This window comes from Rattus rattus, chromosome 6 (assembly GCF_011064425.1).
Source record: "Rattus rattus isolate New Zealand chromosome 6, Rrattus_CSIRO_v1, whole genome shotgun sequence".
Lineage (NCBI taxonomy): Eukaryota > Metazoa > Chordata > Mammalia > Rodentia > Muridae > Rattus > Rattus rattus.
The window spans coordinates 6795348-6867156 of NC_046159.1; the positions used below are offsets into that span (position 1 = coordinate 6795348).

General features: G+C 42.1%; 2 protein-coding genes and 1 pseudogene across 3 annotated transcripts; 1 reads left to right on the forward strand and 2 right to left on the reverse strand.

The window, feature by feature from the left end:
• Nucleotides 1-6457: 6457 nt before the first annotated feature.
• On the forward strand, nucleotides 6458-15937 carry Etfbkmt (electron transfer flavoprotein subunit beta lysine methyltransferase). Its single transcript, XM_032905452.1, has 5 exons — nucleotides 6458-6613; nucleotides 7705-7814; nucleotides 9000-9406; nucleotides 12743-12873; nucleotides 15168-15937. Exons 3-5 carry the CDS (start codon nucleotides 9114-9116, stop codon nucleotides 15509-15511), a joined length of 768 nt encoding a protein of 255 aa, XP_032761343.1. The 5' UTR covers nucleotides 6458-6613; nucleotides 7705-7814; nucleotides 9000-9113; the 3' UTR covers nucleotides 15512-15937.
• Nucleotides 15938-21434: 5497 nt separating this feature from the next.
• Amn1 (antagonist of mitotic exit network 1 homolog) lies at nucleotides 21435-47947 on the reverse strand. Of its 2 annotated transcripts, none has more exons than XM_032905453.1 (7): nucleotides 47734-47947; nucleotides 43633-43765; nucleotides 40903-41047; nucleotides 29490-29707; nucleotides 28656-28712; nucleotides 26842-26953; nucleotides 21435-21928 (listed from the first exon to the last, which is right to left on the reverse strand). In XM_032905453.1, exons 1-7 carry the CDS (start codon nucleotides 47769-47771, stop codon nucleotides 21855-21857), a joined length of 777 nt encoding a protein of 258 aa, XP_032761344.1. In that variant the 5' UTR covers nucleotides 47772-47947; the 3' UTR covers nucleotides 21435-21854. The 2 variants fall into 2 exon arrangements, with proteins under 2 accessions (XP_032761344.1, XP_032761345.1); XM_032905454.1 differs by lacking the exon at nucleotides 47734-47947 and adding an exon at nucleotides 47142-47688.
• A 2009-nt stretch (nucleotides 47948-49956) lies between these two features.
• On the reverse strand, nucleotides 49957-50288 carry LOC116904515 (annotated as a pseudogene).
• Nucleotides 50289-71809: the final 21521 nt, after the last annotated feature.

Consider the following 71809-nt stretch of genomic DNA (forward strand, 5'->3'; position numbering starts at 1 on the left):
TAGGGTATGGCTGGGACACACTGTCCAGGGGCTGAGCTGCCCTTCCCCTTTCCTTTAGTCTCCTGGCTCTCCCTCTCCCTTCTCCGGGCATGGCTCAGCTCAGTCTGGTCATGTTCGCTTTGAACTCCCCCAGGTGTCCCTACCTCTGGCTGTGCTCTCCTTTTATATGCAACAAACTTTCTCCTCACAATACCTGGGAGCAGTCATGTCCTTCCCTTTTATGTATGTATATGTATGTATATGTATATATGTATGTATATGTGCATTACTTAGTTATCCACTTATTTATCAGCCACAAATGGTGCTGGATGTGGCATAAACGGGCTCCGAATCAAGCTGCTGATCCTTCCTTTTTCTTTCTCTCTTTTTTCCATTCAGTAGCCACTGACCTGCCCGAGAGAAGATATTCTAGAGAGACAGTGTGTCTCTCAATTATCAGACTATTGAAACAATAGACCCAAAAGACATGGGGATTTCTAAGCTGGGGGTTTTCTTAAACTGGGAGAAGGAGAGTTCCCAGCCAGAGAGGGAACTAATCCCCTGGAAAGAGATTTCACACAGTTCTAGCAACTTGCCAGAGCACTTTAGAAGGATGGGGCTAGAACCCAGATAATGAAGTTCAAATGGTGGCCCTATTTGACCTCGACTGTTGGGATACTGCTGACCCACTAAACTTTGAACCCTCTTACTTCAGGACTCTGGGTGGAAGGGGGTTTGCTAGATCTCTTTGTCTCTTTTCTTAATGTAGCCGCGAAGAAATAAAGTTTCATAGATGTGAAGAACAAAGCTGTAAAAACAAGGTTTTGAGAAATACATCTGGTGGTCAGGATGCCTATGACAAACTTGTGACCTTTCTGAGAGATACATCTGACCTCAGGAGCCCAGTGATATGACAAAGTTTTTGGTGATCAAGATATTGAGGTAATTCTGACTAAGCTAAATTAAGACAAAACAATAACAACTGTTCTCCCTACCCTCCCTGTGGTAAATCCTGAGAACAACCACAAGATGTCATCCTGACCCTGCCCGACAGTTCCTCCCCCCTCTAAGGGACATGTCAACTTAGCCCTTTCCCAGTGATTCTCCAAGGCCAGGTGTAGGGCTGGATGAGGAAAGTGACTGAGCCAAGAACAGCCCCTTGAGCAGGCCAGCCAATACCTGACCAGATCCTTTGTCCTGTGTACCACCAATGAGAATAGGCCAGCTAACCCTGTTGCTGAAGTCTGCCCTCTGTAAGGAATAAAAGTTGTGTGCTTTTTGGGTTCCGGGTTGCCTCTCCCTGCGTGGATGAGCAACCCCACGTACGTGGATTAAAACCTTATACCCTCATGCTATTGCAGCGGTCACTTTGTCAATCTGCGCTCTGTGGGTGGCGTTCCTGAGGTAGGGCCACACTGCTTTCTACTTTTAATTTGCCTTTGTATATTGACTTATTGAGGATGGGTACTTGTGACTCCACATCCCTCAAGTTAGATACCAATAGGAGGCATAGCTCGATGGAGAAATAATTGAGTCAGGGGACAAGAAGCACAATGAAGCATGCATAATGTGTTCTGGTGGATCACTGTCTCAGGTTGAGTCCTGAAAAAGTTAACTCTGTCTCCTGAGGGAACCGTCTGACTCTCCTGATGATTACTTCTGCTGTAGGGAAATGCCTTGCAATCATGGGTAATTGTCCCCACCTGGACATAGCAGGCCCCTCAGGCTCATGCTGCTCTGGGACAGTTTGAGTTCCAGCTTATAAAGATGTTTATCAATTAGTCTAGGTGACTCCGGAGGAAACACAAAGGAAGCAACAGAGAACCATAAGGACAAGCTTGAGTCACTCAGGCCAGCGGCCTTCATAACCAGTCTATTGAACTATTCTTCTCCAAACTGAATGGAAGTTCCTATTTCTGATGTGCCTTGGTGGTGTAGCAGGCAGAAGTATGTAGTGACTTTTACTAAGCCCAGGAGTCTGTCCTTTTAAGATGAATCAAGCCATGCTCTCTTCTAGAGTAGAGATCTTAGGTAGGAAAAGCAGAGACCAAAGAGGCACAGCTACATTGGCCCTGAGGCCTGATTGACAAGCACTGAGAGTGACAGGTGAAGATAAACTTTCTCCCCATCCCTGAAGACCTCCCAGCATCCTTACCTCCAGGCATATTCTATATCACCTGATACATATTAGCAAGCCCCTCTGCCCATGTTATAAAAAAACTTTTCTTCATTCCCTGGGATATACCATTGCACAAATCTTCCTGCTGGCTCATGGCACACAAGATAAGACCAAATGGCTTCCCTTTTCTGAATAAAAATACTCCCACTTTTGACTCAGGGTCTCTCTCTCTCTCTCTCTCTCTCTCTCTCTCTCTCTCTCTCTGAAAATTCAGTCAATGCCTTCATGTCTCTCCTGCTGTGTAACTTTTAAAATTAAATTTTAAAGCTTTGTTTTTAAGATTTTTCTCTCCTTTTATAATACGTGTATATATATATGTATGTGCCTGGGCTCTCAGAGCTGTTAGATCCCCTGGAACTAAGAGCTATAGGCAGTTGAGCCACTCAACTTGTTTGCTAGCCAAACTCAGGGCCTCTGTAAGAATGTTGTACGATGGCTGGCAGTGGAGGCACCTTTAATCCCGGCACTTGCAAGGCAAGGCAGAGGCAGGTGAATCTCTGAGTTTTAAGTCTGGCCTGGTCTACAGAGCAAGTTCTGTGACAGGCAGGGCTACACAACTGGTGCCTACAGAATAGACTTTCCACTCTGCTATAGCCCTGTCTGCCCGATATGAACACCAACATATGTGAAAAATGCTTTGCTTCAGGATTGTCCTGTTCTGTGACTGTGAATGTTCACAGTGGAATGTGTCACAAAGAACAACCCATCCCATGGTCCTCTACATCTGGCTCAGAAAAAATAAGTTCTTATTCTCTTTAGAATGTCAGTGATATTTTGCATATCAATAGGCAAGGAAATAAATACATTAAAAAACATTTCCATCATCCCATATTTTTTTTAAAAAGCATTTTCGTAAGAATCTAAGAACTAGGACTAGGAATGTAGCTTATCAGTAGAATGCCTAGCATGCATAAAAACTCAATCCCCAGCACTCTATAAAACTGGGTGTAGTGATACACATCTGTAATCCAATGTTCTGGAAGTAGAGGCGAGAATATCAGAGGCAGAAGATGATCCTTGGCCACATAGAAAGTTCAAGGCCAGCCTGGGCTACACGAAACCATCTTTTCTTTTAAAGGTTTATTTGTTTATTATATATGAGTACGCTGCAGCTATCTTCAGACACACATTAGAAGAGGGCATCAGATCCCATTACAGATGGTTGTGAGCCACCACGTGGTTGCTGGGAATTGAACTCAGAACCTCTGGAAGAACAGCCAGTGCTCTTAACCTCTGAGCTGTCTCTCCAGCCCCTATGAAACCATCTTTAATTTTTTTTTTAAAAGGAAACACTGGTAAGGTGATTGTGGTTTGAATGAGAAGTTTATATCCTAGTTTCACTTAAAGTTAGTTCTGTCTGCTTTCTCTCTGCTGTTGAAGATGTGATCATTCAGCTTCCTGCTCTGGCCATCTCCTATCATTCTTCCCCTGCCATTTTGGACTCTCCTTCAGGAACTGTAAGCCAGAAAATAAAATATTAAAAAAACAAAACAAAACAAAACACAACTTTCTTCTGTAAGTTGGTTTTGGTTACCGTGTTTTGTCATAGCAATAGAAAAGTAATTAGTTTGGTAATGGCTAACCTATACATGTCTGTGACGACACCTGCACTGCCAGTGTGTAACTATCGGGCGTAGGTCTGTCGGATTGAAAGAAAACACATTCATGGGTCACCCATTTTCAGAGAGTGCCACCAAGGCTTTACTGAGATCTCCTTATATACTCGAGGCAAAAGCCATGGAAAACAACAAGGCAGGTGAAAGTCCCCAACCAGGAAAACAGGAGAACAGGAAAACTGTGTTGTGGAAAGTCCCAGGCCCAAATCAGGGCGTAAACAATTTCTTAATAGCAACAAGCTGAAAGGCTCAGTGAGGGAGAAGGGTGCCAGGGTAAGTCTTGGGCCCAAATCAGGGCCGAGAGCAGCTGCCAAGGGTGTAAACAACTTCTTGCTATAGCAGGCTAAAAGGCTCATCGAGGGGGAAGGGAAACACCCCAAGGTAGGGCCCAACATGTCTGCTCTTACCTTCACTTAATAGAATTTATAACACATCTAAGTTGTGTCAAAGGGTAGGAGAGGTTTGCCTTATGAGGGTTGGTGGGGGAGAAATGCAATGGACATGATGAGTGACCGATATATTCAGGGGAGGTTAAGGACATACCAGGACTTAAGTGTGTTGGGGATGGTTGCATTCTCAAGAATGAGAAGTGACATTGTGTGGGGGAGTGTAGTTTTTTGTTTTTTTAAAGATTTATTTGTTTTATATAAGTACACTGTAGTTGTTTTAAGACATGCCAGAAGGGGTTGGGGATTTAGCTCAGTGGTAGAGCGCTTGCCTAGTAAGCACAAGGCCCTGGGTTCAGTCCCCAACTCCAAAAAAAAAAAAAAAGACATGTCAGAAGAGGGCGTTGGATTCCATTATAGAGGGTTTTGAACCACCATGTGGTTGCTGGGATTTGAACTCAGGACCTCTGCAAGAGCAGTCGGTGCTCTTAACCACACAGCCATCTCTCCATCCCTGTTTGTTTTTTTTGTTTTTTTTTTTTCGGGCTGGGGACGAACCCAGGACCTTGCGCTTCCTAGGCAAGCGCTCTACCACTGAGCCAAATCCCCAACCCCTCCCTGTTTGTTTTTAATGGTGGTGGGAACGTAACCCAGGTTATCGCTCATGTTCGGGGTGTTTTAGATAGGGCCTTGGTACATTGTCCTCACTGGCATGATAATCACTGTGTAGCTCAGGCTAACCTCACACTCTAGTATTCCTTCTACCTCTCTCACATGTGTACACACTCTCCAGGTGCCCAGGTTAGGAGGTAGCTTTCTGAGTTCAGACATCTCAGGAAGAAGTTCCACCTTGCTGGCGGGATCAGTCCTGTGTTTCTGTTCCCAGGTCCCGGGTCCCAACTCCTGTCCTGCTTCTTCAGTGTTTCATGTTTGTCTGTTAACCAGTAAAGAACGTGAAGAAGGGGAGATGCTGTTATCCCGTCCTCTAAACTGAGGCACACAAGTCACACATGTGCTGCCTGTCTTGACTTAATTGACTATGTGCTGCTTGCCGGAGCCTCAAGGACCCTGAAACCAGGTGACCTGGATAAGGCCCAGTCACCAGTGTCAACCTCCTTGTTTAACCCCTTGTGTCAGGAAGAAGCAAACCATTCATCTGAGGCAAAGGACAATGCACTTGGGGCTGTTACTTGGTGTAATGGTGGTGTTCTCCTTGGAAGCTCCTAGAGATTCTAGTTATGAACAGCTGGAAAACCATTAAAAGGAAGGGACAGGGCCCTGGAGTTGGAATCACAGGAAGTTGTGAACCACCTGTGTGGGTCCGAGAATAGAACTCAGATCTTAGGCAAACACTGCACACGTTCAACAACTCAGCATTTCTCTGGGCTCTAAATACAGATTTCTAAAGTTTTTATTACATGTATTTAAGTCAGAGGACACTCGTTCTTTCCTTCTACCATGTAAGTCCTGAGAAACTCAGGTTGTCAGGCTTGGCAGTGGGCCTCTACTCACTGAGCCACTTAGATAGGGTCCAGCTTCTGTTTCCCTCCCCTCTTTTCCCCCTCCCCTCCCCTCCCCTCCTTCCTTCCCTTTTCCCTTTTCCTTTTGAGACTTGATCTCATCTATCCTAGGCTGACTTTTAATTTGCTGAGTATGACCTTGGACCTCTTCCATCCACTCTTTAATGCTAGGATCAGATGCGGATCTCAGGGTCTCGTGCTATATTAAACACGCATAACAGCTGAGCTACATCTCCAGGTCCTAATTCAGATTTTGACCAGGCATCTGAAGAACATTTTTCAATTTGTAAATTTAGATACAGCAATACGGTTTGCCATTTTCTTGGTTTGGGATATTTTTATTTTCTTGTACATCATAGCAGATTTTCGGTAATGAAGGTGAGATGGGCTAATTTTGCTTTGAGTTGAGGGGCCAGTGGAAAATTTAAAAGTCATTAGAAAGGTGGATATAAGAGATTCAGAACCTACCGGCTGAAAATAGCCTTACAATGTGATTTTATAATTATGATACACAGAAACTTGGCATACAGTGCTAGCAGCCTAAGCCGGGCAAGAGGTTTTAGAAATCAGAATTCGCAGACAAGACTCACGCAAGCTGAGCAATTGCGCTTCAGGTCTACAGGGACTGACCTAAGGAGTCTTAAGGTTACAGAGAGCTTCTGCTTCCCAGTTGCCTTGGGAACCGAGGGAGGTGCAAAATAAAACACAGCTCGGGGGGAAAAAGGGCGGAGCCGGTGCGGAGCCCTCCGGTCCGGGCGGCCGCGCGCTCCGGGTTTCATTGGTTCCAAGTTTCACCGCCCTCACGTTTCCACTTCCCTGTCCCGCCGCGAGTTCAGGCTTCCTCTTCCGACAAAGGAGACCTACTGTACTTTTTTCTTTTTTCTTCTCCTGCGTGAGAAGGGCAAGTTCCACGTTTTGATCGAACAAAGTCAGGTAAGGCCACAAGGACCGCACTATCCTTTTAAGTAAACGCCTGTCCTCTGTTTTGGAGGAAAATGACGTGTGTCACAGCATTGCTTGGAATTTAACCTTTTCGTTTGTTTGCTTGGGAAAGGGTCTCGCGTAGAGTCTCTGGCCAGCAATGTAGCCCAGACTGTCTCGAATTAGAGGCAGCCCTGCCTTATTAGCCTCCCAAGTGATGAGATTGTAGAAATGCGCTACTGTGCCCTGCACCTTTGCTTGTTTACGTACTTATCTGTGTGTGCACATGTGCCAGTGGAGGCCGGAATGTGTTCCCAGAAGCTAAGACACTGGAAACTGTGGTCCTTAGAAGAAAAACAGCTCTCTTAATGCCCTAGACGTCTTTTTAGGCGGTTGATTCACTCGCTCACCCACTCACTAACTCACTCTCTCACTCAGTCTGTCTGTCTGACTGTCTTTTTGTAAGATGGTAGTACAGGGAGGCAGTTCTACTGAGGGACTAAGAGACAGAAGGGTTGGGGATTTAGCTCAGTGGTAGAGAGCTTGCCTAGCAAGAGCAAGGTCCTGGGTTCGGTCCCCAGCTCCGAAAAAAAGAAAAGAAAAGAAAGAGTCAGACAGATTCCCTGGCAGGCAGGCAGATAGGAAGAGGGGCCATGGATGGGTAAGAAAGGTGGAAAACTTTCAAGATGGCTGGCTTTTCTTCACCCTCCTGACCTGAGACAAAAGCCTGGCAATTTAAAACAAAAGCCTTGTGAGCTTTTTCTCCTTTCCATGGTGATGGCCTCGCTCAACAAGTTCAAGGCCAGATTAGGACAGGTTTTATTTTTATTTATTTATTTATTTTTTTTGGCCATTGTCTATTTCTTCAAAGTGACCAAACACTACATTATGGGAAGAAAACCCTTCAGAGACTTCAAAACCAAAACACCACCACTCCTAATCTTCAAGAAGAGTCTGGATTTCCAGCTCCCCTCTGCTTTGTTGAGGAGAGTTGTTTTTTTTTGTTTTTTTTTTTTTTTTTTCCTGTGTTTACTGCGTGTGTGTTTCCTTGCCCTGATAAAAGCCTTTCTTCAAAATCTGATTTTGTTTGCTTCTGTTTTCAGGTCTTAAGATTTCTCCACTGCTACCTGTTGAGCTTGGAAGTCATCCTGCTTTTTAACTCTTTAACTGGCAGAGAAAACTGAACCCAACCAAGAGCCCTTAGTTCAGTCAGGTATTACCGAGTACATGAACAGGGCTGGCTTGAATTCAGCCCTTCTTATCACCGCTTCCTTCTTCCATGGAGATCTGCTTTCCTCTGCCTCCCAAGTGTTGAGATTAAAGGCAAGGTGTTCACTACTGTGTCACAGCCTGATGCCTTTCCTATAACATAATTTGAGTACCTACCTACATTGGCTTTATAACGTCTTCAAAAACCAAACTGTCTGTGCTGGAAAGACATGGTATCCAGATGCACAGTAATACCATATTGCTCTGCTGTAAACCTGGGTCTGACCCAGCAACAATAAACCTAGAGGGAGGAGGGTCACTGTATTTGATGTCTACTTGGTCTACATAGTGAATTCTAGTGCAGCCTGGGCTATAGTACAGTACAGTACAAGTCTATATCTTATTTGATGGTTATGCTTTACCTGCATGTGTATAAATGCAGAGTGTGTGTGTGTGTGTGTGTGTGTGTGTGTGTGTGAGAGAGAGAGAGAGAGAGAGAGAGAGAGAGAGAGAGAGAGTGAGTGTGAGTGTGAGAGAGATGCCTGGTGCCTGAAAAAAGCCAGAAGAGGGCACCAGATCCTCTGGAACTGAAGTTATGATTGTGAGCTGCTACGTGGGTGCTAGGAACTGAACCTGAGTCCTCTGCAAGAGCATCAGGTGCGGGCTGGACAGATGGCTCAGTGATTAAGAGCACCTGATTGCTCTTCTAGGGGTCCTGAGTTCAAATCCCAGCAACCACATGGTGGCTCACAACCATCTGTGATGAGCTCTGATGCCCTCTTCTGGTGTGTCTGAAGGCAGTGACAGTGTACATTAAATAATACTTAAAAAAAAAAAAAAGAAAAAGCATCAGGTGCTCTTTAACTGCTGAACTATTTCTTTAACGTGCAAGTCTATCCTAAAAACAAAACAAACAAAAGGATACACCTTATTCCATTTTTGTGAACATTGTTATAAAAATAAAACGCTTGTTTATTTGTCATTATGAATTACTGAATAGATTTCATAGTTAAAAAGCAACTAAATTTCTTTGCCAAAACTGGTAAGCCAAAGCTGTCCTCCAGCATGAATTTGGACTTCTGGGTTGTTAGTGCATATTGTTTTGTGGCTAGCTTATTGTTTTGTTATGTGGAAGGATGTGGACATGTTGGCTAGACTAAGAATTTTCAGTATTGTTTCTTTGTTGTAGATTCAGAAATTCCAGTGTCCATTAAGTGGAAAGACGGACCCTCATTCTATTTGCTTGGCAAACAGTCCTTATTAATAGCAACATGGACAGAACCTGAGGTTTGGAGATGCGCTAATGGCTTTCAGCCTGTGCTGGAAAGCTCCCAGGAGCCAGTGGAGTTTTCTGCAGGCTCTGAACAGTGGGTTTCCTGTCTTTCCCTGGAGGACAGTGGGGAGCTGTTTGGATCCCAAGATGAAAGCCTACCTGGAGGAGAACACTGAAGTCACCAGCAGTGGCAGCCTTACCCCTGAAATCCAGTTACGGCTTTTAACCCCCAGGTGCAAGTTTTGGTGGGAAAGGGCTGACCTGTGGCCCTACAGTGATCCCTACTGGGCTATCTACTGGCCAGGAGGCCAGGCTCTGTCTAGGTATGTTTCATTGAAATATTGAAAGTCCTTCTTCCTTTATGTATCCACCCCCCACCTCCATTTCATTGGCTTCATTCTCTCTGACCCCAGTAGCAGAACCAGAAAGTCATTGAGGTCCATGCAAAGCCCCAACTTGTATATGGTTTGGATTGCCATCCTTCTGGTAAAGTAGAAGAGGATTTGTCCTGTAGGAAGACAAGTCATCTCCAAAAAGATGTCCTATAGTTACCCATGATAGTGACACCCTGTAACCCTAGCATTTAGAGGCTGAGGCATGATGGGTAGGAGTTTGAAGCTATCCTGTGAAATGAAGCAGTGCTTTCTTAAAACATTTAGTCTCTCACATACTTGCCTTTGCACTGCCACAGAGAGGACGACAGGCGTTGAGACCTCTTGAGTCTGGGGTTTCAGCTGAGACTAAGTGAGAATACAGGGATTGTCAACAAAACATTCAGAGACGGCTGTACTACGTCCAGAACTGGTCACTGTTAGTTTAGCTTGGCCTCATGACAGTCATAGATGTGGATACCTTAACAAAATAGACCTCTTCACACCTGCCCTGGGTAACCTTTGTTGTCAACTCCAATGAATCTGGAGTTACCCATAAGACACACCTCTTGGCATGTCTCTGAGGGTGTGCTTTTCTTATGCTTTCTATTGCTGTAATTAAAAAAAAAAAAATAACCAAAAGCAACTTGGAGAAGAAAGTGTTTATTTCATTTTATACTTCTAGGTCACAGGAATCTATCATCAGGAAAGTCAGGGCAGGAACTCTAGGCAGTAACTAAAGCATAGTCCGTGGAGAAGCCCTGCTTGCTCAGTCTGCTTTTTTTTTTAACACCATACAAGATTACCTGTCTGGGCATCGTTCCCAATAGGCTGCCCTCCCATATCAATCATTAAACAAAGTCCCTTAGGCTTGCTCACAGGCCACTCTGGTAGAGTCATTTTCTCAACTGAGGGTACCCTTTCCCACTTGCCTTTAGCTAGTGTCAAGTTGACAAAAAAAACCCAGCCAGGATAGGATATTTCCAAAGAGGTTTAACTGAGGAGGGAAAGCTCGCCTTGAATGTGGGTGACACTTCCCATAGGATTTGATTGCACTCTGAATATAAAAAGAAGGAAGAAAGCTAGTTGAATCCTAGAATTCTTTCCTTTTCTTCATAGTTTATCCTGATAAGAGCATCAGTCACATACTCCCACAACTACAGGTCCCTACTGCCATACCTTCCTACAATGATTGTGTCTTCAAACCGTGATCCTTCAAAATAAACTCTTCTTCCCTTAAGTTTCTTGTCAGGTGTCTTAGCCAGGGTGTCTATTCCTGCACAAACATCATGACCAAGAAGCAAGTTGGGGAGGAAAGGGTTTATTCAGCTTACACTGGAAGTCAGGACTGGAACTCACACAGGGCAGGAGGCAAGAGCTGATGCAGAGGCCATGGAGAGATGTTACTTACTGGCTTGCTTCCTCTGGCTTGCTCAGCTTACTCTCTTATAGAACCCAAGACTACCAGCCCAGGGATGGCACCACGCACAATGGGCTGGGTCCTCCCCCCTTGATCAGTGTCCCGTCCTGCAGGATAGTCAACGAGGGTCCAGAGGGTACCTGGAAGAGAATGGGGGGGACGAGAGACACAAAGAAGGACGCCAAGACAAGAGTCTGATCAAGTTTAATGCTTGCAGGCTCTGATTATGTACAGTAGCAAGGCAAGGGGGAGGAGGAAGTCTTCAGGGGGCCGGGAGACCTTGATGTACTAGCCAATGGGGTAGTTGGCTCACTCCTGCGGGATGTTGGCCTAGGTCTTGTAGGAAGTTAGGAAGCCTTGTTACTGAGCAACTCTGACTGACCACCAGATTGGTATCAGCTAGAACATTTAAGTTTTAGGTGAGCTTTCATATGTTCTTTTTCTGTCCTAATTAGCTCAATGCTGGGGTCTCAGGCAGGTTGGCTCCCCACAGATCACAAGTTGAGAAAATGCCTTACATCTGGGTCTCATGGAGGCATTTCCTCAACTGAGGCTCCTTTCTGTGTGATAACTTCAGCTTGTGTCAAGTTGACACACAAAACCAGCCAGTACATCAGGAATTTGGTTACAGCAATGAGTCATATTCCCCCTTCCCTCAGGGCCTCACTATGTAGCCCATGCTGTCCTGGAACTCTCACAGTGATCCACCTGCCTCTGCTTCCTGAATGCCACCACTGCCCAGCTTCCAACTTCCTTTTTTTTTTTTTTTTTTTTAAGACTTGTCTATTTTGTGTATGAGTGTTTTGCCTGAGTGTTATGTCTGAGCACTTCATGTGTGCCTGTTGCCCATTAAGGTCAGAAGAAGGCATCAGGTCCCTCTGCAACAGTACCAAGTGTTCTTAACCACTGAGTCAATTCTCCAGCCTTCATACTAACTTTTGTAACACATACCTCAACCCAAAGCCTTGTTTTTATAGCCCCTTGGTCATTGCTTTGATGTTGCTTTGTTACATGTGCGTATCAACAATTAGTATAGAGTTTCTTGATGGATCCTAAAGACCCATCCCTTCAAAGACCCTGCTTTAATACTACAGATGCTACCCATGTCTAGAATTGGCTCTTCAGCACATAGAAGGTATGAGTGATCATTTGGGATTTTCTCTTCTTTGGCATCTCATTTGCATTTGATTCAATTTAGCATTTCTTTAAAGATTTTTTTTTTAAATTATATATAAGTACACTATAGCTCTCTTCAGAGGCACCAGAAGAGGACATCAGCTCTCATTACAGATGGTTGTGAGCCACCATGTGGTTGCTGGGATTTGAACTCAGGACCTTTGGAAGTGCAGTCCGTGCTCTTAACCACTGAGCCATCTCTCCAGCTCTACCTCAATTTAGCATTTTAAAAGCTCCCTTCTGTCCATCTCGTTTTTTTCATATAGCTGCATCTATACTTTTAGGAAACAGTAGCTGAAACAAAAGTAAATGCTTTTAGCATGTCTATCTACTCTTTGCTTTAGCATTGATCTCGATTTCATCTGGTTATGTCTTAAGGATGTAGAGCTGTCAGACAAAAGGTCTGTTTCCCAGCAATAGTATTGTTACTGCTACAGGCCAGGTAGGTTCTTTACCATCAGAAAAAAAAATATATTTAATTGCTTTGTGTGTGGTAGCACAGGTATACCATGTGAGGGTCGGAGGGTAACTTGCATGAATTGGTTCTCTCTACACCATGTTGAACTCAGTCACTTCAACGCAAGTACCTTTGTGTGCTAAACCATCCTGCCTGTTTTTGTTTTAATGCTTCTTATTCTCCTTTTCCATCAGGTGTTCCCCCTCAGGTGTTTACCCCTTTCTTTCTAATTTAGGTATCTTTTGGATAACCCTGATGTTGTTAGAGGAAAGTCTGTCTTAGATCTTGGGAGTGGATGTGGAGCTACAGCCATCGCTGCTAAGATGAGTGGAGCATCGAAGATCTTGGCCAATGACATAGACCCCAGTAAGGACTGCATATTTTAAAACATTTAAAGCTCATTCCCACTGCCCCCTTTTCATCATGATAGTTTATTGCCTTGTTTTGTAATCTGATACAGTGAGGTATGTTCAGTGGGGCCTGAACTGGTGGTACATTTCCCCAAGAGGATTTGATTTGTTTGCCAGACATTCCATAGGGAAACCTGTGGAGGCACACATGTTAGCTCAGGGTTGAGAATGCCCTGAAGTATGTAAGCAATGTTTATTTGACACAAAATCCAAGTAAAGATAGATAGGCTTGTGTCTTTAGTGGATTTTTTTTACTGCATTAAGACCCAAGCTGTGTTGGGTGTGTTGGCCCATGCCTTAAATTCTAGCACTCAGGAGGTAGACACAGTTCCAGGCCAGCTAGAGCTACAAAATGAGACCCTGTTCCAAACAATCAATCAACCAGACAAAGAAACAAAACAAAACAAAAACAAGCAAGAAAAAGGCTCAAGTTGTATTAGTTAAACTCTTTTCTTTTCTTTTCTTTTTTTTCTTTTTTTTTTCTTTTCTTTTCTTTTTTTTGGAGCTGGGGACCGAACCCAGGGCCTTGGGCTTGCTAGGCAAGCACTCTACCGCTGAGCTAAATCCCCAACCCCCTTAAACTCTTATTTCATATGATTTTTTTCTTCACCTACCCTTATTTAGAGTAGAGCCATCCGGGGTCTTGTTTTATTAAGGGGTTTCAGATATAACTTGATCAAGCCCAACATTTGTTTTTCTGTCTATGTAAATACACATACAAAAAAGATCACATCACTGCTCTTCTATGTTTAACATATAGCCTTTTAAAAATGTTCCTTTATTGGCTATAGCCCACATGAGAAAGTAATAAACTACCATGAATATAAGACCAAGTAGGAGCTCTTTACGCTAGAGAACTGAGAGCAGGCTTTTGTCATAAAGAATTCTGGGACCCTATAGCTGGACCCTATATTAAGCACTACAGAATTTATACAAACAAAACAGCACAATTAAATCACATTGGTGCAAGCTAGGAGAGTTTTCACTTTTGACAAGGGATCATTTCCCAGGAAGGAAGGAGGAACACTGGTCTGTTAACATTTTACAAACATCATGTCAAGCCGGATATAATTCGGGGCTGGGTGTGGGTATGGGGTCAGGGTAACCTGATCTCTCCTCTCTCCTCCACCATTTCCCTTTCTCTCTCTCTCTCTCTCTCTCTCTCTCTCTCTCTCTCTCTCTCTCTCTCTCTCTTCTCTCTCTCTCTCTCTTCTCTCTCTCTCTCTCTCTCTCTCTCTCTCTCTCTCTCTCTCTCTCTCTCTCTCCTCCCTCCCCGACAGTTTCATTTAGTCCAGGATGGCCTCAGTTAGCTCTGTAGCTAAGGATGACCTTGAATTTATGATCTTCCTATTTCCACCTTTGGGGTTATAGGAGTGCACCACCATGCCCAGCCTCTTTGTTTTGTTTTTTTATTTGTCTGAGAAAGGGTCTTGTGCTGAAGACCTGGCTGGCTTGGTACCTCCCTTTGTATCTCAGGTTGGCTATACGTAGGGATCTTCCTGCTGTATATTACCAAGTCTTGGAGTGACAGGTGTTCACCATCATATATTTTTATACACCATTAGTATATAACTTATACTGGCATAAATTTTAAACTTCTTTGCCTAAAAAATAACAGGAGCTGGAGAGATGGCTTAGAGGTTAAGAGCACTGGCTGCTTGTCCATAAGACCCAGATTCAATTCTCAGCACCCACATGGCAGCTCACAACGCTCTGTAGCTACAGCTCCAGGGGATCCAGCACACTCACAGACATGAGTCCAGACAAAACACAAGTGAAATAAAAATGAAAACAACAAAAACAAGAAAAAAGTCCCTTTTAACAAAAGGTAAGTATTAGATTATGTTTACATTTATTAGTTCATTTGTGAGTGTGCTACAAGGCACATCTCATGGGGGAGCAGGGACAGCTTGTGGGTTTGGTTCCCTCTTTCCACCACGTGTGTTTCATATATTGACCTTTTGTTTTTTGGTTTGTTGATCCAGGGTCTTTCTGTAGTCCTGTCTGTCATGGACTCCCTATATAGACCGACCAGACTGGTCTTAAAATCACAGCGATCTGCTAGTATCATCTGAGTGCTGGGATTTAAGTTTGTATATCACCATTCCATTAGGTTAGCGGCAACCATCGTAACCTGCAGACCTTCTCACTGGCCCCTAGTTAGATTTTAAAAAAGTGTTTAAATAATAAGGAATTAAAATAGCCCACTGATACATGCTTATAGACCAATTCATCATATGTTTTGTAAAGTTGCAGGAATGGCGATTACACTAAATTGCAAATTAAATGGACTGAATCCTTTTCCTATTTTAACCAAAAACATTTTGAATACCCGACAAGGTAAGTTTGATCTCATTGTTCTTGGAGATATGTTTTATGATGAAGACCTTGCAGACAGTCTTCACTTATGGCTGCAGAACTGCTTTTGGGCCTATGGAACTCGAGTACTGATTGGTGACCCTGGGAGGCCCCAGTTCAGTGGACACAGCATTCAGCATCAACTGTACCAACTAGCAGAATACACACTTCCAGAGCCAACCCAGCAAGATAACAATGGACTGACCACAAGTGCAGTATGGGATTTTCATCCCTGATTTGTCAAAGGGCTTTCAAGTATGAATATAGTTCTGTTTGTATTAAGTTCTAAAAATTTCCGCTGTAGGAGTTACTCAACAGTTTAAAGAATGCAATTCAGTGGGGCGCGGTGGCTTGGGCCTTGACTACTACCACTTAGAAGGCTGAGGTAGGCTCATCTCTGACTTTGAGGCCAGCTTGGTCTATAGTGAGTTCAAGGACAGTCAGAGTAATATAGTAAGACCCTATTTCAAAAATTGATAGAATAGCTAGATAATGAATTTCTTCATTCCTTTGCTATGACACCTTGGATAGCTCTGTATGGTTTACTAAAGTTAGTTAGGGTTATGTTCCCATTTCACATGGCAGAGTGTCAGGATTTTATAAGAAAACACTGTGTCACGTACAATTGATTGTGTAGTTGGTATGTTTATATATGCATGGATGTAATAAACACTGTGTCACGTACAATTGATTGTGCAGATGGTATATTTATATATGCATGGATGTAATAAACACTCACGTACAATTGATTGTGTAGATGGTATATTTATATATGATGGATGTAATATGCATAGTTTGCTTCAGGATTAATAAAATATCTCTGGAAAGATAAATAAGGAACTGGAGTGTTATCTTTGATACAGTAACAAATTAACTGAGGAAATCAGTTTAAAAGAGAAGTGATTTGTTCTGGCTCAGTTTCAGGCTCCAATCCATGGTCTGCTGGCTCCATTGCTTTGTGCTGAGGCAAGGTGGGATATTACGGCAACCACAGTATGCAGTAGAAGTGGCTTCTCACATCATGGTGACCAGGAAGCAGAGAGCAAGGGACCAGGGATAAGATACACCCTCACAAAGACGCACCCAGACTGACTTTTTCTTCCAATAAAGCCCTCCCTCCTAGAGTTCCCATCACTGAGGAAACACCCCAACTTCATTTTGTAACCAAGAGCCATTTTGATACTCTAGTCAGGTTTCTGTTTACTGTAAAAACTGAAGCTTCTGATCCTCAGAACTAGGCTGTACCTACCAGTGTGCCCACAGAAAGTTTTGTAACGTGGTCCGAGAAGATTTCCTTAACTACCTGGTCTTGCTTCTGTAACCATGCTTGCTTGTAAAATCTCCTATCCTGCAGTTTTGCCCTTTAAAAAAGGTATGAGAAATTGGCTCAGGGCTGCTCTCTAGAACCCTGTCTTCACAATAGTCCTGAAAGACCCCCTTCCAGAAAGGGAATTATACAAGCCCAGCCCTAGGCCCTCAAACATAGAAATGACAGATAAGTTTTAATACACAGGCTTGGAACTAAAATAAGCCTTATGAGAAAGTTCAAGAAGTTCAAATGTGTCCCAAGACTTGTGGGACAAGCTGACCCAACATTTAGACAAAATAGCCCAGAAAAGAAAACAAAATGCAGAAACCAGACTAAAATATGGGCATTGCTCCATGGGCCACCTGGCAGGGAAAAAGAAACAGTCCCTGACCCCCCGGGAGACCCGACCACCATGTACTTTTTGCTAACTCATTGTTATGATTATAGCCAAAATAGGTAATGTACAACGTATGCCTCATTTACTCCACCAATCACATCCCTGTAACCATGCATCTGCTTCTGTAAACCTGCTTCTGCTCCCCAAAACACTATAAAAAACCCGTCCCTGGTTCTGTTAGGTGCGCCAGTCTTCCGAATTGACTGGGACGCCCACAAATACCTGTGCTTCCTGATCAATAAAAATCCTCTTGCAGATTGCAGCCTGTGGACTCGGGCTGGTCATTGGGGCTTGAGGATCTCCCTCCTGAGGGAAGATTCTCTCTGAGAGTCATACAGTCCATTCAGTTATGAACCCATTAATGAACTAATAATACATTGGTGAAGTCAGAGACCTTATTGATAAGTTATTCTCTGCTAATGAAATGAGCCAATTCAAGTATATAAAGTCAGGTTTATTGGGTAGACATTCTTGGGTGGGTTCACTGGTCCCAAGGAACAGACGAGGGAAGTTGCCATGGGGAAGGAGACAGAGGGGATGGGGAAGAGAATGAAAGAAAAAGTGTGCAAGCAGGGAGAGAGAAAATGCAGAGGGAGGGAGAGAGGAAGAGGGAGACCAAAATGTCTAGGTTATATAAGGAAGATCTATGGGTGGGGAAGCCCAGCATGTCAGCTGGAAAGTTCATGGCAGAGGGCTGGGTATACCAGGGACTGAGGGATGCTGGGAGAACCTGTAGGTCAGGTCCACTTTATTATGTAAAATACGCATCTCAGCCATTTGTCCCAGGTCTGAATCCCAATGCTTATGATCCACTTATGACCATTACTTCACTGGGGATGGACTAGGCTTTCAACACAAGTCTTGGGAGTGAGGAGGTATTACAGATTAAAGCTTTAACTGGTTTTGTAGAGGAATTTTAGTCCAGCAACATGGCTGTTCTGGCAAGGGATCACATCCAAAGGTTTATGTGATCCAGCTGGAATACAGATACTCCTTGGATCACAAATGATCTGGCTGGAATGCAATCATACCTTTAGTACAAACCTTTAGTCCCAAACAATGGAACGTAAGGTTAGTTTATAGATGGAGGCAGCCATGTTTGAAAGTGTTACCTAGTTGAGGGGCAGAGAAAGTAACTTAGAGAAAGATTTGACAGAATGAGTCAGAGTAGGATATGCCCAGCTCTCAAGACCGCAGCACAGAGACGGGGAGATGGTTGTAGGAAGATAAAACAAGCTGGGGGATAAGAAGGAGGCAGAAGATTAGAACAAAATGCCAGTTCGTTTAAGGCTAAGCAGAGCAATTCTGAAAATTTCAGAGAAGCTGAAATAAGCCAAAATGATTAAGTCAGACTGGAAAGGAGTTTGAGCTAGAACAGCTGAGTTGAACCAGAAGAAAACTAGGACGGTGAGTTTACTCAGCAGTAAGTCTCTGAGATAATTTTATTGGCCGAATAAAACACACTTTTATGGGCTTAAAAAAAAAAAAACAAAAACAAAAACCAAAATAACAACAACAAAAAACAACAAAGTTCTCTCTATTCCTTCTGAGAGAATGAGATGGTTTGTTCACTGGGTTAAGAAACGATTTTTATTTTTGAAATTTTGAATTTGTACTTACACATGCTATACTTCCTATTATCTAATTTAAAAGTTGAACACTGCTACTTTGCATGTTATAAATACCAAATTTAGTCTTTCCAAGGTACTCTCATAGCCTTATACATTGCTTTGGAATTGTCTTGGACACTTGAATTACACACTTTCTAACAATAAACACCAGGACACTGGGATGATAAGATTAGATTTAAAAGGCAGAGAGGGAACAAAATCAAAAACTACGGTAATTATATAGGAATTTGGGGGCTAGGGATGCAGAATATTGTCTTGGAAGGTTTTTGTTGTTTTGTGTCCAACTGTGTGTCTGAGCATGGCTTTCCAGCCTCTACCTAAGGTGTTGGATCCTGACTTATGCCGAACCAGGGATTGAAACTGAAAGGTAAAAGTTTTAAAGTTGTCCCCCCCCCCACCAGACACAAAGTTTATAGCAGAAGAAACAGGTTAGGCCCCAGAATTGTATGTTCCAGGAAGCCTCTCCTAGGGCTATAGAATGGGTAATTACATTGGCTGACTCAACAGCTTTCTCCCAGAAACTAGCTGACCATAAATCTTAGAGAACAATCTTGAGAAGCAGGAAGCAGCTTCTCTCAGGAACTAGCAGACCATGAAGTTAAACAATCTTGAGAAGCAGGAAACAGAGAGTTTCTCCTTGTGAGTTTTCACTGGTATTCTTCACACTTTCCAATGACGCCATCCCTGCCCCCTTGGGTTGTGGTTTAATACCCTTTAAATACCCTTTCTCCCAGCCTCTCGGGGTCGAACTCCACTGCCCCTGTGTGGGATATGAGTCTCGACCCCAGTGCACTGGTTCCTATCGATAAACCTCATGTGATTACAGCCAGGATGGTCTTGTGTGGGGGCCGAGTCATCCTGAGACTTGAGTGAGGGTCTTTGTACAAACTAGGCAAACTATCAACTGAGCGAAATGCACTGCGATCTTAGAAGTTTTGTACTTGTGATTCTGGACCTTTGGAAGTCAGAGGATTTGTGATCACCCACTGAATCAACTCCTGCTACATGAACTTTTCATTAGTATCTACTGGGACTTAGACATGTAAGCATGCAGCTAGGGAAGCAGGTGGAGTAACTTCAGCTCCTCACCACTCCCTAAGCTCCTCTAAAACCAATCTCACAGCCCCATTTCCAGCTTTGTAGCAGACCACCTGCTGCAGCTTCCCTTTCTCCCTGCCTCCATCTACAAGGGATCACCCAGATCTCAATCCCCCTAACTTCCCTCCTGCTTCTCATTGCTTTATCCCAGCCCCTGCTTTAAATCAAGCAGGCACTCCCTGGAAACTCGCAGGCCACTCAGGTCAGGGATGCTGGTAGATTAGTGGCAAAATTCACAGCCCTCTCAGGTGCTTCAATACCAATTCCCTAGTCTTATACCCAGCTTGGTAACAGATCATTTGCAGCAGCCCCACCCCCTTCACCAGTGGGTCACACAAATCTCCAAACTCCCATTCATTGCTTTATTCCAGTATCCCAGCCCCAACATCAATAGGCATTCTCTGGGAACAGCCCAGGCATTTGGTTTTGGACAAGGAACTGAGGTGTATATTTTACGAATCAAAGCAGACCTAGCCTCCATGTTCTCCCAGCATCCCCCAGTCCCTACCTGCCATACCCTGCCTCCAACCCTGAATTTTCCAGACCAAGGGCTGAGCTGCCCTTCCCCCAGAGGCTCTTCCCTATAGAATCCAGACATTTTAGTCTGTTTTAGGTCTAGGGATGAAGGGGCCCATTTATTCCATTTGTCTCCAGTCAGAAACTAGGCCATAAGTCATCTGTTCCAGCAGCAGACCCCAAAAGTCCAGGAACAAGACACCAAGGAATGGTCAGAAGATTGCCGCAGGAATGGGAGATACCTGATCTCAGGACAGGCCATCTGTGCTGGGCAGCCCATCTGTGGTTAATCATTCATGACCCAGGGGGGCAGAATTTATACATTTTGAACCCATTTTGCCAAGGAAGAAGTACATATTTGGAAAGAGCAGCCACAGACCCCAATGAAACTGCCTTGGGATACAGCTCAGCGGTAGCCTGTCTGCCCAGTATGTATGAGCCCTGAGTTCAAGCCATAGAACTGAGGGGAGTAAAGTCAATGAAATGAGTGTCTGAGCAGAAGCCTCAGTAATGTGAACACGTTGAATGGCTGCCCCCAACCCCCTTCTCTGTGTGAATCCAACCCTAGCCTCATGCAAGCTAGGCAAGTACTCTGTCACTGAGCCACCTTTGCAGTTGAACGTCTCATTTTAACTGACGAATCATTACCGTTGACTTCAGGGAAACAAGTCTATCAGAGGTAACAGGCCTTAATATCCACTTTGCTTTTGGCTAAACATTTTTTAAATGCATCTTTATTTAGAATTCTACCCATATCTCCTAGAATAGCTCAAATACTTACACCAGAGATAGGAGTATAAAGGTATAGTAAGTTGAAGTGGAAATTTCTGATTTCTTTGGAAACTAAGCTATGTCTTATGTTTTGCTGAAGCAGACATAGAAAGAATGTTAAAGCAGACATGTGGAAGGAATTTTTGCTGCAACAAACATGAGATGTTCAGAAAGAATATAAATATATTCCCACAGACAGTGGGCGGAGGCTCTGGCACCTTGCTCTGCCTTACTGGTCTTTGCTGAGGAGGCTCTGGCCTTGGTTTGCCTTGCTTGGCACTGTTAGTCTTCACTGATGATGGTTCTCTTTGCATTGCTGATTTGTGAGTGGTGACTGCCCAGTGGACTGGATTGCACCTGCTGATTCCTGTTGGTGTTTTGCTAGAGGACTGGATGCTGAACTGTTGCTGACAACAAAGACTAGAATAGACACAAAGAACTATTTCAAAACAGCTTTTTATTAACCTTTCTTTTCCACTTCCTCTCATGGGCTAGAAGGGAGGCTGAAATATTTAAGAACCCTTATTAAAGTAGGTTTTGAAAAATCTAAGCCTACAATACATACTTTGAAACTTGTTATTAAAGAAAGAAACTCAGCCCCCTCTCCATCAAGTACAGTTCATGTCAGAATCACCATTTAAAAAAATGGCTCAAACAAATATGGGATAATAGAAGTGTTAAAATGTTGAGTCTGTTAACTTTAAAGCACAAACATTTACATTAAGATTGAGGAGATTCTCTGAAAGTCACAGCTTAACTAGGACAATAAAACAATAAATTGGTGTTAAATTAAGTAAAAAAACAAGTATGTATAGCGTACATCCTGGGCAAGGTCCTGGGATCAGCCTTAGTAAAGATCAATAAACAGACCAAGTCACTTGCTTTAGTTTTCGTGATCCTATTAGTTGCTCCAAGACTTCTCGTGAATGATCTATAAAAGAGAACAATGACACTATATTAATTTACAATAATCAAATATATTTAGTGTTTTTCATATATAAACTAGGTGTAAGCTCAGAGTATGCCTGTAATACCAATACTTAGGAGGTATAGATATTAGGTATGAGAGTCAGGGATTTAAGACAGATCCAACTCATAGCAAGTAAGAGGCTAGCCTGGGCTATTTGAGATACTGTCTTAGCACAAAGGAAAAAAAAAAACCCTGCAAAACTAGGTGTGGTGATAACTACTACAGGGTTATTGGAAGGCTCAAAAACAACATGAAATATCTCTGGTGGCAGAGATGTAAGCCAAAGCCCTCATGTCTGGCTTTGAGTGAAGTGTAGCAAAGCCTTTGCTTTGTTTGGGTTAAATCAGCAGAGGCTACGAAATTGTTTGAGACTGAGCCTTGAAAAAAATGTCTTTCTGGAAAGTCTGCACTTTCCTCCACCTCTTGGGTAGTGCTTTAAAAACTTTCATTAGCCTTATGTGTTACAGTATTTATTTCATTTTTTTTTTAACTTTAAACAAAATTTTACTATACAAAGGTTGTCATGTAATTGGATATTTCTCTACTTTGTGTGGTATTTATTTCAAACTGTTTGGGCCAGTGAGATGACTCAATGAGTAAATGTGCGTGTCACCAAGCCTCTCAGAGTTTGATCCCTAAACTCAAATGGTGGAAAGAGAGAACCAACTCCAGCAAGCTGTCTTCTAACCTTCACATGCCTATCATAGCACGTGAACATAAAATAAATATTAAGCTTTGGCTTAAGATTCATTTTCTCATTGACTATCTAATTTTTTCCTGAGTTGGTTTTTATTAATGGGGGATTAATTAATATTAATATTAATAAATATGATTATTTCCAGAAGGTAGTCAGGATGATTTGTAAGGTAAAAGTAGCAGAGGTAAATTTTGTAAGGTGTATGGAAGCTATCCCTACACAAACAGAAGATCATAGTATTTCAGCTATTTCAGCTAAAGTTCCAGGACAAGAAGCGTCTGGTCCACAAACTGCTTCACTTCAAAATTTGATGCCAGCTAACCTGTTCATATTAGAATCCATAGCACTTCATCTGTTTTAAAATATGAAAGTATTCAAATAGGAAGCTGGAGAGATACCTGAATAGATATGAGTATTTGATGCTCTTTTTAGAACTTGAGTTTACCTGCTGGGTAGTTTACTAATGCCTGTAACTCCAATTCCAGGGGATCCAATACCCTCTCTTGATTCTGAGGGCATTGGCATACAAATGGCTGGAGAGATGGCTCAGTGATTAAGAGCACTGGCTGCTCTTCCAGAGGTCCTGAGTTCAAATCCCAGCAACCACACAGTGGTTCACAACCATCAATAATGAGATCAGATGCCCTCTTCTGGTGTGTCTGAAGACAGCTACTGTGTGTGTGTGTGTGTGTGTGTGTGTGTGTGTGTGTGTGTGTGTGTGTATGTGTATAAATAAACAAAATAAGTCTTTAAAAAATTAGAAATCAAAGAAAGGATTTCTTTTGGGAATGCTGTGATTGGAGTATTAGTAAGAATATTGAAAACAAAATTTTTTTTCCACCTCAAGTCCATTAAAAAGGACTGTAGCCCAGCAATAGTGGCTCACACCTTTAATCCCAGCATTTGAGAGGCATAGGCAGAGGTAGATGGATTTCTGTGAATTTAAAGCTGGCATGGTCTATAAGAGAGTCCAGGACAGCCAGGGCTATACAGAGAAACCCCCTTGAAGCTCAAGAGGCACATTGTGCTGTCCAGGAAGCTCAGAGAGGACCATGATGTTGAGACATTTACTGTCTAAGCAGAGATTTTCACAGACAGAAGGGAACTACTGTAGAACTGTCGTCACATCACATAGAAAGCCTAACTCTGCTGGAAACAGGATGGCCAAAGAGCAGATCCTCAAACTGAGAGGATTACAGGAACACACTCTACTCCTTTACTCCAGGCCTAGAGTTCTGGACTAGCCTAGACTCAATCATAACCATAATGATGGTAGTTCTGTATAAGGGAAATAAGAGTTACTTCATAAGCACCTTTGCTTATTCAGTATATAGGTCAAGTGCATACAGAACTCAATGGCTAGTCTGATTTTTTTTGTTGCTGTATGTATGTGTGTGGTGAGGGGTGTGTGTGTGTGTGTATAGGCGGATGTGTATGGAAGCCTACAGTTGACATGGGTGTCTTTCTAATTGCTTTCCACCTTATGTATCTGACCTTAAAGCTTATTATTTTAGCTCATTTGTCTAATCAATTTGCTCCAGGGATTTTTCTATCTCTACCTCCTGTTTGTAAGCTAGGATTACAGGTGGGATCTGTGAAGGGCCCTGTTTAATATTACAAACCCCATTTTACTGTTAGACTTTATTTAATGTTTAACTTGCCTTTAGATTGGATTCAGTTACTGGAAAAATGCCAACTTGTTCCAGAAACAAAGTAGGTACTGAGAAAGCAAACCTTTCCCTGTCTTTCTCATGCAAGGGTATTGAGGAAAAAACAATCTTTCAATTATTATTGCAGCCATGGTTTTGGTAACAAAGATGGTTAAGGAAATCTAGGCTGTAAAGGACTCACTGGTTGAATTACTTTATTGGCTGCCCTTAAATCCGTTATCATCCGCTATGAGGATTTGATTTGTGCTCACATGGGAATTCGCATGTCTGCTGTGGGACACTGCCAACGGTTGGTTTTTTGACTGATCAATAAAGAGCCAGCCAAGGGCTGGGCAGGGGGACAAAGGGAGGACTTTGAGCATTCCTGAAGGGGGATAAAAAATGCAGGACAGGAAGGAGAATCGCCATGATGGGGAAGCAGAGACTGGACTTGGGGTACCGGAGAGGCATCCTGCCTTGTAAGAGCCAGTGAAGCAGCCAGGGCCCACTTCCCTGATCGGGTCCGGGGTAGCAAGAGTGGCCTAGCCATTGAGCTAGCTAAGGCACATACAAATATAAAGGCAGTGTATATGTGCTTCTCCATCTGAGATCCAGAGCATGTGGGGTGGTCCATGTGAAGCACATGACCATCTGCTAGAAGGTTAGAGCAGTTTAAAAAATTACCACTACAGATGGCATGCAACTTGGTAGGCTTGTATCCACTATTAAAAATTATTTAGAGATTCTCAGATAGAAAACATGCACCATGACTTAGATTAGGAGTTTGGGAGAATTGGCTTCTTAGCAGGCTATAGATTTTGCCTGAGGCACATGGGGATTTGTTCTCTGGGGTTTGGTACAAAGAGACTGGGCTCAGAGGCACTGGGAGCCCCTGGTGTGCAAAGAGGCTACGCAAAAGGCAGAGGCAGACAATGCAAGCTGCATTGCTGCTCACAACCAGATAAAGAGTAGAGATGAATGAAATTTGATTTAATTGTTTTTAAGAATAGAAAGGAATATAATGATAATTGTTTAAGTGCCTTTTAAGTATACATGGAATAAAGAAATCCAGGCCTTTGATATCAAATGATCAAATGTAGGAACCGAAGGCATGGAGACAGAATAAAATAAGTGAAAAAAAAAAAAAAAGACATTAAAAAAAGTTGAAAAAGTCTTGCCAGGGAAATTCTCAGGTTTTTGAACATGGTTTACAAGGAATTTCTGGGGTTAATTAGCCTGGTATGACAAATTTAGAGCCTGGAAATAGGCTTATACAGTAAGAAGAAGGGAATTTAATGCAAGTTAAATACAGAGATGAATAGAGGCTTTTGATCAAACTGTAGGTCAGGAGCAGGAGATAAGGAGAAAGTCCTTATCTCAGACAGATAGTAGAAACTTTAGCCTTGATCTCATATAGATCAGGGCAGGAGGTAGTAAAGAAACACTGTCTCAATGGATAATAATAATTGTTTAGATTGCTTCAAATAGTTTTAATTATCAAAATGAAGGAGATTATTAAGTTTGGAAGTATTTATGATATTAAAAATCCTCTGTGAGAGGTCAAGCTACTAAATTAAATTAATCTATACCTTTAATGATTACTCGTTACTGGACCAAGGGCATGCTATTTTGGGAGAGAGGCTCTGCATCTGTGTTAAGAGGAAAGGAGAAGCTTTGGAATTCTTCCAGAGTGTACAGATCAGATGACAGGGGAGACCCCCTGAAGACCCTGTGCCTAATTATTGTTCGGCAGGAGCTTTACGTGCTGAGCTACGTCCTCAGCTCTCAGTGGGTAAAGTCTGTGTTGTGGTGGTATTTGAAACGGTGTTTGTAACCCAGATCACCTTAGCATTTACTATGTGGCTGCAGCTAACCTTGAACAAGAAGCCATTCACTCTACCTGTGCCTTATGAGGGTTGGGATTACAAGGATGAGTCGTGATGCATAAATTAAATCGTTTTTTAGACTGGATTTCTACATTTTTGAGTAAATGGCAGCCAACTGGTTATTTAGTGTTATTTAATAGATATAATACAATAAACCTGACACTTTTTTGGTTGTTGTTTTGTTTGTTTTCCAAGACAGGGTTTCTCTGTATCACCCTGGATGTCCTGAACTCACCTTGTAGACTAGGCTAGCCTTGAACTCAAAGATCTGCCTGCTTCTGCCTCCGGAGAGCTGAGATTAATTAAGGTGTGCAGTCCTGCCAAACTTGATGTTTCTTGTCTGTATAAAGGATCATGTTAACACTATGACTGCAATCATTGTTGGCACCATCCTTTTGTAGGTTAACACTGAATCTTACCACCATCATTACTAGCATTGTTACCATGACTACTACCTGCTTTGGGATCCAAAGTAGATCAGATAATCACCATGAACAAGCCTATGAAGAAGGTGTGGCACTGTATCATTTTACCGACAAGTACAATGAATAATAGAACTGAAGGAGTAATGAATTTTCTTAAGGTTCTACAGTTGGTAAAAGAGGAAGTCAAGCTTAAATATAAGCAACCTGTTAGACTGACCTGTTATCAGGGGGCAGCCATGGAAAAGAAGTATACATATCTGAGGACAGGCAGTCAGGGCAGCTTCAACAGCCTTATCAGTTAGATTTATACAGTAGCCCATGTTAATCTCCTATGTAGAAAAGAAAATGAAAGAAAAAATTTAAAATCTATAGATCTATAATAACAGCACAAAAAAGTTTGGAAAGAAATTTTATATTAAAAAGAACTAATGTGACTAAGGTACCATCTGATACTGACTCCACTTTGTGTCTGCTTAGACATTTCTCAGCCCTCTGCCCCACCAACAGCTATGTCTGCCTTAACAACATATTTGGGATTTTCCAAGACTCTGACCATGATTCAATGTATTAACCAAAAGTTTATATAAATTAAAGTAACTGATAATGATATAAATAAAAATAAATTGTTATATAATGACTGAAATAATTGTCATGTTCTGCCAAAGCAAATGTAGGGTCATTCTGACCTTCATCTGACATTGATGTCATTGTGGTTTTTGTCTTTAAAAACTCTGTGTCCCTGAGTTTCAGGACCCAGAGTTTCTATGAAGCACTAGCCTCTCATGTAGGTTACATCAGAACCAAGTATCTACTTATTTTAAAAAATCTGCTATACCATTTCATGGCAGAAGGTGGGTGTGGGGGTAGGGGACAAGAGTGAGAGAGAAAGTGCTCAGTGAAGAAACATGTTTGGGTTTTGAAATAAGGTCAATGCCAACCTCCATTACAAAGCAAGTTCAAGGCCAGCCTGGGCACCATGAGACCTAATTTCTTAGCGGATGCTAAGACATAGATGTTGGACTTCTCAATCTATATAACTGAGAAATAAATATCTTTCTTTTATAAAAATAAAATTAAAAAAACCTATCAACCCACAAAACAAACAAAACCATGGAAACCAGGACTGGTTAAAAATAGAGGCTGGGAAAATGGATCAGTAGGTAAAAGTTCCTGACCTGACTTTCATTCCCATGTAAGGGTGGAAAGATAGAACCATGTAGAGCTGTGCTCTGACTTCCACACATGTTCTGTGATATGCATGTATACAAACAATACATACATTTTAAGAAGAATGAAAGGGGCTGGAGAGACACTCGGTGACATCTGCCTGCTCTTCCAGAGGACTTGAGTGTGTCACAGCAGCCTGTGCCGGCTCACAACTGTCTAACTCCAGTTCCAGGGGATCTGGCGCCCTCTGCTGCACCCCTCACGCATCGGTCATGCATGTGGTGCACAGGTACATATGTAGGCAAAACATCCATTCACACAAAATAAAAATTAGCTTTTTGGTTTGTTTTTAGACAGCATTTCACCATATCACGCTGGCTAGTCTAGAACTTACTGTATAAACCAGGCTGGCCTTGGACTCACAGAGATCTGCCTGTGCAGGGGTTAAAGCACATGAGCCACCACACCTGGAACACACACACACTTTTTTTTTTTTTTAAAAGGAAAAAAAGATAAAAGCAGGATGAAAGCTGGGTATGGCGGTGCACTCACTGTAATTCTAACAATGAGGAGACTGAGGCAGGCAGAGTGCTACAAGTTCAGGGCCAGTTTAGGTTCAAAATGTACAGCAAAGCAAAATTAAACAAACACCCGCAGAAGATACAAAGGCCAGAGGAAAAGGACATCTCAGCAGGTACAGAGGCCTGCCATGCATACCTGAAGACTTAAATTCTTTAAAGCTCAAGTAAAGGTGGAAGGAGAGAACCAAGTATACAAAGATGTTTTCTGGCACTTTGCCTACCAATAATAATACTTTTTTCCTGAGGATAAAATTTAATATATTCATAAATGTTTCAAAATTACCTCTAATTGTTTGGCACACGGTCCACTAACAAGTGCAACCACACCATTGTCAGAGACCTAAACAAAAGGAAAAGAAATATATCCTGTGATGGAGATGAAAGAGTTTTCTAAAGTACATTAATCATGAACAGTAACTGCCTCCCATTCAGCAAACCTATCTTTTAGTCATATATTCTTCCTATTAACCAAGAGTGAGCTCAATGCCCCTAACAAAGGACCATACTTTCTGTTTATTGAAAAGCAGAATGATGTAGGAAAGGGATGAATGCTGTATTAATCCTTTACAGAAGTTTACAAGGAAAGGAATGCTTTATCTGACCCATTCACCCAGAACAGCAAGCATAACCCACAAATCACACTATGCCTTACACACAAACACACTGCTCTGAGTTAGGGACATGGAGAGGTTACGGGGGAGACATACACATTATTCTGAGTCAGGGTCATGGACTGGTTGGATGTGAATGAAATATAAAGAATATGGTTTGAGATCAAAGCTATGTCTTCAGCTTAGCTTTCAAAAATTATATGGAGAGTTCAAAGTATAGTAAGATTGATTATGTTTTTCTTAAAGGTAAGTTATATTTAAATAAACTGAATACACAGTAAAAAGTTTTAAATGATCTCAAAGCATATAATTAACTTGGCAAAAATTGGGCAAATGTTTTATCTGTGAAGGCAAGTTTTAAGAAGCATTCTTGAAAAATCATTCTCACACCATCAAGATCATCAACAATTTCAACAATAGCAAAAGAACTAATTATGATATTCTGATTAGTCAAGGATAATAATTGAGACAGCATATAAGTTGTGTCAAGCTTATATCTCATTTACCTGAGTAGTTGAAAAGTCAACACACTGCAAAAATGGGCAGTTTTTCCCTAATGCATGTAAGGACTCATCAGTAATACTTAAGCAGCCACCCAAATCAATGATCTTCAGCAGCTGACAATTGAGTGCAAGAGCAAGGACCCCTTCATCAGTGACACTGCAACATCCTTTCAAAGAAATTTCATGAAGGTCTGAACAGGATGAAGCCACAGCTTTTATTCCTGGGAGGAAACACAATACTATCAGTGAACTATGTGGTTATAAATGTGCATTACAAAATTAAAAAATACCCAAAGAATTATCAGGAAAGAATTTCTTCACGCCTCAGAGGGACAAGGACTTTCTTTATGAGATATAATCATAGGAGGCTTAGTGGAAGCCTGTAGAAACATATACCAAAGGCTGCTTTAGAAAGGCTACCTCAGTCCTTTAGAAAGCAACCCTTTTTGTTCTTGACCTGATATTCTGTTAGGTAACCTCTGTGGATACATGTTAGACATACCTACCTTGAAAGAATAGACCCAGACTCCACTGTACTAACTATTGCACTAAAAATGCAGTGAGACAGTAAGTCTAATTGTCAGTTTCCTTGCTTTACCTTAAACTAGCTATGATTTGCCCCCACCAATGTAATCACAGGGTGCAAGGCTTTATGGTTACTTTTGTTTTATATTTTAAAAAGTCGTTACAGTTCTTTTTAGTTTGGAATACTTTTTTCTGGGAAATTTGAATCTATATCCTAGGCTATCGATATATGGTTCAGAATAAACTATTTTCTTATCTCCTTCAAGTGAGGTTATTATTTTGCATCATATAAAATAGGCAGATGCTTTACCAGGGAGCTATAGACTGTTTTTCATCCTAGCAATCACCAACTGTAAGTTAGTCAGTTTCAGAGTTCCATCCCACACAGGCCAAGTATACCAGGACAAGGTGTAGAGGCAAGAAAAGTAGATTTATGGAGGCAGCACTTTTGTTAGCTGTGAGGGTAAGGGAGGGAGATCTTAGAGGTAAAAGGACCAGATGAAACCTTCTGCTAGCTATTTCCCAGTTCCTGTCATTGGCAAAGAATTCAGAGACGAAGTAAGAAGTCAAGAGGGAGTTTTCCTGTACAGGGAGAGTGGGATTCATCAGCTTTTCTTGGAAGGCCATGTGCTGTAGATGGGAATGTTTGCCATCATGCACAGCCCATGACTCCTTTTCTTTTCTCTGGCCAGAATGGACTTGGACTTTCTGTAAACTATTTCTTTTATTTATATATTCACTTATCTCCCATCTCCTCCTCCTTCTTCAGAGAGGGACTCACTATGTAGTCCAGGCTGGCCTTGAACTCACAATGATCATCCCGCCTCAACTTCTGGAGTGCTAGAATTACCAATGTGAGTCACCATGATTGGCTTCTAGTCTTAAAACAATCATCATGTTAAGTTTCATAGCTGCTAGCTAAAAACTAAGGAAGAACGTTATAAAGGCTAGATATTTTAGGTTCTACACCTCTAAAGAGAGGTTTGGCAACTTACATATTTTCAGCAGAAGAATGAGAGGAATGGAACAACAAAGGGGGAAAGCAGCAGAGGACAAATCCAAAGGAACAGCCCTGTTAAGGCACCTATGAAGATAGACTTGTTTTTCTAGTCAGCTGTAACAGACACTTAGAAACAGCTTTTGTTAAAAAGGATGGCCTCTTCACTTGTCTGACAAGATAGCCAAAGGCAGGACATAAGCTTGACATTGTTGCCCTTGTTTTATGCCTATAGTTTTTACTTTTGAGGCAGGCAACATAGGAAATATAGTTTAGCCTGGGACTCTATTTGGATTTGATTATATACACATCTTCCTCTTATTTTTTTTTTTTTTCTTTTTCTTTTTTTCGGAGCTGGGGACCGAACCCAGGGCCTTGCGGTTGCTAGGCAAGCGCTCTACCACTGAGCTAAATCCCCAACCCCACATCTTCCTCTTATAATAATGTACTTGGCAGCCTGGTTCCTTCATTTACATATATTATGCACATATACATCTAGCAACCTCAGAACTCTATCAATCTCCCACCTTCTTCAGGCTACTTAGTCTCCCATCTCTGAAAAATAGTATAGATCCTCTCCAAGACTCCAGTAACAGCATATTTCCAATTACCCAGGTACAAAGAGTAGAATTCAGGATGAATTCGTTTTGGGTGCGCCACTATAAGGGGAAATTGTGTCCTTTTGTAAAATTTCAGAAAGAATCCTCTATTTACCATTTTGTGCCTATGCATAATTGGGTACAGAAGGGAACTTATGGGGAGACATGTACAATAGGCAAAATAGATACATGACTTAATCTATCAATCAAAACAGAGAACCACCTCAACTATGCTCCTTAGTAATCAGGCCTCCCTTAGACCCTACTGATGCAAAAACACTACTCTTAACTCAATTGGTAAGAGATAGTATACTCTATGAATGACGATGGATCTGGAACACTGGTTCAAGTTATCCCTGATTCCATATCCCAAGTTAACATGATATTGTTATAGTAATAGAACTAAGAAAATCATGAATCAGAACACATTTTAAAAAAAAAGGCATTTAATTGGGAGCTTGCTTACAATTTCAGAGGGTGAGTCCATGACCATCATAGTAGGGAACAAGGCAGTAGTAGGCAGTAGGCACCGTACAGGAACAGTAGCTGAGAGCCTGCATCTTGATCCACAAACATGGGCAAAGAGAATAAGACTGGGGGCTTTTGAAACCTCAGTCTACCCCCAGTGGCACACTTCCTCCAATAAGGCTACCTTCCTAATCCTAACAGTTTACTAATTGGGAACCAAATATTCACATATATGAACCTGTGGAGGCCATTCTTATTCAAACCACCACTTCCTTTTCACCACGTGGTTCTCAGTGGCCTCTGGTTTAAATGACTAGCCTTTTACAAAGAAGGACACATATTCCTGGCCCAGGCCACACTGCTAGTATTCACATGCCTAGGCAGGAATCCAGACAAGCTTCTGGGACTGCCCAATATTGTGTCCAAACATCCGGACAAATGGCTTCCTTGTGGGGCTAGACACTGCTAGAAATGCTCGTTGTCGGCACGTGGCTTAGGCGGCCAGGACAACCATATGTTCACTGGCCTTGTGGGCACAGCATAGGCCACTCTGGCAACAGATGATCTCAAAGGCATTTCTGTCAGGATGAAGCTTGGTTTTCTGCCATCTGCCCCGACTCCTTCAGTCTTAGAATCTGAGGTTCTTGGGCTGTGTCATTATGGGGCCCATCTGATTCCTGTGTTCTGGCACGGAGCCTGTGGCCAGGAATGGACAGCTGCTATGCTTCAACTCCCACAGCTGGACTTCTACGTGGTACCTGGAGCTGGGTGGCATGGAGAACCAGCATCTGGGAAAGGTCACTCTCTGCAGTGGGGCCAAGTGGCAGGATATCGCCAAAATGCCCCAGATGGCGTCTTCTCTTGCCACCAGTTTTCCAAGGGCCATTTCTACAGTCTTGCCCTGCCAGGGTTTCCTGTCCTCTGGGCTGTGTCTTTAGTCAAAGGACAGAGAAGCTGGCATTGTTCAGCACTGTGGAGGAAGGGGCAGTCTACTGCATTCTCCATGGCTGGCAATGACATTGGTCTGCTCTGCCAAACTCAGTGTTATGTCCAGTTCACCAGACCCCTAAGAGACCACCAGGGACCACAACTCTGATAAAAGTTCAAGAGAGTATTTATTCTGAGTTTGGACTTAGGTCATAACCCTCCCTGTGTAACAGGTTAGGAAAGTGACTCTCGGGTCTAGGGGCTTAGGGTTTATATAGGAAAAAATTGTAAGCTGGGACTTTCAAGCCTTGGTGGTACATGATTGGGTAAAGGAATGTTAACCTTTAAAATGATACCATTTATTCAGACCACAGGGAGAGACCATACATCTAAAAGGGGGCATCTTGTCCTGGGAATGATTTATGTTTTCTTAACTTATCTTGTTATTGTGATCAGTTTTTCCTGTTATAAGTTGACCACAGCTGTTCTGCCTATTTTTGACAGCTGGGAACACTTGGTAGTCTCTTTCCAGAGTCCAAGGGTGGGGCCCATATCACTCTAAGGACAGCAGCTTATCTCCAAGGACAGCAGCTTAAAATAGTTTAGAGGACAAGATGGAATCTGTCCTGTTGCTTTTTGTCTCTTCAATAGATACAAAGCTGGCAGAGGAATAAGCTTGAGATGGAGAGATGGGTTGTGAGTGGGAGGCCACAGTACTGACAAGGAAGCCCCAAGAAGCCAGTGAGGAAAGGCCAGCCCAGAATGCAGGGTGATCTCTATCCAGAAGCAAGGCATTCAAGGGCTCCAAAGCAGCTGGTGAATTCAGGATTAAGGATCTGGTTCTGGGGAGCCCTCTGACAGGTCCATGTTGCCATGGAAACAACCTTGTTTACCCTACTCTGGCTTCCCTCCTGGCCTACTTAACCTCCTGTAGTCAGGATGTGCCTTTTCCTGGAGTCATTTGTCTTTGTGTCCTCAGGAAATGGCCTAGGAGCCATTTCCTCTCAGTTATTCTCACAAGGGAGGACCTGGTGGCATACTGGCTCATTATAAGAGGAGACTAAAACATTCCACCTTGCAGAAAAGCTTCTTAAACTCATGAGGTCCCGGAAATTGGACAATCTAGACTACTAGGTTTCAAGAGTAGCCTCATTTCCTGGAAGAAGCAGAGACCAGTGAGTTGGCCTGGAAGAGTCCTGGCAACCTCAGGCCAACTGAGCTACCTAGAAAGGACACTTTCCAACTTGAGCTAAATGTAGGCTGTGAAGTGTGTTCTAGGTGCCCAGCTTTTGTGAACTGTTACATATGCTGGGCTGGGCTTTCGTGATGCAGCTGCCTTTGCATCATATTTGCTCCTGTAAGTAACCCTAGTAAAGCTCGTTGGTTTACCATGTTGAGCTTTTGTGGTGTCCTTACTTTGGTTTGTCATTGGGTCCCTATTTAGAATAAAAAGATGCTTATATCTCTCCAGGAATAGTGTCATACAACACTGTATCATCTACAAACCCAACTGTGTCAGTTAATTATCTTTGGCTATGTAACCAATAACTCCAAAGTTTAATATTTTAAAAAGAGTGGAGTTTCTTTTCTTTTCTCGCATGTGTGTGCATGTTATGTGTGCATGCATGTGCGTTTTGAGACAGGGTTTTTCTGTGTAGTCCTGGCTGCCCTGAAACTTGCTTGTAGACCAGGCTGGTCTCAAACTTAAGAAATCTGTCTGCTTTTCTCTGGACACTTTACACATACATTGGTGGGTACGTTATGCAGACAAGTTACAGAAGAGAAAGGAAATTAGCCCTCTAGGTCTCAGATACTATCTGTGGGCAGTCTTTTGATTGGCAGAACCAAGGATTTATCTTTAGATCACACACAGAGGAGGCAACAAATGCCCTCTTACTAAGAGAGACATACATGTACGTCTTTAGACATACATACAACATTCCAACCTTTGCACAATCCCTGAAGTTCTAATCAGTCAAGTCACAGAAGATTCAGTGTAAGTGTGACTCTTTCTAGGAACTTTCCTTTGCAACTCTGTAAAAAGAAACGCAAGGCTGTAGTGTAGGGTCCTTAAATATTCTTGTGTGGTTGACAGTCAATCTTGAGAGTATATCCCTCTACAGTCTGAACTTTAATTTCATTCTAAAGAAAATTATCTTACTTCTTTTGCAAATCTGTGTGAATCCCTTTTTCCCTCCTAATTCTGTGGCTAAGAAGCCAAGAATCTGTAAACATTTGACTCTGACTCACTTGAAATACTGGCTGAAAGTACAGTAAGCAATTCCTCTAAACTTACAGGCATCTTTAAGGAAAAGCCTAACCTCAGAGGGCCAACTATGTGAAATTAGAATTACTCATAAAGGTGAGCTTCACCCTGTAGCAGAAATAACCACATTATAGGAACTTTGATTCCCTTAAGCTATATATATAGCAGAATTAACTATTCAACTACCCTTTGGTACCAGGGCAGAAGTGGTCAGTGATCACTGATAGGTAGAACCACATCTTGACTAGAACTGCTTAATTAGGCACATGCCTTGCTATCCTGCCCCAATTCTTTCTCTACTTAAGCCTAAAGCTTGTGTCGGTTCCTGAATGATGAATTTAGGATTATTAGACCTCTTCACCTGCTCATCTTTACAATGCACACTGATTTACTCTCTTTTCTCTGGTTTTCATCATTACTCATTTCCTTAACTGGTAATTTGGGGTGAGTGGCAAATTCTAGATTTCTGGGGCTGGCAAGAGCTGGGTGGGCTACTGACCTAGCACTACCATTCTATGGGGACCTACCCTGGGGACCCATCTAGAGTTCTCCCCTATGTTCTTTTTGTGTGTCTGACCATCAGTGTCTTTTATAAATACCATTTGCAATCACCCAGTAAACATATGCTGAAGTTAACTGAGATAACCTTGTCCTGATCTTACCTTGACTCTACTTTGTGTCTGTTGAGGTGCTCTTCCCACTGCAAAGTCACCTCCTTGAACAACTATACCTACCTTGGCAGCACATTTTCTATGACCAACCATAACCCAGATGTACAACCAAAGTAACCTCTGAATGTAAAACCAAAATAACTACTGTGCTTTGCCGAAACAGATGTTAGAAGGGTCTCCTAACCTATACCTACCCATGATGTTACTGTGGTCTTTGTATTTATAAATACAGTGTCCTTGAACTTTGCCTAAGAACCCTTCATGACAAGAGCCTACTCTGGCTTAAATAAAGAACGATTACTTGGCCTTATACTAGTGATGGTCTGTAACTTTCTCACGTGGATTAGAACAAAGCAAAGTACATGAGTTCTGTGAGCCACTGTGACAAGTTATCAATTCCTAAGGAGTGTTCCAGGGCTAAAACCCAAACACCATTTAGTACCACCAAAGTCCACATTTGAAAGTCTTTATTTAGCTGGAGAGAAACAGTCCTCATTGAGCAGTCTTGAATGTATTGCAGGGAACTTTAAAAGGAAAAACAAAAATCATAGAAAAACTATATCCTGGTTGGCAGTTGCAAGGGAAGTAAAGCAAGCAAGCAGTTTAACAGAAGCCAAAAACATGCAGTTAGCTGGGGCATTTTGACCCCAAGTTTCCAGAATTTTCCCATGGGACTTTTCATGGCAGGGGTAGGAAAGGAAAGTGGGGTCAGTTAAAACAATGATGGCTCTAGCTGAGACTCCATGGAGGAACCTTTGCTATAACACAAGGAACAAGTTGTGGGATGTGGTGATGTGAATAAAAATGATCCCGAGAGGTCTATAGGGAGTGCCATATTAGGAGGTGGGCATTTCTTTTTGAATAGGTGTGGCTTTGTTGAAGGAAGTGTGTCACTAGGGCGTGGGCTTTGAGGTCTCAGAAGCTCAAGCCAGGCTTAGTAGCTCACTGTCTCCTGCTGTCTGTGGATCAAGATACAGAATTTGCAGCTCCTCTAGCACCATGTCTGCCTACAAGCCACCATGATGACGACAGGCTAAACCTTTGAACTGTAAGCCAGCCCCAATTAAATTTTAAAAAAAATTTTTTTTTTTTTTTTATTTTAAGAATTGCCATGGTCATGATATCCCTTTGCAGCAAGAGAAATCCCAACTAAGACACAGTAATTCTGTATAGCTGGTTAATCAAGTACCTACTGTAGGCCAGGACTTGGGCTTGCGCTACAAACAGAAGACAGTCTTGCAAGGCAGACTTAACTATGGGATGTGATATTACCTCTAAGTAGATAGTGACAGAACTGAATTAAATGATAAGAAATCCAACTGAGGCTGACAAGATGGCTCAGTATGCAAAGGTTCTTATTGCCAAATCCCCAGGAGGACCAATCTCCCCAAGCTGTCCTCTGACATCCACAGGAATATACACAGCCAAAAACTGAATGAAATAAATTAAAAGTGAAAAAAACAATCCAGCTAGTATATGGAGAGTAAGATAATTGCTTGGTATAAAGAAATATACTCATTTGCTATCAGAATGCTATGCTTGCTGTTTTAGAATTCTTTTTAAATGAGTTATTCGTCATGTAAACATGCAAAACTTGTTTATAGTATTGTGAAATCCCAAATGGATAACCCAAATGATTGGAAAATAAAGCCGACTAGCCAAACAGTCATCCAGAAACCTACTTATGCAATCATGTTCTTCTTCTTCCTTCCTGCCTTCCTCTTCTTTGGGATAGTCTCACTGCACAGCCAAAACCAGCCTGGAACTTCAGGCCCTCCTGCCTCAGATATCTCAGTGTTGGGATTACAAGTGTGTGCTACCATATCCAACTAGGTACTTCTTTATTATACTGAAAAAAATAGTTAAAATCCTAAATTGAAAATAATCTAGGGCTGGAGAGATGGCTCAGTGGTTAAGAGCATTGACTGCTCTTTCAGAGGTCCTGAGTTCGCTTCCCAGCAACCACATGGTGGCTCACAACCATCTGTAATGGGATCGGGTGCTCTCTTCTGTTGTGTCTGAAGACAGCAACGGTTTACTCACATGTATTAAATAAATAAACAAATAAATCTTTAAAAAAATCTATACTAGAAAAGAACATAATTGAATATAAAAACCCACCATTTTATGTAATTACTCTGAGAAAATAGTTTGAATATAAAACATGTACTGCACTGACAGCAGCCATGAAGGAGCTGCAGTTAATACTGGAGCCTGAGGAAAACAACTCACCAGTTAGCAGAGCTACCATGAGTATACCTCAGAGAGGCAAAGCCCGAGGGTCCTCTTTCCTGAAGACCCCTTGCAGCTGCTAGCCCTTACGGCACTTGTTGCTGCCTTGGCCACCCAGGTCGTTTTTGAATGAATATCCTTGGTAGGGTTTCTAATTTCCCACTCTGCAATGCAATCATAATGCACAGGAATAGTGGTGATTTCTCAAAAAGCAAATGCCACTCAGATTAATGATTTAGCTGAAGATTCTGAGAAAATTAAAAAATATGTATAGTTAAAAATGTTAGGTCAAGGTGCATTTATTTACAATTAGTTAAGTCAGGCTAGAGTGCTTTGCCAGATTCTTTTTAACAGAAAACCTAGGGTATAAGAAAAATTGAAAAGCACATTCTTAGTCACCTAATGAAAGATCTGCTAAAGTCACTGAACAAGAACAAAGCGAGCCCAGTTGCTAAGGGCTCAAGAGTTTCACGCACAGGGAACAGGCTAATGATCAAAGTGAGTAACTGAGCTTCAGTGCCCACTGTTAAGACTGGGCTTCCATGTCCACTGTCAAATCTGGTTTTCCTGGTTTTATAAGTATAAATTTGCTGATGAGTTTTGGTGTGTTCCTTTAGGTTTTAGTGCTGCACAGTATGTAGACTGAATAAATTTAGTGTGCCGTATGTAGACTGAATAAATTCTTCTTTCTCTGTTGTCTCAAAAAACAAAACAAAACAAAACAACAACAACAACAAAAAAACCCTGTGACTCAAAGTTCTCTAGTTAACTATACATTTATTTTCCTATGAAAACAATATAAGAATAGGTAGATGGTTAACTATGTTAGAAAAATAAGAATTGTGTTAAGTTAAAATAACATGATGTTTACCTCTTTTCTGGTAACTGAAAAGTGCTATCTGCCAGTATAAGAGAAACTGGCAGTTAAAAATACTTGGCTTGCTCAAATTCAGTTAATTTTTAACAGGAAAACTATTGCTTGCGGATATATATGTATTGTGGAAGAGACCACATGGGAAGCTGAGTAATTAGGTGTGGGATTTAGAATAACCTGTTTTTTAAAGAAATGAAACTTGTAATCATAATGTGTAACTGAAACTCATGATTAACAAGTAACTGTAATGTGATTTTTTTTCTTTTGCTTGAAGGATTGCATTTGAAAGGTATCTAAGGACTAAGAGAGAAAAGCGTTGCTGCAGGCTTGATGGTCACGTCCACCTACTGTGTGAGCGTGTGTACCTGCTTCATGTTAGTTGCCAATCTCACACCTCCATGGATCACTGAAATTAATGCTGGAGCTGGCCTCTGGCACTCCACAGCCATTTTTTAAAAAATTTTTTATGTGTATAGATGTTTATCCTGTATGTACACCTGTACAACATACGTATGTAGTGCCCAAAGAGGCCAGAAGAGGGTATTGGATTCTCTGGAATGGGAGCTATGTGCTTGCTGGAACAGAACTTGGTTCCTCTACAAGACTAGCGAATGCTCTTAACTGCTAAGCCATCTTTCTAGCCACACCCTCCTTAATATTTTTGGGTTTGGTATTGAACGTCTTGTAGAGATTGACTAGTTTATCTAATTTGTTTTTTCTGGTTTTGAGATAGGGAATCATGTAGATCACCTGGACTATAAGATCCTATAACATCCTATATGAGCTGAGGATGACTTTACTTCTTCATCTCAAGGCCTTCACCTTTCAAGTGTTGGGTTTACAATAGGAGCCACCCCACCCATCGTAATCTGACGACTGTTTCTGTTATAATATTGCATCAGAAAAGTGGTGGTATAAGCCTTTATTCCCAGCACTCAGGAGGCAGAAGGCAAAAGTATCTTTGTGAGTTTGAGCCCAACCAGGCCTACATAGTGAAATCCTGCTTAAACGGACAAATAGCAAAGTGTTTAACCACACTGGCAGTTGACACAGAAGATTACTAAGAGTTCTAGGGTAAACTGGTTTACACAGTAAATACCAAGCTGGCAAAACTCTAAAACCAACTGTAAAAACCAAAGCAGTACTTTTGTTTTCTTTTTGTGATGGTTTCATTGTTCCAGGCTGACCTCAAACTGGCCATGTAGCTCAGACTGACCTTAAACTCTTGATCTGCCTGCTTCTACCTCCCAAACACAGGGATTATGGGTTTTTGTCATTATACCTGGCTAGCAACAAAAACCTTAACTTTAACCAAATATCAACTGGCCATGTCATCTACTATAACAGGCAAAATGTTTATAACACAGCGGTATCATTTCAAATATAAGGCAGTGACAATACGTTTCATAAACGGTTATCTACAAGAATTCTAACTTGGATCACTTTTTCTTACTCTTTTTTTTTTTTTTTTCTTCAGTTTTTTAACTCTTCATATTCTCTTGCTCTGTAGGCTCAGGCTGGTGTAAAACTCACTATGTAGACCAGGCTGGCCTCAAATTTGCAATGATCTTCTTGCTTCTGCCTCCCTGAGTACTGGAATTACAGTTCCATGTCACCATGCCTGGCCCATATTTCCCCATCTCTTTCTCTTTGTAAAATTTAGTTAACATACAAAACAATGTTTTGTTTTAACATTTTTCAGACACGCCTTGCTCATATTGTCTTCTCCCCTCTCCCCTCTCCCCACCTTGCTGGTGCCCTCATATTCTCCTAAAGTATTTTTTTTCTTCTTTGCTCCACAATTATATCAGGGGCTAAGTATTGGCCCGCCCATGTACTCAGTGATTGTAAACATACCTTCTGAAGTTATGCTATTTCTATGTTCTCTGCAGGATTTTAGATTTAGTGCCTTCAGTTTTCTGCACTTACACAGGTGCTGGAGAGCCACATCTGAGATATTACAGCTCCTCAGATCTAGTCTTTGGACTTCAGGGTGTAACACCTGTAACAAATAAATGATTTTGAAAAAAAAAAAATTAAATTAAAAAAAAAAAAGCGTTTGCAACTCTAAGCAGTCTCTCTGGCTCCCAAATTAAAAGTTTTTTGTAAAGCTGTATTCCATCCTTAGTTAGTGATCTGGTGACTACAGTAGGTAAGTGGCTGGTGAAAACACAGCCAAGAATGTAGGATTTAATCCCCGTGGAGAAGACAAAGCAGGAAAAACAAACAAACAAACAGAACAAACATGTAGCTTCCAGCTGGAAATGCACCACTCCGTACCTAAAGTCTTCAATGTTAAAATAGCTGTCACCCTGCCTGGCCAGTCACAGTATTGGCATCTTCTGACTCACTCAATTGGACCTAAATACTTCTGTTCAGCAGGTATTGTTCCCAAAGGAAAAAAAAACCTGATCCTCTGAGACACTCAGTCAAATGACCGGATCTTAGGCAGTCTGTACAGGAGGAACCAATCCCTTTAGGATATGTATTTCTCCTTTGCTGTTACTGAAAAACCTAAACAATTCTAGCATCACCAGCTCTTAGTTGAATGAAATATAACCAATTTTGGAGGTCACATAGCTGAGCAATATGAGAAAGATAACACCTCTGCCTCTGGGTTGCGTCACCTAGGTGTGGTGCAGGAACTTGGCCAAGTACTGCTATCTTACAAATGTCTGATGGGTGAGTGGAATGGAACGTAATACTTGACATTTGTCTCCATACTTCGTCTGTCTCCTTTGTTGCCTTCATCTCTAGGTTAAATCTTACATAGTTCTACATGCTGACATGCTGACCAGAGAGTTCTCTAGTCTTCCCTTACATCCACTTAAGACTAAAGATGCTTACCAGCTACCATGACCAGAAATTCCAGATCATAAAAGGGATAAAAAGAGGTGGTACCTGAATCCCTTGAAGATCTTTGCTTATTTCCCCCAAATTATGTTTATTATCCCCTCTACCTGCTCTGATTCCTGTCCTCTATCTAACACTCAGATCCCTGCACGGGAGAAGCTGGTTTGTGAGCAAAATACCACTTCCTCATTCTTTAGCCACTGAGTAAATGTTTGCGCCTTCAATACCTGTCTACTAGATATCATAGGCAAGATATTTAGTTACAGGATACTAGTCCAGGCCGGTCTGGCTCTCTCTATGTAGACTGGACTGCCCTCAACTTACAGTGACCCATTTGTCTCTGCTTTCTTAATGCTGGATTTAAAGGCATATGCCACCATGTCTAGCCCTAACATTACTTCTTTATAACATGTACTTCAGTCTTTTGTTTAAACATAATTTATTATTATTACTATTAATACTATTGGTATTATCCTTGTGTGTACACATGTACAGTGTATGTGCAGAGGTCAGATGGTAACTCCAGAGAGTCAATCCTTTTCTGGTACTGTGAGTTTCTGGGACTGAATTCAGGACATCAGGCTTGCCTGGCAAGCATTTCCCCCCCCCTGAACCCCAGCCTTTCTTTCTTTTTTTTTTTTTTGTTTTTTTTGTTTTTTTTTGGAGCTGGGGACCGAACCCAGGGCCTTGCACTTCCTAGGCAAGCGCTCTACCACTGAGCTAAATCCCCAACCCCTACCCAGCCTTTCTTTATTGGTTTTCTGAGATACTCTCACATAACTCAGGCTATCCTCAAACTCACTATTTAGACAAGGCTGGCCCTTGAACTCTGTGATCCTCTTGCTTCAGCTTCCCAAATGCTGGGATTATAGTAAATACCATTGAGCCTTTTTATTGTTGCTTTGTAACCAGGGTATCTCAGTATAGCCCTGGCTGTCCTGGAACTCACTATCTGAACCATACAGGCCTCAAACTCACAGGGATCTGCTTTCCTCTACCTCCTGAATACTGGAATTGAAGGTGAGCCACTGCCTGGCCTCACCAGAACTTTTTAAGTTTTTCTTTTTTTCTTTTAAAATATATGGGAGGGTAACTAAGAAAGTCTGGCACTAGATCCCTAAGGACCAGAGTTAAAGGCAGTTGTAAAGCTCCTTATGTGGATGCTGGGAACTGAACTCCTATATCTGGGAAAGTAGCAAGAACTTTTAACTGATGAGCCATCTTTCCATTTTCACCTTTTTTGAGACAAAGTCTAACCTTATAACCTACATGGGCCTAGAATTCACTATGTAGCTCAGACTGGCTAGAAACTCACGGCAAATTTGCCTCTGACTCCTGAGTATTAGAATCACACACAAAATCTTCCATGTCCAACTGTCCAATTGTTGGGGGTAGTTAGCACATATTCGTTGTTTTGGGGAGCTACTGTTCAGTGTTTCCTTGAGGCCAATAAATAACAGCCCAATTTGTAAGTAGGCGGATCTCTGTGAGTTCAAGGCCATCCAGGGCAGGTTTTAATGTATATTTAGGTGTAGAGAGAGGAAGGGAGGGAAGGAGAAAAGCAAGGAAGGGTAGAAGAAGATAGTACCCATTCAAGGGTGAGCACTGGCTTTTCAAGCCAAAGTCATATTTTAAAATGACTAATAATTTGTACTATATCCCTTTTCCTGTTAAAAAATAACCTGAAACTAAAGCTAAACAGTGAAATAAACTTTTATAGTTATACATTCTTACCTCATTTATATTGGAATCTGTTATCCGACCCCGCATGCTCATTATTTTAATCAGTCTATCCTTAATGTTGGGAGGCAGATATTTAATATCTGATATATATCTGGAAATATTGATTATTAGGCACCGAAGACATCTGGAATACAAAGAGAATATAGAAAATTACTCTGTATCTGCACTAGTAGCTAACACTTATCAATACTATTTGTCAGCACTTAGTCTTTCATAAAACAGTATTTTTATTAACATTTACAAGGTTAGCTTGAAGAGAGATTCATAGTCACTGCCTCTGTAAAGTTACATATGATAGGATTTTCCTTTTCCACTTCCCTCTGTAAACCCATTACCAATACATATTTTAAAATTTTGCTTTGAAACAGAGTCTCAGGCAGCCTGGGCTTGCTTCCAACGTACTGTACTGCAGACCAAAATGACCTGGAATTCCTAGTGTTTCTGCTTTACTTCTACAATTCTAGGATAACAGGCATGTTATCCTATGATAACATTATTAAAAAATATTTTCAGAAGGGCATGAGTTCACAGCTATTCTCAGTGAGTTAGAAACTAACCTGAGGTACATGAGACTGTCTCAAAAACAGAAAACCAGGACTAGGAAGATAACTCACTGGTTCCGAGCACTGGCTGCTTTCCCAGAGGATCTGAGTTTGATTCTCAGCATCCACATAGCCGCTTACAACCATCTGTAATTCTAGTTCCAGGGGATCTTATGCCCTTTTCTGACCACCATGGACCCCAGGTATGTGAGAGATAGAGTTTTAAACTAGCTCAAAAACTCAGCAACGGGATCTGACTCAGGAAGACAGATGGTTAAAAATGCAGGAGGACTGGGGCAGACTCACTGACCCTCTGGATGTCACTGGAAGTGAGTAAATGAGTAACGGGTTCTGTTCTGCCCCTGTGATGTTTGTTCAAGCCCCCACTGTGCCCTACAGATAATGTTCCAGCCATTGTGTCCTGCAGATAGTATTCCAGGAAACCGGGGCCGAAGCCTAACCAGATGTGTATCAGATGCAGATGCTTCAACAACTATAAGGCCCTGAAGCACCTGAGGACAATTTAACCAGGATTTCATCCTGGCGCACTGACTGTCTGAGGATAAATGCAGCTTGCAGGAAGGGCTCTCTGACCTATTCTTTCCTACTCTAGCAAACCATAGAAATCCCTCTGAACAGCATGCCTTCCTTCCCTGAATAATGTTCAGAAATAACCTTAATCCTAGGTTTGGGCAGTGTAGTTGCCTTGGGGCATACAAACTTCATACCTCTCCTTATAGCTCCCACTGTCAGCTCTAGAACTTACTACCCAGCCCTCACCTCTCTGTCCTGCCATTCCTTTACACATTATTGTTCTTTGTCAGAATGTCAAAGCCTTCCACTTTGGCCATTTCTCTGAAAAAAAGCCAACACTCAAAACAAAAAACAAAAAAACTCCAAAGCATAAGCAGAAATTAATGAAAACCTGGGTTTTGCTTTGTTTTTCTTGTTAATGTGTTTGTTTGGTTCCTAGACACAAAGATGCCACTTAACTAAAGTGGTGGCTGGGGATGTAGCTTAGTGGTCCTAGGATCAGTAAGGCCCTGGTCTTGATCTTTAGCACCACAAAAACAAAAAAGCCAACAAACCAGGTGTCTCAGTCAGGGTTTCTATCGCTGCAATGTAACACCAAGACCAAGAAGCACGGTGGGGAGGAAAGGGTTTATTCAGCTTACACTTCTTCACTGCTGTTCATCACCAAAGAAAGTCAGGACTGGAACTCACACAAGAACCTGGAGACAAGGGCTGATGCAGAGGCCACAGAGGAGTGCCACTTTACTAGATTGCTTCCCCTGGCTTGCTCATCTTGCTTTCTTATAGAACTCAGGACCACCAGCCTAGAGAGATGCTATCACAAATAATGGCCTGGGCCCTCTCCCCAGATCACTAATTGAGAAAATGCCTTACAGCTGGATCTCATGGAGGCATTTCCTCAATTGAGGCTCCTTTCTCTGTGATAACTCCAGCGTGTGTCAACACACAAAACCAGCCAATACACCAGAATAGGTAGTTCTTTAGCCTCTTTTAAAGCAACGTAAGCAGCATGTCTTATGGCCTCAAATTCTGGCCATCTGAGAAACTCATACTTGTCAAGCAACCCAAAATTCTGTTTACAAACCACACACACACACACACACACACACACACACACACACCTCACCTCACGAATGACAATAATCATATACTTGTGATCATTTTTAGTACAATCCCTTTTCCCTTTTTGCTTATTTCAATCTTCCTTTCTGACCTTATGCACACTCTGTTAGTGTCTTATGTTAATCTAGGATATATTCTTTCTTCCCCTTTGCTTGCAAACACAACCCCACACAAACATATAATAGGTGTTTTGGGAAGGGAGGTCTCAGTTTCCCTTAAACAACATCCCAGGATAGTCACTTCTTAGTACCCACTGTCTTTTCATTCAACAACCTCTTATGAGAATCCTTCAAAGCATTTCAGTATTTTCATTCTTTGTAACAGCTCCAAGTTTCATAGTGGTCATCTCACTTAGTTACTTCACTTTAGAAAAGCACCCATATTGTTCTGTTTTATGGTAACAATATTGTCAGATTGCTTTCTAGAAAGTCGGTTTTAAGTTCTATCTACACAGACAAGTGTGGCATACTTGGAGTTCCAGCACTCTGTGGTCATAGGCAAGAAGGATTGTAACGTTCAGGGTCATTCTCTGCCACATGAATCTGAGGCCTGCTATGTTACACTGAGTCCCTGTCCTCAGAAAACCAAAGCCAAAACACAAGCTGGTGCTGGTAACTCAAGTCTGTAATCTCAGCATTTGGAAGGCTGGGGCAGAAGGCCTAAGGGTTCAAGGTAGGGCTGGAGAGACAGCTCAGAGGTTAAGAGGACTGACTGCTCTTCCAGAGGTCCTGAGTTCAATTCCCAGCAACCACATAGTGGCTCACAACCATCTGTAATGAGATCTGGTGCCCTCCTCTGACCCTCAGGCACACATGCAGGTAGAACACTGTATACATAATAAATCCCTAAAAAAAAAAAAAAAAAAAAAGTTCAAGGTTAGTCCGTGCCAGAAGATTCTATCTCAAAACAAAAAGGATGCAAGTGAGTTGGCATTATGCCTAGTACCCAGGAGGTTTAGGTAAACTAGGAATAGTAGTGTATGTCTATAATCTCAACATCCAGGAAATGGAAGCAGGAAGATCAGAAGTTTATCCTTGGCTACACAGTGTGTTCTAGGCCAACATGGGCTACATGAGATGGTCTCAAGGAAAAAAAATAAATAGCAACAAAACAATACAGAAGAAAACACAGGAACTTAGGTAAGAAATAACATTTGCTTATGTACTGTTAGATTCACCAACGGAACCCAAGTAGTCTGTCTTTGTGGCTTCCAATCTCAAACCATTACTGCTTTTGTTCCTAGAGTTTTTCTTTTTTAAAAATAGAAATAACGAATAACACAGAGGCGTGACTCTAACTCACTATATAGCTGAAGAGGGCCTTGAACTTTTGATCATCTCAAACGGTGTTTGCTGTCATGCTCAGAGTTTGTCCTAAGGGTTTTACATATAGTAAGCTGATTCTCACAAAGAATCCCTGAAATAGGTACTGATACACGAATTTTCAAGATTCTATTTATTGGCTTGGGTGTGTTTGTCTTACAACATTACACCGTTAGCCTCGAATTTGTGGCAATCTTCCTGTTTCAGTTTTCAGATGGCTGGGACTACAGGCGTGAACTCCATGCCCTGCTGTTACCCGAATTTTAGAAAGCCTCCTGTATCAGGAGAGATATGTTACTGTTCATGGTCCCAAAGCTATCAAGTCGCGCCGGTATTAGCGGAGGTTTGTTTGTCCAGCCCGGATCCAGGTTTCTTTTGTTCTGCCTAGATACTCAGCGCCCACCCGAGCCCATCCATCGGGTGGAGCCACCAGCCCCACGCTGCACCACGGTCCTCAGCGACCAGGCGCAAGGCCGGGCCAAGGACTAGGATCCAGCCGGACATGAGTAGGTGAGGGAAAGGACTGGGGGCTGGGGCGGACACGAAGGAGGGCTGGCCAGGGGAGGACTCACAGTTCCAGAAGTTGACTGACTACTCGCGACGAAGGCATCGCGGAAGCCCTCTTAAGCTTGGACCGCAGTTACGGCCCTCCATAAACAACTTCCGGTCGCGCAGGACTGGTAAATCCAAATGACGTCACAGGGAGTCGGCCCGAGGCGTGACCACATTAAAAGCGGAAAAGGAAGGCCCGGAGCTCTCTCGCAGCGAAGCTTTTTAGGGCTGCGCAGAACTAGCTGGCACTCAAAATGTAGGGGCACCCAAAACGGGGGCAAAGCCCCCTGGGACTTGTAGTTCTTTCTGCCCGCCATTGCCAGTTACTGCTCCTCCTGCCCCAGCGTTGCCTGAAGTCGCTGTCCAAGCAAAGGCTGCTGGCAGGTCATTTGCTTTTGCTGTTGCTGAAAAACCCTCAAATGGAGGAGACTCTTGCTCCAATCCTGAGAATGACACCACCCCACGAACACACGGGACTCATGTCTTGATGCAAAAGCAAAAGGTTAACTCGGGATACCATAGCACTGGGGCTCGACACGGTCCTCATGCAGGAGGGATGTGAAGAGCCCCGGACAGCAAAAATATACAGTTTATATAGACCTTACAAGGTCACAGCTATATCAGCACAGCTATTTCGGTACCAAGGATATCTAATTTGGCAGATGTTTCCCCCCCTGTAGTTCCCAGAACGACACAATCTATACCATCTGTTCTTATGGCCAGCCGACTTCCTGGAAAGTGGATGGGAATGTACTTTCTGTACTTTTTGGTCTATTGTCTAACGTCTAGCTAAGCAGAGGCCAACTTAAAGATTTTCACACTTAAAAATGGCTGCACTGGGGTTGGGGATTTGGCTCAGTGGTAGAGCGCTTGCCTAGCAAGTGCAAGGCCCTGGGTTCGATCCCCAGTTCCGAAAAAAAAAAAAAAATAGAAAAAAAAGAAATGGCTGCACTGATGTCAAACAGGGATCTTTCATTGCAATGAGGAATCCCATGATGCAAATCAAGTGTCTAGACAGATACAGGCACCACCGACGTCAAACACGCGGTTTACAGGATGGTAGTAGTTATCTCCACTGAGTATACCTGAAGCAAGAGCTAAACTGTGCAGTTTTGCATGATTTCAGGAATGAGACATGTTAGGGCCTGCTCCTTTAAACATGACTAGCCATTTTGTATTTAGTCTCCATTTTGTGCATAAGGTGAAATTAAGTTCAGGTTCTCAGATTGCGCTTTGTAGAAGTAATAATTCGTAGCTGACATAATATTCTCCATAACTTTATGGTTGTATTGCTCATGCTCTGTTATCTCAATATTCTGGAAAACCCCTAACCACTACCTTACTTACCTCAATTAGTACAAATAAGCTTAAATGTCAGCTGATAATATTTTGTCTAGTTAGTCACAAGGGAATATCGCTCCTCCCTTATCATCTGTACTTGGTTTTCCTATAAAAAGCCTGCCCTGAGCGTCACAGTCTACCTTCTGAGTCCTTTCATTCAGTAAGTTTTCATCATATCTGAGATCAGTGTTCCAGTGGTCAGTGTGTGGCTATTCCTAGACCCACAACAGGACATACTCACTATAATCCCGCTAAATTGAAAATCTGTGGCCTGTTTTTCAGACAAGAATGCTAGGGTCTGAGAATTTGGGAATAATCCGTTATGAAAACCAAGTTCAAGCCAACAAAAGTTGTTTTTTTTTTTTTTCCGGAGCTGGGGACCGAACCCAGGGCCTGGCGCAACAAAAGTTTCTTTATTCATAAAGCTAATATATCAGGGAAGATAGCTGGGTTCAGAATCCATACAGTGTCAGTAGGGGAGGGCAGAGAAGGACAGAGCAACCTTTGAAAGCAAAAACAAAACAAAACACCCACAAATTAGGTGGGGTACGGTCAAGAATAGAGGAAACCAATTGGGTACATACATATATCGTATGTTTCCTACTGGTTTCACACCTGGCACCTGAAGAAGTGCGTTAGTATCCATCGAGTAACTCAGATAGCTTTCCTGATAACTTGGCCTGGATTGAGACCAGCCAATCAGAGCTTCTTGAGCAGCTTCTGGGCTTCAGTCCTGTATGGTTCTAACCAACAAAGGATGGGTAGGTAGAGACATCTCTACCTCAGTTCACATGGGGAACCTGGGGTCAGAAGCAATTTCTGGAAGTTCAGTTGTCTCTTTTACTTTTTCTTTTTTCAAGAGCACAAATCTACTTTTATTTATTTATTTATTCTTTGTTAGTTTAAATCTGGGATGGGTACAGCATCACACCGATTCTGTGTCCGATGGCCTTTGCAGAAAGGTTGCTTCGGAATTTGGCACGAATCACACCACTGCTTCCATAGGCCTGAGATACTTTTCCCAAGATCACTCTGGTTTTGTTTGGTTTGCCTCCAGGAGTCACTGTATTGTTTTTGCTTTGTATACATAGGTACACCTCTTGCCTAAGTAGAACTCAGTTTCATCTCGGGCATAAACACCTTCAATTTTAAGAAGAGCTGTGTGCTCTCTTTGGTTCTGGAGGCCTTGCTTGTAGCCAGCAAAAATGGCTTTGCACCACAGCCTTCCAGACATTCTTGTTTTTTTTAGGAGTCCTGTTCCCAGCAGGCCTCCAAAGGTGCCAAGATGGTGGAAAGAGCAAGTTGTTTCTTAGAATTTAGTTTAATACAAAATGGAGACTATGTACAAGATGGAGTCCCTGTAGCTAAGGAGACCTTCAGCAAGAACATTCTATACAACACATAAAGACGGTAAGAATGTCATTGTAGGGGAGACATTCTATACAACACATAAAGACGGTAAGAATGTCATTGTAGGGGAGACATTCTATACAACACATAAAGATGGTAAGAATGTCATTGTAGGGGAGACTGGGTCTTCAAAAAGGATCATGAAGGGGCCTGGCTAACCCTATGTACGATTCTCTCTTTATGGCTCTGCTATAGAAAACTTGTGACTTTTAAATGCTGTTTTTCGAGACAGGCGCTTTAGTCAACTAAGCCATGGATGGATAGTAAAAATGGCCATTTTACCAAAAGCGATCTACAGATTCAATGCAATCCCCATCAAAATACCAATCCAATTCTTCAAAGAGTTAGACAGAACAATTTGCAAATTCATCTGGAATAACAAAAAACCCAGGATAGCTAAAACTATCCTCAACAATAAAAGGACTTCAGGGGGAATCACTATCCCTGAACTCAAGCAGTATTACAGAGCAATAGTCATAAAAACTGCATGGTGTTGGTACAGAGACAGACAGATAGACCAGTGGAATAGAATTGAAGACCCAGAATTGAACCCACACACCTATGGTCACTTGATTTTTGACAAAGGAGCCCAAACCATCCAATGGAAAAAAGGTAGCATTTTCAGCAAATGGTGCTGGTTCAACTGGAGGTCAGCATGGAGAAGAATGCAGATCGATCCATTCTTACTGCCCTGTAGAAAGCTTAAGTCCAAGTGGATCAGGGACCTCCGCATCAAACCAGATACACTCAATCTAATAAAAGAAAAAGTGAGGAAGAATCTCGAACACATGGGCACTGGAGAAAACTTCCTAAACAAAACACCAATGGCTTATGCTCTAAGATCAAGAATCGAGAAATGGGATCTCATAAAACTGCAAAGCTTCTGTAAGGCAAAGGACACTGTGGTTAGGACAAAACGGCAACCAACAGATTGGGAAAAGATCTTTACCAATCCAACAGATAGAGGGCTTATATCCAAAATATACAAAGAACTCAAGAAGTTAGACCGCAGGGAGTCAAATAACCCTATTAAAAAATGGGGTTCAGAACTAAACAAAGAATTCACAGCTGAGGAATGCCGAATGGCTGAGAAACACCTAAAGAAATGTTCAACATCTTTAGTCATAAGGGAAATGCAGATCAAAACAACCCTGAGATTTCACCTCACACCAGTGAGAATGGCTAAGATCAAAAACTCAGGTGACAGCAAATGCTGGCGAGGATGTGGAGAAAGAGGAACCCTCCTCCATTGTTGGTGGGATTGCAGACTGGTAAAACCATTCTGGAAATCAGTCTGGAGGTTCCTCAGAAAATTGGAATTGAACTACCTGAGGATCCAGCTATACCTTTCTTGGGCATATACCCAAAAGATGCCCCAACATATAACAAAAACGCATGCTCCACTATGTTCATAGCAGCCTTATTTATAATAGCCAGAAGCTGGAAAGATGCCCTTCAACAGAGGGATGGATACAGAAAATGTGGTACATCTACACAATGGAATACTACTCAGCTATCAAAAATAATGACTTTATGAAATTCATAGGCAAATGGATGGAACTGGAAAATATCATCCTGAGTGGTGTAACACAGAAAAACGCACATGGTATGCACTCATTGATAAGTGGATATTAGCCCAAATGCTCGAATTACCCTAAATGCACAGAACACATGAACCTCAAGAATGATGACCAAAATGTGAATGCTTCACTCCTTCTTTAAAAGGGGAACAAGAATAGCCTTGGGAGGGGATAGGAAGGCAAAGTTTAGAACAGAGACTGAAGGAACACCCATTCAGAGCCTGCCCCACATGTGGCCCATACATATACAGCCACCAAACTAGGTAAGATGGATGAAGCAAAGAAGTGCAGGTTGACAGGAACTGGATGTAGATCTTTCCTGAGAGACACAGCCAGAATACGGCAAATATATAGGCAAATGCCAGCAGCAAACTGAAAGATCCCCAAAGGAAGACCCTTACTCAAGTCTCAGGAAATCGCAGACCCCAGACACAGAGAGACCATTTTGGATGTAATACGCAAAGGCGAGGTTTATTACGGAGACCTATTACGGAGATCTCCGGGCTGACACGTATCCCACGCAGGAGACAGAGGTGTCAACCCCGAGAGCCTGGGAGAAAGGGTATTTAAAGGGAGAAACCACAACCCAAGAGGGCAGGGGTGATGTCATTGGAAAATCACAAGAAGCTTCCTGTCTCTCAAGATTTCTTCCTGCTTCTCAAGGTTGTTCTCTTAAGATTCTAATCTAACTTTATGGTCAGCTAGTTCCTGGGAGAAGCTTTCTTTACTAGGTCGGGATCACCTATCTAAGGGCCTTATCTTAAACCCTTTTATCTGGATCCTGGGGGAGCAGGCTCAAGAAATGTGACCTTTTACTTTCAGGTAGAGGGCAGGGTCTGGAATTTGAGGTATTTAGGGCTTTTTTAAACTTCTGACTTCTTGGGTTGGGGATTTAGCTCAGTGGTAGAGCGTTTGCCTAGCAAGCACAAGGCCCTGGGTGCGGTCCCCAGCTCCAAAAAAAAAAAAAAAAAAAAACAAATAAACTTCTGACTTCTTAGCTGCATTTTTTATTCTTTTAAAACACTGAACTGAGAACGGGACTCCTGTTGAAGGAATCAGAGAAAGGACTGAAAGAGCTTGAAGGGGCTCGAGACCCCATATAAACAACAATGCCAACCAACCAGTGCTTCCAGGGACTAAGCCACTACCCAAAGACTATACATGGACTGACCCTGGGCTCTGACCTCATAGGTGGCAATGAATAGCCTAGTAAGAGCACCAGTGGAAGGGGAAGCCCTTGGTCCTGCCAAGACTGAACCCCCAGTGAATGGGATTGTTGGGGGGAGGGCGGTAATGGGGGGGTGGATTGGGGAAACACCCATATAGAAGGGGAGAGGGAGGGGTTAGGGGAATATTGGCGTGGAAATTGGGAAAGGAAATAACAATTGTAATGTAAATAAGAAGTACCTAATTTAATAATAAAGGTGGAGAAAAAAATAAATGCTGTTTTTCATTCTTTTTTTTTTTCCGTAGACTAATTTATTGGTTCTGTATCTTAGCTTCCTTTGTAATGCTTTGAATCTTGAGACCAGTTCCAGCCATCTCTTCAGAATTCTACTCAGTACACACTTTATTTATTTTTTATTTTTTTTTATTTTTTTTCATTTTTTTTTTTGGTTCTTTTTTTTCTGGAGCTGGGGACCGAACCCAGGGCCTTGCGCTTCCTAGGCAAGCGCTCTACCACTGAGCTAAATCCCCAACCCAGTACACTTTATTTATTTTTGTGACAGTGAGGTTTGAATTCAGTGAAAAACCACACACTGACAACTTTATTAAACAGTGAGGGCACAGGACTGGGTTGGGTACTGAGGGTTCAGTGATCCATACTTCCTTTAGACAAGAAAAAGCATCATTAGAATTAGTCCCCAGGGCTGGGTATTTAGCTCAGCGGTAGAGCGCTTACCTAGGAAGCGCAAGGCCCTGGGTTCGGTCCCCAGCTCCTAAAAAAAAAAAGAAAAAAAAAAAAAAAGAATTAGTTCCCAAAGGAGCGAATTCAATGGAATGCCAGTGTCAACTAACCTGGACCCTGGGAGTTCCCAGAGACTAAGCCACCAACCAAAGAGTACACATGGTATATCTTCAGCCACGACGATTGGTTCCTTATTGGTGAGAAGACTAAGCCAGGCGACTCTGCGACAGGCTAGCAGTTTGAGAGACTAGACCTAGTTCTGTTTCCCAGAACTGGGCAAGTCCGGACAAAGCCTGTGCAAGTCAGTTACAGGAAGAGCCACAGCCCTGCACGCAGCCAATCATCAGCTGCCTCATCATCAGGCTTGAGGCAAAAACAAGAGTCAGGATGAGTCAGCAACAGTTTCTAGGCTCCGCCGGGAAAGTCCCTGGGGCCCTAGCCAATCCCAGAAACACCCAAACCCCTAGAAAAAGAGCAAACCAATCAGAGTAAAGGTTACCTACTCCTCCCTGGAATTCCCCTAATCAGCTTTAAATTGAGCCTGTGAAGCTCAAATCTTTTGTCTTCCATCCTGGTAAATGGTAGACTCCTGCATGCTTGCTTTCTGCAGAATAAGTGCTCTTTGTTTTTGAGACTGGGGTGATGGCACCCGCACTGCCATGGTACGGAGAACCAGGCATACATAGGCTTAGGGGATTTAACAAAAAAACAGAGACTCAGGTTATTTGTGCTATGAGAATGCCAAAGCTTTACTGAGGTTCCCAGAATATATACCCCAATCCACCAAGTGGAAAAACCCAGGAAGCACAGGGGAAAAACAAGTTTAAGCCCTCAGGATAAAAACAGGAACAAAAAAACAGGAACTGACTCAACAGTGTTACCTCCCATGGGCCAAACAGAAAAGGCCAAGATGTTCCTTTGTTAAGAACGGAAGTTTCCACATGCATCAGCAAGACTCAGCAAGGGAGCAAACACTGAGGAAGCCCAGGAGGGTCCAACACTGGAGTATGGTACTTCATCGAATTGTGGGCCCTTTCACTGGCACATGGGCAAGGGACTCATTTTGAAACTATTTACATGTAGAGTAAGTTTTGATGGGGATTGCTGAGAAAGAAACTTCTATAAATTTGTTGAAGCTGGAATTTAGTTTTGCTGATTCTGGATGTATACACCCTTATAATGGGTACCCAAACAGAGTAGAAAGAGCCTGGACTCCGGCAGACCTTTTTATTTGGGAAAGCACTTCTTCTATTCAGTTTCACACTGAGAAGTGAACAGTTGCTCAAGGACATAGCTAGACATCCAATATAGTAGTCGATAATAATAGTGGAACTATCATTTTCGAAGCATGTTACTGCTAAACATAGAAAATCTTTGCATGATCTCATGAATTCTTAAATGATTCTAGGATATAATGCTATTTTATAGCTGATCGCTAAACACTTTCCTAATGGGAAGATCGGGTGGACTCTCCAGGCCACACTTTTCTATTCTATTGTGTACACATCAGACATGCTTAGGTATATGCAAGATCAGCAATATAATCTGGGAAGCTCGTTTCGTTTTTTAAAATGATACTGAATCCAGGCATGGGTGATGCATGCCTTTAATCTCATCAGAAAGCAGTGCAGGCAGATCGGAGTTTCTGATTCTTTTTTTTTTTTTCATTTGAGACAGGGTTTCTCTGTGTAACCTTGGCTGTCCTGGAACTCACTTTATAGACCAGGCTGTCCTTGAACTCACAGAGATCCACTTGCCTCTGCCTGCCGAGTACAGAGATGTGTTGCCACCACCTGGTTTCAAGGAAATATTTTCAATAGCACTTCAAGAAAATATCTCAGAAGTGGTTATCAAATTGAACAACACATTTATAGTTTAGATGGCAATTGACAATTTAGATCGTATAAAAACAGGTTGCCCTTCTTTCAGCATGAAAAACAGGAGGTCCTGTTTCTTGTGGTTTGTTTCTTATTTCCTATTAGTGGAAGGGTTAGGAAGTCCATGGTATTCATCGTTTATCTTGGAATGTAAAGTTATTAGTAATATTCTAGAGTGTAGTAAGTGACTTGTGGTCAGGACTAGGGTCCTTAAACAGAGTCAGTTTTCCTTTCTTTTCTCTGCTTGGCCCATATTGTTATACTTTTTTTCTACCTTTGACCCTCCTCTATTTCCTACAAGTGGAGCAATGTGAAGACAACTTTATTGCAGTGTGGGGTGCAATGATAAGATTAAGCAATTCTGACCCAACCCTGAGATGGTTCTGTAGAATTAAAAATTAATACTAAAAGGAGAAATAGGGGCCAGAAAGAAGAAGTGGGGCCTGTAAGAGCTTGAACTTTTCACCCTCCCCTGCTGTACAATGGTTCCCGGAACATTCTTGCATGAAAAGTTTCCTGGAACAGCCACAATGACCCATAGCCTCCGGCCACAATGTTCCAACGCCCCTGTAAAATGTCACAACCCCTAATCACAATGTCACAACCCCTAATCACAATGATACAATGCCCTGGGTGTGTTACACATGACTAGCATGTGATTTAACTGTATGGGCTGTTTATGGTTTTGAAATTTCCCTCCTCCCTCCCTCTTGCTCCCCCTGGTTTGTGGTTTTTTCCTTTATAAACTCTGTGAAAAGTCAGGTCGGGGTCGAACTCCTCTACTCCCTGTGTGGTGTATGAGTCTCGACCCCAGCATGCTGGCCTGAGCTCTCATATCATCTTGCTTATAATAAAACTTCCTCGTGTGATTGCAGCAGGTCGGTGTCTGTGTCCTACTGGGTGCGCGTCTCTCCCGAGACTTGAGTGGGGGGCTCCCTTTGGGGTCCAACAGTTCCAGGAAAGGGCGTTAGGACCCAAGGGAGAGTTTCATGTTCCCAGTCCCAGGACGATTTCCCAGAAACGACTCTGACAAAACACTTCTCAGAAAAACTTTAAAATGTACTGGCCAAAGGCCACATGGACCCTCTGGGGAACGAAGGCACTCCCCCAGGATGATCCGATGTTGGCCCAGCCAATCAGCCAAGAGGTCAGCCTAACTACCTATCACCACGTGCATAGTTGCTCTTAGTGTAATCTTTCCTCTTTTTAAAAAATGTATAAAATCTGCTTGTAAGTTAGAATAGGAGTCCCTTCTGGTCTTTTGCTTGAGAAGCAGTGGGACAGGTGCAGGTAGGGGTAGTGAAAATGAATATGAATATGAATATATATTCAGTGAAATCTAATATTATATATAATAACTATATATGCTGATATAAATATTTAAACTCTGTTTATTTGATTTTAAACACGGTCTCACTGTATATATCCTGTGAACTCTGCAAACCAGAGCAGGTTAGCCTTGAACTCACAGAGATCTGCCTGCTTCTGCCTCCCAAATGTTAGGATTAAAGATGTGAACCACCATGCTTAGCAAAACTGTTTTTTTTTTTTTTTTTTTTTTTTTTTTTTTTTTTGTTTTTTTGAGACAGGGTTTCTCTGTGTAGCCCTAGTTGTCCTGGAAATTGCTCTATAAACCAGGTTAGCCTCGAACTCAGATAGCAATTTGCCTGTCTCCCAGGTGCTGGGATTAAAGGTGTACATCACCACACCCATGCCAGAACTTTTTTTTTTAATAAAAAATTTTTTTTTTTACTTATTCGCTTTGTATCCTGCTCACTGCCCCCTTCCTGGTCACCCCCTCCCACAATCCTTCCTCATCCCTTCGTCCCTCCTCCTCTTAGCTGGGGGGTATTGGCTATCCCCCCACTCTGGCACTTCTAATCTCTGCAAGGCTAGGCACTGCGTCTCCCACTGAGGATAGACAAGGCAGCCCAGGTAGAAAATCGTATCCCATTTACATGCGACAGCTTTGGGATAGCTCCCATTCCACTTGTTCAGGACCCACATAAAGACCAAGCTGCACCTTTGCTACATATGTGTGAGGAGGCCTAGGTCCAGCCCACGTATGTTCTTTGGTTGGTGTTTCAGATTCTGAAAGTCCCCAAGAGTCCAGGTTTGTTGACTCTGTTGGCATTCCTGTGGAGTTTCTATTCTCTTCCAGGCCCGTTACCCTTCCTCCATTCTTCCATAGTAGTCCCTATCTCTAGCCACTGTTTGGCTGTGGGTGTCTGTATCTGTCTGAGTCAGCTGCTAGGTCATCTCAAAACTTTTAACTCTTTTTTTTTTAAAAAAGATTTATTTATTTATATTCACACTGACACTTTCTTCAGACACACCAGAAGAGGGCATCTGATCCCATTACGGGTGGTTGTGAGCCACCATGTGGTTGCTGGGAATTGAACTCAGGACCTCTGGGGAGCAGTCAGTGCTCTTAACCACTGAGCCATCTCTCCAGCCCAAAACTTTTAACTCTTCAAACAAACAAACAAACATAAAAAAGAACCAAATAAAAAAGTTTATTATTCTAGGTAGGTTATATAAGATTAGCAAAATTACTTTTTCTAAAGTATTCTGTCAATTCATAGTATAAATCATGATGCATGTGGACATGTAAATGTAAGAATTATAAATAAACAGAATAATTATGTCCATTTTATGTGTATGTACTCACAGGAACAGAAGGAGACACATCCAGACCTAATGGCTTAGCCCATAATCTCAGTGCTTAGGAGGCTGAGGCAGAGGGATCACCATGAGTTGAGGCAACAGAGAGAGTTCTGGAACATCTTTGGCTACAGTGTGAGAATCTACCTCAAGAGTCTGAAGAAGAGGCTGATGAGATGGCCCAATGGTTAAGAGCACTGATTGAGGTCTCAAGCGTGGTTTCTAGCTCCCTCACAGTGCCTCACAATAACGCAAAATTCCAGTCCCAGGGGATTTGACACCCTCCTCTGACCTTCTTGGGCACAGACTTGCATTCAGGCAAAACACCATATACAAAAATAAAAATTAGAAAAAAATTAATCCAAAAATAGGGAAAAAAAGAGACTCTGTATCCTACTCACTATTTTTGGATGATTTTGCAACCCACAGTAAAAATTGCCAACAAACATAAAGGACCAACTTTAACCTATCAGTAGAGACAAAGACATTGAAATCTCAAAAGAAATTGACTATTTGGAGACTGACCCAGTGACTTGTGATGTTGTTTAAACAGACATGTCCAACCTTACTCATTTAAAATTTTGTTTTTTACATTTACAATGTGTGTGTGTATGTGTGTGCTCTTGTTGTAAAGGTCAAAGGATAACTTGCAGGACTTGGATCTTTCCATCCACCATGTATTTCAGGGATCAAACTCATGTTGTTAGACTCAGTGAAAAACACTTTTACCCACTGAGCCATCTCTCCAGCTGGTGTTTAACTTTTTTGACCTTGCAATGTGACTGCAAATGTGTTGAACCACATTAATAGTTATCTTGGGATGAATGCCACGGGTTGGATGTGCCTAAAGGCTAACTCCTAATGAACCATGGAACCTTACCACGGTTAGGACTCCAAGACAGGATTTCCCAAATGGCAGAGTGATGCTGATGGCAATTTTTTGGGCAATGTCTCCTGATCCTGAAAGACCCCCACTCGAGTCTCAGGATAGCACGCCCCAGGAAACACGAGAGACTGGCTTGATGTAAAAGCAAGAGGCAGTTTAATGACGGAGCTCCAGGCCAACTCGTGTCTCACGCAGGAGACAGAGGAGTCTACCCTGAGCTCAGAAATCAGGGGTTTATATAGGAAAAGTTAGGGAGTCTGGTGCGGTTACACATAATTGGCTGATTCAAGCAGTGGCGGGCTAATTTTGGCACGCGATTACATCAGCAAGTAGTACGTGTAATTTAACATTCCAGCGACGTGGTAGGGCAGTTTATTTTGGTCAGCAGGCGGTCAAGCTAACCTCAGAGGGGTTGGGAGGAAGGGGAGAGTGGGCGATTCCAGATGGTCCACGGCTTTGTGGAGATTGTTTATCCTTTATGGTCAGCTATTTTCTCTGATGACTTGGCAGCCTTATTTCAGGCTTGTCCGGGAATGTTCAGGCCTACCTCTTTCTGTTTCTTTCCATTTTCTACTTGTCTATAGATTTTGTGCTTTTTAATTACAGGTACTTAAATTTTACTCCTTCAATCCCAACAGTTGGCATTCGAATGCTCTGACCACAACAGGTACATCTCCAGAGTCCCCAAGGTAACCACCTGGCCATTCCAGGTACAATCCTATTTGCCTCTGTACAGCCCAACAAACTTTCCCATCTAGGCTGCTATTCTCTACTCTCCAAGGCGGTTTGACAGTTTTTCATTAAAGCTGCTATTTCTTATCAATGGAGTTTGGCTACATTTGGTGGTTTCTAGGTGTGCCTACTTATACCTACAAATAGCCAATACCAGTTTGGTTTGGTTTGGTTTGTTTGTTTTGAGAAAGAATTTTTCCGTGTATCCCTGATTGTCCTGGAACTCTAGAGATCTGCCACAAGTGGTCAATCTTAAAAACAACTGGTGCTATAAAACTTTACTGCTCAACAAGAGAATGAGATGCTTCCTTATCCATGTAGATAAGGATCCAACATAAACTTCACATAAAATAGAAACAAACAATTTTCCACACTGTTGTAAAAAAGAACCTATTTCCTCATGTGTGTGAATCTGACCAAGCCAGCTCAGTCAGTCAACAGGCTCTCCAGCACAGGGGGAAGGATTAAAAAGAAAACAATTAGGCCACATTGTAGCATGATCCCAGACAGTTCTGAGGCTGAGGCAGGTTTATTTTTTCCCAATCTGCTTTTATATCATGCAAATTATAAGGCCAGTTCTAGTTTAAGGGGACAAGTGAGACAATAAACACAAATAGTTAAGGAAAAAGCAAGGCAATAAACAAAGTCCTGTGATCACTGTTTCTAGGGGCTTATCAGGAAGACCGAGATATCTGAGCCTACTTCCCTGTCCGAGCCCAAAGTCACAATCTTGCCTGAAGCCTACTTCTTCGTTCTACCCTAAAATCAGATTCCTTTCTGAGCTTACTTCCTTGTCCTGGCCCAATGTCAAAATTCTGCCAACTGGCCCCAAAAGCTTTCCACATGAATCTTTCTGAAAACTTGCCTGGTGACTCAATGATTTGCTTTATAGCATGTTTTCTTCTAGTCTTATTGTACCTATTATGTCTAGTAAATACTGCCAGCCATCAGTATTCCTGGCATTGTACTACCATATTGAAATTTGACGTCCTAGTCTGTTCCTTCTAATTGAAAGACCACGGGGTGGGGAAGACCCCCACTCAAATCTCGAGATGACACAACCCCCAAGAACTCACGAGAAACCAGTCTTGATGTAATAAACAAGAGGTGTATTTGAGGAACCAGAGCTCTGGGGACGACACGTATCTCACACTGAAGAAATTAAAATAAAAACTTTATAAAAACTACAAAAGAAAAGTAGACAAAGAGACAAGACAAAACGGGCCTGAGATATGCCCGGACAAGCCTAAAAACAAGGTCATGGGATTGTTCCAGGAACTAGCTAGCCACTACCAAACTCCCTGCTCTACAAATAGAGATAAGACGCTCTCCTACATTAGGAACATTCCAGCCCACACATACTGCTTGCTGATATGACCTTGTACCCATTTCCCTTGCTGATGTATGAATTAACCAATCAAGTATAACCACGCCGAATCCCCTTGCCTTCCCCTATAAAAATCCTTAAATTTCGAGTCTTGGGGTCGACTCCTCTGTCTCCTGTGTGAGATACGAGCCGTCCCAGAGCTCTGATAATAAACTGCCTTGTGTGCTTTACATCAAGAGCCGGTCTCTCGAGTTTCTTGGGGGAGTACAATCCCTCGACTAGAGTGGGGTCTCCCGAGAGGGGGTCCTACAACACAGGAGACAGAGGAGTCGACCCCGAGCCCAAATAGGGGAAGGGATTTATAGGGAAAATTACATAGGTAGTTGGCAACAGTCACACAAAGCAATTTCATTGGTTTGTAACTTGGGCTCAGTTCTACTCTAGGCCACCCTGCTTCTGGGGCAATCTGACCCTAATTTTCGTTTTTCTCAGTACTGTTGAGTCCGGCCTTATCGAGGCCAGATGGTTTGTGGTGGCTATAGCCAGGCTACATCCCTAAAACATGTTATGTTATTCTTATTTTTGAGGATAACACATATACTTTGTCTTATTTAGGGTTTCACTGCTGTGAATAGACACCATGACCAAGGCAATTCTTTAAAAAGACAACATTTAGTTGAGGCTGGCTTACAGATTCAGAGGTTCAGTCCAGTCAAGGCAAGAACATGGCAGCATTCAGGCATTCATGGTGCAGGCAGAGCTGAGAGTTCTATATCTTCATTTGGAGGCTGTTAGCAGAATACTGACCTTTAGGCAGCTAGGAATAGTTTCTTAAAGCCCACACCCACAGTGACAAACCTACTCCCATGAGGCCACACCTCCAAATGGTGCCACTCCCTGAGATAAACATATATAAACCATCACATACTTGAAAAACTGCTTTGTATATATAATTATAGTTGTTTAAATGGGAGAGCAGCCAGTGTACTTTTTTTTATTGGATTTTTAAAATTTACATTTCAAATGTTATCCCCAAACTCCCATACCCCCCTTTCTTTTCTTGTGAGGTCCCATCTGAACCTCTTGAATGAGACTCAAAGAGGCGGTGATTGGTGCAAAAGCAAGAGGAGTTTAATCATTCTGACATGTTGGGGTTGTCCCATTTCAAGGGGAGATGACCCCACGCAGACTCTGATAGGGAGTTATATACCTTGCAAACAACTGGTAACTAGGCAGGGTATTATTGATGGGGCAAAATGACCTCCAGCTGATTCATGATCAGTTGACTGTTCTGGACTTTCCAGGGGGGATGGTTGGGAGTTACAGGTGGCTTTGTTTGACAGTTTGGTTTGCAGTTGCTCAGGGAATTAACTACTCCCTGGAAGGGATGGGTCTTTGTGCTTGGAGGTTTGCAGTGGAACTTTCCCACTGGCCTTAGATTGACCCCAACTCTGGTTCTTTCATTTTCATGGACTGTTTCTTTATTTGCCAGCTTTATTTATCTTAATGCCTATAGTTGTATCTTTTTGAATAGCTGTTTCCTTGGTGATTAAAAGTGTGGTGTTCCACAAGTTGTGTGTTCCAGTCTAGGGAACCATAACAACTATCATGGCTGCCGTACTTGTGTTTTTTCCAAAAGAAGGCTCCATTTTGACCATGACAACTAAAGATGACCCATCTACATCCATGCCTACAGCCAATTCTGAACTCTTTACAATAATCTTTTGGTCATGGTAGATGTACTCAGGGCTCATGACAACTAGTGCCTGAGTGTGACTGGCTGTGTAAACAGTACTTACCTTAATCTACAAATAGCAATCTTGGAACCCTTCCTCATAGGAACTGCTGACTTGATGCTACCAGCCTAGGCTCCAGTAATCTTAATCTGAGTATTTTATTGCCTATTTATGGTTTTAGTATCAGGCAGAGAGAATTAAATTATTAACATGAGGGTTACTCCTGGTGTCATGAATCCTAGGCTGTAAATGTCTCTTTTCCTTCCTCTGATGTAGGGTTGAGATGAGAACTCTATCCAAACTGTTTGAATACACAGTTTGTGCTGAATCCAGAGCATTTCTTTCTCAGTTCTAAATATCCCTAGTCCTAGGCCTGGAAGCTTCTATCCTCTTATACAATATAATCTTCTAAGCTTGTTGACATCTGGGAACTGCTGCACAATCCACTCAGACACTGATATCAGTTAAATAGGGCTGGTCTGTTGAATGCACACCCCAAGACTGATCGATCAGGGCCATAGCTCAGACTCAGGAACTGAAAAATTAAGGTCTTGAACATTTTCCAGGACTAGTTTACATAGGGAAAGAACCATGATGAATTCATAAGTGGGTGCAGGGAAAGCTGCAGAGTGGTCAGCACTTTTCCAAGTAATTTTAATAGTTAAGACATAAAACAATTCAGGTTGACCTCTATTCTTATGGGTCCTGAGTAAAGGCTACAGTTGTGGAATTTTCAATAATACAATAATAAGCCTTAGAGTATACGGTCAACTTGACCTTGGCCTGAGCCAAACTATTTTTCTGTGTTTACAGTCAAGCTGTTTTTATGTCAGCAATATGGGATGGCTGGCAGGCATGAAACAAAAGAGTTTCAATTAAGCTAGCAGGCTTCATCAAGCTGACTGATTCAATCCGGCTTCTTTCCACTTCTGCCTGACTTGCTTTGCTTGATCTCATACTAACTTTGGCAGCTTGTTCTAGTCTTCTGGCTACTTCTCATCCTCTGGTTTGTTCTGTTTTCATCTGTGTCTAACTTTTTCTTTCTGCAACCTGTCTCTGTAAAAACTACCATATGCATATACCAGTACCTTTTCTGTCTCTGTCTCTGTCTATCTCTGTCTCTGTTTTTTTTTCTTTTTTTTTAAGATTTATTTATTTTAGGCTGGAGAGATGGCTCAGAGGTTAAGAGCACTGACTATTCTTCCGGAGGTCATGAGTTCAATTCCCAGCAACCATATGGTGGCTCACAGCCATTTGTAATGGGATCCAATGCTTTCTTCTGGTGTGTCTGAAGATAGCTACAGTGTATGTGAAAGGAAAAAGTTTAAAATTGCCCCCTAGACAAAAGTTGAAGCCAAAAGAAAGAAAAATATTCAGGCCCTGGAACTGCCCATTCCAGAAACTAGCTGACCACAAAAAGAATAATTGCACCAGCTGGTTCAGCCACTTTGTTCCAGAAACTAGCTAACCATAACAGCAGCTGACCATAATAGCAGGAACTGGTTAACCATAAAGTTAGACTAAAATCTTAAAGAACAATCATAAGAAACAGAAGGTTCTTCCTTGTGATTCAGTATGTTTTTTCCTTTAAATACCCCTTCTTCCAACCATTCGAGGTCGAACTCCTCTACCCCTGAGCCATCTCTCTAGCCCTTATCTTCAATCTTTATGTACCAATTTTACACGATTTCAACATAGTAACTCAAAATTAAGAGACAGATCTTGGGATTCGCAAGATGGCACTGCCTGTGGGTTGTTGTGGTTTGCCCTGAAGTTATCTGTATTTTGCTGCTAATTCCACTGCCCCAAGGACAGCTGCCTAGTCACATACTCAGGAATCAGGTGACTTCACCAGAACCTTCTCCCCATTGAACTTGTAAAGTACAGGTGATGGGCAGTACAGGATAGAAGGAGGCCTGTCATTGGAGGAGAAGGAAGGATGGGTGGGAGAGAAGTTTGAAGGAAGAGGAGGAGACTAGAACAGAAAAGAGACAGGAGGGAGAGAGAGAGGGGGAAAAGCCGTGGCAGGACAATATGGCAGGTGTCGTTAAGATTCTGCTCTGTGTATTTACAGGTTGTTATCAATGTTCCTAAGGGATGGATGGTACCGGGTTTTGTATGTTTAAGTGGGCAACTATATTTTATCAATTGGATCTAAGATTATTGTGTTGTGTGTTCTTTTATGTGACAGTTTGAGTGTAGGAAAGTGTGCGGTGGCAGGAGACACTGGGTCGCTGAGGAATTGGGATATCTTTCTGTCAAGATATCTAGCAGATATCTTGGGGCACTGTGGTGCTGGATCCAGCAGGATAAAAGACAACTATACTCCTTTATTTTTTTATATTTTACAACAACAGTGGGTAAAGACACGTGCTAAGCAAGCCTGGTGACTTGAATTTGATCCTTGGAATAATTGTAAAGAAGAGAAATGAAACCACCCAGTTGTCTTCTGATCTCTACATATACACTGTGACACGAACGACTCTCTCTCTTTCTCTCTCTCTCTCTCTCTTTCTCTCTCTCTCTCTCTCTCTCTCTCACACACACACACACACATACACACACATACCCACACTCACTCACAAAACAGAGTGGTTTCCCAGCCAGCTCTTGTAGGTAAAAATTTGCTTCAGGTAAATGCTGGCTAGAAATATATTACTTTGTTCTTTAATTATCCTTAGAAAAGCATATAAAGAAAATAATTCTAAGAGATATCATATAGAAGTGTAGTGTTGCCATTTCTTAAATATATGAAGTATGAAATCATGGGCTGGCAAGATGGTTCATCAAGTAATGGTGCTTGCCAATAAGTCAAAAAATTCTATCTTCATTGTAGAAGGAGAGAACTAAGTCCCACGACTTGTCCTCTGACTTCTATGCTTGTGTTGTGTGCATATGCACACATATTCACACAAAATATATAAACTCAAAACAATAAAAAATTAGAAACAGTTGGGTGGTGTTGGTTGTGCACACCTCTAATCCAATCATTCCAGAGCCAGAAGCAGGTGAATCTCTGAGTTCAAGGCCAGCCTGGTCTACAGAGCAAGTTTAAAGACAGCCAGGGGTACAAAGAGAAACTCTGCCTTGAAATTAAATAAGAAAAATTTAAGAAGCAAATAAAAAGCCAGAAAAATCTGAATCTAATGGAATAGATTCGAAGGAATTATCAGACAAACACAAGTTGAAAGACATGCTACAATATAGTAATAATAGTGCTAATGACATCAACAACAACAACAACAACCAGAACTCAATGTCACACAAGATAAATAATAGAAAAGGAGCCATTCTAGATTAAGGGAAATTAAAATGATACAAGATCTAAATAGATTGGATTCTAACCCAGTGCAGCTGTTTTAGAAATGATGTCAGGTGGTATATATGTGTTATAGTTAGGGAGGATTAAATAGGTCTACCAACTATTTCTATATCCTTCAAAAATAGAATCTGTTCTTTCATATTTGTCCCCTTTTGGGGTGTAGGGGTATTTGAAACAGTCTTACTCTATATCTCTGGCTGATCTAAAATTTGCCATATCTTGAAACTAGACTTGAATTCCTCCTGCTTAGTCCTGTGAGTCCTGGGGATATAGGTATTAGTTACCCAATAACGCATTTCTTGAATCTTGGGCCAGTTTTATGACTTACTTTGACCAATAAACTGTAGAAGTGATGATACATGACCTCCATACAGAGAAACTGGGTTTTTTTCCCTAACACCCACATGGTGGTTAATAACAACCCATAACTCCAGTTTCCATGGAATCCAACATTCACTTCTGACCTTTAAGGACACTAGGTATACACATAGTGCACATATAGATACACATAGGCAAAACACACATACACATAAGATAAAATAAATAAATCTTTAAAAACATAATTTTAAAAAATTAAAAGAAAGAGAGAGAGAGAAATAAAGAAGGTAGAAGGAAGGAGAAAAGTAGAGACAGAAAAGGGAGGGAGTGCCACGAACCACCCCAGTCAGATATGGGGGTCCCTGGGAGTCCTTGAAGGCTAGGTGGATAAAGATTCAGAGGTGACAAACAGACACAAACACAGAGGAGATTTGGATCTAAGTTTATTTTGCAGCTCTCAAGCAAGGATTTTTAGACATAATGAAACAGGTATTAAAAATCTTAGAAGATGTGTTTAGTGTAGCAATTCTGGATAGGATTGACAACATCATTGTCATTTGGCACAGTGAAGCGCAAAATCATCCAAGACTAATGGTATATCTCCAGGAACAAGGTAATAAATTTTTATGGTCAGTTATTGTTTTACATCTACTACCTAATTTTTATGAATCTCCAAGGTGTAAATGTAAACTATTTTAATTCTTTTTTTAACTTAAGGCTTTCTTTACCATACACCAAAGCCCACTTCTGATGACACACATATAGCCATATAAAATTTTATTGTTGGGTAAGGTTTTTATTATAATACTATTTTTTAATTTTTTAAAATGATTTATGAAGTAAAGCTCAGATAAGGTCATGGCTGCTGACCCCATCTTAAGGGATTTTTCTGGCTTAAAATCTCAGTCTAGGCTATCAGGAACATCTTGTAAACATGGAAAGGGAATAGGAGAAGATAAAAACAGATAAATTGCCATGAGAACTACAGCTCAATATATTGTTCTGCCCTAGAGTTCTACAACCCATTCCAGGAGGCCTCCTTCCTTTGAAGTTTTCACCTTAGTCTATGGAACTTGTCACATAGATTCTACTAGGCTTGATGTGGCAAGGGAGGAAGGAACAAAGGAAGGAAGGGAGGGAAGAAGGAAGAAAGGGAGGGAGGGAGAAAGGGAAGGAAAGGGCAGAGGTGATGACACATGCCTCTGGCTTATCCATGGGCTGGCTTAGTTCCAGTATGTGAGTTCAAGCAAAGTCCGGTCTACATAGCAAGTTCCATGCATGCCATCTAGTACTCTATAGTAAGACCCTGACCTTAAAACACTATCATCATCATTATTATTAGTAGCATTAGTACCACCACCACCACCACCACCACCACCACCACCATCATCATCACTATAATTTAAAAAATGAAAGGAAGGAAGGAAAAGAAGAAAGAAATTAAAGAACATCTGATGAGTCAACATTCATCTACATGATGACACACAGCCATTTGTAACTCCAATTTCAGGAGATTCAATTCTTTCCTCTGTCAACCTTGAGTATCAGGCATACAGTAGTCTAAAGGAGAATATATTTTTCTTTGAGGATAGGCTTTATTGTATTTAGCATCATTATATTATAACACAGTCACAGACAGTGGTAAGCCCCTAGATCTTGGCACAACTGATTCTATGACGGAAGTGCCATTCAGGCTGCAAAACTCAGCACATAGACAATTCTACTGGCCAAAAATGAAAACAAAGACCAAATCCATCAAAGAGTTTTTGCCTCAGTAGCTCTGCTTCTGGCTAACTGTTCTTGTTAATCCAAGTATGTCAACCCAGAACATGTGTTTTGTGCTTAAAAGCTCAAGTGTCAGTGTTACACCAGGATCCCAAGCACCCAATGTAGTCTTGGGCTGGCTAGTAAGGACTTCCTATTGGCTTAAAGCCATGTTTAAGCAGTTTGCTCTCATGAAAACTCCTCAGCAGCACACATAATATAGTTCGATTGGGAGGGAACACAAAGAGAAACAGTGTGATAAAGTGTTACTATTGCTCAGCCAGTGAAAAAAGTACACCAGGGGATGTCCTATTTTTCTAGCAACTTTACTCTAGTTTTGAAAGACCAGCGGGGTGGGGAAGACCCCCACTCAAATCTCGAGACGATGCAACTCCCCAAGAACTCACGAGGAACCAGTCTTGATGTAATGAACAAGAGGTGTATTTGAGGAACCAGAGCTCTGGGGACGACACGTATCTCACACAGGAGACAGAGGAGTCGACCCCGAGCCTAATTAGGGGAAGGTATTTATAGGGAAAATTACATAGGCAGTTGGCAACAGTCACACAAAGCAATTTCATTGGTTTGTTCACATTGGCACACATGATCTAACTTGGGCTCAGTTTAACTCTAGGCCACCCTGCTTCTGGGGCAAGCTGACCCTGGTTCTTGTTTTTCTCAGGACTGTTGAGCCAGGCCTTATCAAGGTCAGATGGCTTATGGTGACTACGGCTAGGCTATTTCCCCAAAACATGTTATGTTATTCTTTGTTGTGAGGTGCACTTGTCCTCACGGCAGGGTCAGTGGGGATAGTTTAAAATCTTTATTCTTTCAGTTTAACATTTTTTTTCCACCCCAGGTGTGGTAATGTTGTAAGAAATGTTGGATAATCAATGTATCTTATAAAACTGTTTTCAAAAAAGTGCTTACCCCTTCTCTCTTACTGCTGAACACTTAGATTCCCAGTCTTATTTACTTAATTCAATGACTTCTAAAGAGATTTAATCAATTCTATAAAACAATAGCATGACTACTTTCCTTTACTAAAGGAATGTTAAGCCAGATGTGACCATCCTGAAATGATTACTAGCCCCCATTCTTTCAAGTAATTTTGTTGATCAGGTATAGAGCATGAGGTTGAACCTTAGACAAAGAGAAACAACCAAGCTCCTCCTGCATGAAGAACAAAGGTGATTCTACCTAGTGTGTGTGTGACTTCATTTCTGTGGCTTGAATATCTTCTCATCAGAAGTGTAGTTTGCCTTTCTGAGATGACTTAATTAAGTGATGATCTCTTTCTCTGTGACTCTGAGAATATTTCTTGCAATGCCCACCTGTAATCCCAGCATACCTATAATCTAAGGAGGTAGAGGAAGCAGTATGAGGAGCACACACACACACACACACACACACACACACACACACACACACACACACACATACACACACAGTGAATATATATATTCACCAAACAACTGTGTTTGGCAGCAACACCAAACACAGCTTAGTGATACTGTTGGTACAGCCTGTGAAACCCCTGAGAAATTCTTCTTAGCTGCCTGCAGTGGGATTTTTGACATAATATCACAGAAAAGACTTGCAGGGAATAAAAATGAGGCCAAGTCAGTGACTTTATTGATCAGGGGAAAGGATGAGTAGATGCACTCGAGAGTCAGGTACAGGCTGGAACAAACTTTAATGCTGAAGTGCATAGCTTAGGACTTTTGGAGCAATATTGTTTGAAGGAGTCAATCTATAACTAAAGTTGACTGAGCCCCTCCCACCAGTGTATTGGTTTACTCATTTCATTTCTGAAACTTGGTACAAATGAAATTATATTTTCTTTTTGTTGTTTTGTCAGTGTTTCAATATGAAATACTAGGCTAGCCTCAAACTTGCAGGGACTCTATTGCCTCTGTCTCCCAAATATTATAAGTATTTATTGAAAAGGTCAAACTTAATGAGTGTTAACTCAAAATGCCTTAGACTCAACAGCAATAGTTTCTCTTCCATAGGACTCTGGTTCAGTTTCCAGGAACTACATGATGGCTCCAATTTCATGGTATCTGACATCTTCTGGCCTCCTCCAGGAGCAGCACACTTGAGGTACACATGCATACCAGCAGACAAAACATTCATGCATATATAATAAGAATAAATAAATCTCACTCTCCACTCCTCTCTGTTCCAGAGACAGCCGCATCTTCTTGTGCAGTGCCAGCCTCGTCCCATAGACAAACTGGTGAAGGTTAGTGTAAAAGGATTTGGCCCGATTGGGTGCCTGGTTACCAGGGCTGCCTTCTCCTCTGCATCTGGCAAATTGGACAATGTTGCCATCAATGACCCCTTCTTTAACCTCAACTACATGGTCTACAAGTTCCAGTATGACTCTACCTATGCGCCCATCACCGTCTTCCAGGAACGAGATCCCGTTAACATCAAATAGGGTGATGCTGGGGCTGAGAATGTCATGGAGTCTACTGGCATCTTCACCACCATGGAGAAGGCTGGGGCTCACTTGAAGGGTGAGGCCAAAAGGGTCATCATCTCTGCCCCTTTGGCGATGCCCCCATGTTTGTGATGGGTGTGAACTAAAAGAAATATGACAACTCCCTCAAGATTGTCAGCAATGCATCCTACACCACCAACTGTTTAGCCCCTGGCCAAGGTCATCCATGACAACTTTGGCATCATGGAAGGACTCATGACCACAGTCCATGCCATCACTGCCACTCAGAAGACTGTGGATGGACCCTTTGCAAAGCTGTGGTGTAATGGCTGTAGGGCTTCCCAGAACATCATCCCTGCATCCACTGGTGCTGTCAAGGCTGTGGGTAAGGTTATCCCAGAGCTGAACAGGAAGCTCACTGGCATGGCCTTCCATGTTCCTACCCCCAATGTATCTGTTGTGGATCTGACATGTCACCTGGAGAAACCTGCTAAGTGCAACTTCCACTTTTCCACCTTTGATGCTGGGGGCTAGCATTGCTCTCAATGACAACTTTGTAAAGCTCATTTCCTGGTATGACAATGAATATGGCTACAGCAACAGTAGTGGACCTCATGGCCTACATGACCTCCAAGGAGTAAGAAACCCTGGACCACCCACCCCCAGCCCAGCAAGGATACCGAGAGCAAGAGAGAGGCCCTCAGTTGCTGAGGAGTCTCCATCCCAACTCAGCCCCCAACACTGAGCATCTCCTTCACAATTCCATCCCAGACCCCCATAA

What these genes read in the sequence shown, in the direction of transcription:
- Etfbkmt (XM_032905452.1), top strand. Translation starts at nt 9,114, where the DNA reads ATGGCTTTCAGCCTGTGCTGGAAAGCTCCCAGGAGCCAGTGGAGTTTT. An exon ending in GGAGGCCAGGCTCTGTCTAG is followed by an intron (nt 9,407 to 12,742) that starts GTATGTTTCATT and finishes TTTCTAATTTAG; the next exon opens with GTATCTTTTGGATAACCCTG. An exon ending in GGCCAATGACATAGACCCCA is followed by an intron (nt 12,874 to 15,167) that starts GTAAGGACTGCA and finishes TGTTTTGTAAAG; the next exon opens with TTGCAGGAATGGCGATTACA.
- Amn1 (XM_032905453.1), bottom strand. Translation starts at nt 47,771, where the DNA reads ATGCCTTCGTCGCGAGTAGTCAGTCAACTTCTGGAACT. An exon ending in GTCAGTCAACTTCTGGAACT is followed by an intron (nt 43,766 to 47,733) that starts GTGAGTCCTCCC and finishes TTTGTATTCCAG; the next exon opens with ATGTCTTCGGTGCCTAATAA. An exon ending in CAGATTCCAATATAAATGAG is followed by an intron (nt 41,048 to 43,632) that starts GTAAGAATGTAT and finishes TATTTGTTACAG; the next exon opens with GTGTTACACCCTGAAGTCCA.